Raw genomic sequence first — 52,803 nt, forward strand, 5'->3', positions numbered from 1 at the left:
AGCACTTGCAGCCAAATTTGTCCCAATTATGTAGGGCGCGACTAACACGGTGAATCCAGGAGCACTGTGGAGCCCGGAAACTGTCAATCACATGAAAGTGGATATACCCGTCTGAGAAAATGTGTTGGCTTCTAACCTCTTTCCATAGGGGGCATCCCACCGGCGCCCTCAGGTTTAGGAGCCTTGCACTGGTTACACTCGTTACGCCACGAAAAGTTCAAGTTGCCGCAATCGCTGAGGAGAGATGTGGACAGAGGACAGTCACAGTAAACAACCACGAGAAAATGACACGGATGTGAATTCCATCTCTCTCACACACACTTCACTATTCTGGTATGGACCTTCCCAGTGGTGGAAGAAGTACTCAGATCTTTTACTTCAGTAAAAGTAGAAATACCACAGTATAAAAATACTCTGTTACAAGTAAAAGTCCTGCATTCAAAATGTTACTTAAGTAAAAGTACAAAAGTATTAGCATCAAAATGTACTTAAAGCAACAAAAGTAAAAGTACTCATTATGCATTAAGCATCACTTTAATGTTGCAGCTGGAAAAGGTGGGGCTAATTTCCAGTACTTTATATACTGCTGAGTATCTTACAGTAATCTATAATAATACATCACAATTTATTAGTTGATTATATTTTGAATCTGCAAATTAACTAGTAACTTAAGCTATCAAATAAAGGTAGTGGAGTAAAAAGTACAATATTTCCCTCTGAAATGTAGTGGAGTAGAAGTACAAAGTAGCATAAAATGGAAATACTCAAGTAAAGTACAAGTACCTCAAAATTGTACTTAAGTACAGTATGCGAGTAAATGTACTTAGTTACTTTCCACCTCTGGACCTTCCATTAATTGCATTCATTCCCTAGCCCCCAACTCTAATTTAAGGCTAATCCTAATTCTACTCTCACTCTAAAACCAAGTCCTAACCCTAAACTAACCTTAAACCTACTAAACTAACCTAACATAAACCTAATCCTAATTCTAATCTTAGCCCCAAGTACTAGGCCTAATCCTCAACTAGCCTCTTGAAGAAGTGAGGAGCGGCTAAAATGATGTCACTCAGAAGGTCTAAAACTAAAACTGCTTCGCACAAGGATATAAAAAAAAAACGACCACACACATGCACAGGTAGCAAATCCTGACTCACGGGTTTGAACACTTCCAGTCTCCAGCTCTCTGCTGTCCACCTCCACCTCCTCCACCTCCTCCTCCTCCACCTCCTCCACCTCCTCCTCCTCCTCCTCCTCCCCCGTTTCCTGCTGGGAAGCCTCCTCCTCCTCTGCCCCCTCCGAACCCGCCACGACCCATCGGCCCTACACGGTGCATGGAATGAGCAAATAACCAAAGCGGTGAGATCTGCTGTTTGTGTCATCCTCTAACCCTATGATGGATGAACTTGACTCTTAGCACACCTAGCACCAGAGGCAACTGGCAGCTCATTCATTTTATGACGTGACGTAGTTGAAAGCTAGCACACTCCTGCTATTCAAACCATTTCTTTATTCTGCATACTTTCAGTTACAGACTCTTTGGCCTTTGCATGTGATTATATAAGAACTGATGTCAATCTCCATTGGCTTCTAATTGCTAACAGGACAGTAGGGCTGAACGATTTTGAAAAAATAACTAATTGCGATTATTTTGACTGACATTGCAATTGCGATATGATTTGCGATATTAGAGGGAATGATAATTTTTACATCATTATTCTCATTTTCATTGAAAAAGGTATTAAAATGATTATGGTGTGATTTTTGCGGGGATCTGTACCAAACAAAGATGTTTTCTTAAGTCTGTAGAATATGATGTGTAGGTCAGGACATCTCTGCAGCACCACAATATTTAATTTAAAATGCTATTTTGACACATTTCACTTTTAACAAATATTGCACCTCCTGCGATCTGAAAATTGCAGTAGGCCATATTGCGATTTCGATAAAAATTAATTGTTCAGCCCTACAGGATGGTACTGCAAATTTTGACATACCAATATGAGAGCGTTTTTTTTTTTTTTTTTTTAACCACAGATTGTCTTGCTAACAATCAATAAGACAGGGTTCTAAAAATCATGAAACTTCCCTTCCAAAAAATGGAAACCTTCAGAAACCAAATGTAAGCAATGAAAGTGAAAAAAAGCCAGGGAAAAAAGTGTCATGCTGCAACTGACCTCCTCGTCCTCGACCGCCTCTCATGCCGCCCCTGCCTCCAAAGTCAGCTCTGCGGGTGGCAAAGGAAACCTTAATGGGATTTCCATTGAAGTCCTTCCCTGTTAAGGATAGACAGAGATCAAAAGTCATAAGGAGCTGTAATCTGATCTGAGGCAAGAAAAAAAAAAACAGTGGACTCTCGACACTGAATTTGATGCAATGCGAGAAAAATGATGGAATAGTTTGCACGAATTTTGCTCAAATGTAAATCGATTATGCGTTATGCACCACATTAGTGTCCAAGTTTAATTGGATGGCTGTGCAGATGTCAAAATTTTCTCCTAGATGGAATAAATGATGAGAAATGAAAAAAGGCTGAACTGTAGTGTAGATCAGTGGTTCTCAACGTGGGGTCCGGGGACCACCAGGGGTCCTTGAGGGGGTCCCAGGAGGTCCCCAGCAAGTTGATGAACTGTTAAAGTTTACCATTTCATTTATGTTATCAACAATTAGAGAATATAGAATAATGACTATTTGGATCATAGTTTGACTGTTATCTCTCTACCTACAATAGACTACCTACAACAGATAGTCAAGGAATTCTGGACAAAATCATATTTAACAATAAAAGTATTCTCAGATTTGGGTCCAAGAGGCAAAATCTCATCAAATGGGGGTCTGTGGCTTTAATATGGACTAAATTAGGGTCCTTGATATGAAAAAGGCTGAGATTCACTGATGTAGATGATACAGGCAAAAAAAAAGTGTACAAAAATCAAACGGCTCAAAACAATGTATTTCTTAACTTCCTGTAAGTATACTATGATGTTTGGACTCTTCACCCTACATTCGAGGGCTACATATTTTAAGTGATATATCTTAGCAACAAGGTGATGTGCTAGGTTGTTATGGCAGCATCAATACAAAGTTCTGCCAATTTATCTTTACAATAGACTGGTGTTCTACTGATTTTGACAACCAAGTTCTCCCAGTAAGACTTTCTACAGTCACATTTCACAAAGCTTTCATTTTGTACATCTACAGACAGGAGTTGAATTTGGATTTGACCCTGAGACTGACTGAAGACAAAGCACTTACCATCAAACCAGTCGATGGCAGCCTTGGCTGAGGGAGGGTCGTCGAAGGAAACCGTGGCCTCTCCCTTCAGCTTCCCCGTCTCTCTGTCTGTGTACAGGTTGATCATGGGCAGACCTGTCTTCTTATTGACCTGAGAGGACGGAAAAGAAGGAAGAGACGAGGACAAACGCAGGGGTTTGGTTATATCACATAAAAAGGGAAATGGTGTGAGAAAAACAAAAATGGATAATCCGGTAGCAAAAAAAAAATACAATAGTCAGCTGGATTAATCTTTAAAGCAGAACAGAGCCCAGCCATAGTTTGTTGGGATCATCACCATTACTTTATACATCCTATGTCCCAGGAACACTACTCTGTCCGTACTCGGTTTTGAAACGAAAACTGTCCATCCATATTCCTCTCATGCGTGACATCATTTTTCGGCCCAAATAATGTGAAAATGATTGCCTTTAACTACGTCCAATGCTAATGCTGACTATTTTTGCTTTCAGGAGTCCCTCTGTTTTGCATTTCTTTATTTGTTGACGTGGATTCTAATGGGTTTTGAAGCTGCAATTTAAAAAAAAAAATAAAAAAAACTTATCTTAATATTCCAGCATTTCATGACTTTGTGAAACGAGGAAAACAGACCGTAAGGAGAAAAGCACAACATTCATCCCATGGTTGTTAGCAAAGTATTTCATAAAAATTCAGTAATGTGTTAAAATGTGTAATAACTTCATCTTATGTCATTTGTGCTTATTTCACCCTTTTCAAAAATTGGCAAATATTTGAGGCAAAAAATGATTGGATCCAGATATAATCCGAAAGCACCGAAATGACGACAACACTTGAGGACTATTGGAGTTTCAAGACACTCCCCTTCTAAATATCTCTGTTGGATCTCTGCTCTGATTAGCTCAATTGTGAAAAAGTGACTATGCCAGTTAATGTCATTGCAACTCTTTGGTAGCCAGTAGAGGTTGATATAAGTCATAAATTACTTAATGTCCCTTCAAATCTTATAGATGTCCAAAGGCCACAGAAATGTCCCCATGGTGTGGCGTATTAGAGGTACCTTGATGATCCCGATCTGCTTAAAAAAGTCTGCCACTGAGTCAACAGTGTAGTCATCTCCCAGGCCTTGCACGAAGATGGTGTTATTGTCAGAGTTATCCTGGTCTTGCACTGTTGGAAGATAATATGAAGAGGTGTTAGAGTGGGCAACAAGACGTTGGACACCTCAACCCTTAAACCTCACTGTTATGTCATTTTTTGGCCCACACTGTGCGCGACCAGCACTAGTCCTAAGCAATATGAACTGCGATTCCCCTCATGAATCTCAAGATGCGTGTAAGTGGTATTCCTGGAAAAATTATGTGGTATCTTTTGTTTGTATCAAACTCTGTGTAAGTCAGATGAACATAGTGATCAGTGGAGCTCTTAGAAATCCCCTTCCTGCTGCTACCTCACCTAGTTTTGCCAATATTTTCAGGGTAATGGCGGCCTGAAAGGTAAGAATGTCACAGACAAGCTAACGTTGTGACAAATATTACTTGACTCGGTTATTTCCTTAACATTACAACTACAGGCTAGAACCACAGGCTCTCAGGCTGACTGATAGAGCTTTAGATCAACGAGGAACCACTGAATTAGCTTGGTAAGAAACGCAAAGTCTGACTACTACCTGACCTCTCTTTCAAACTGCAACGTGAGAGTTCTTTGAAAAACAATCCCACCGCCTCTCTCCCCTCCCAGATTAACTGTGAAAATGGTCTTATCACACACAAAACAGGTATGTGTGAAGCTTTTAGCCGTCACGGCATCTCCTCTGGGCATTTATTTGACAGGCTGTCTACTACTCTAGCCCTTGGAGTAGGAACTTCCTCCACTCCATTCTTCTGTCCTGGCTATACATTCTCTTTTACCTGCCCTAAGGTATGGTAAGCCCTAAGGTATGGAAAGCCGTGCAGGTTTTTCCTCTGCATAAAAGGTGGCAATGCCAGTGGTTTAAACAACTATCATCCTATTTCCAAGCTTTCCTGTCTTGCAGTCTTAGCCAAGCCATCACTAAATTGCAGTCTGCCTTTGATACTTTTCAAATATCCCTAATTAATAATTAACTTTTCCCAAACTCTGATAAACCTAAACGTATGTTATTTTCAAAGTGTCACTCGGTGAACACCTCTAATATTGGTATTCACACTCTTCATGGGACCCTAACTGAAACTGTAGAATCTTATAAATACCTAGTAAACTTTCCTTATATCCCATGCAGAACACCTGTCTCACAAGTTGGAACATTTTCAAAGTGTGCTTTTCTATGGCTAACAGGAAAATTATCTAAAAAATATCTACAAGCAAGTCTGCTTTTAATCATAGAGACACTCTGTATTCACATGCTGCCCCTTCCACGTTTTACTTCCATTATTACTGGTAATAAATTTCACACTCACCACTGTGTCCTATATAGAAAAAGTGGGATGGCGATCTTTAACAAAAAATTCACTATATTCTACATGTAAATACCGAGCTCCACAAAACTGGTTTTCAATACTATGCCCCTTATAAATGGAACAATTTGCAGAAGTCTTTGAAATTAGAATTGCTTGTTTCCGTAGAAAATTTTAAATTCTTAAACTTTGATTTTCTTAACGTCTGTAACGGTTTCCTCTGATCTATCTTTGTCTGTGTGGCAATGTATGAATGAACTGTACTTGAAGGTCTTTGATGAAGATCTTGATCTCAATGAGCTTTCCTTCTTAAATAAAGAAATTATTATTATTTATATGAAAATGTCATAGATTATTACTTGATTACTATGCGTTACAAATATTACGATTAACCTCAAAACTATCCTCGATCCTTCGAAACTGCAAAATGAAAAGATCAACATTTGCTGGAGCGGGGTTGTCCTGGTGGCTCGGTTGCCGAAGGTGCATACCATGTGTGACTTCCTGGGTTTGAATTCCACGCGATCCCCCTCTCTCTCTCAATCTTTCTGGTCTCTCTACTTTTGAACTGTTTAATAAAAGGCAAAAATGCAGGGGAAAAACGGGGAAAAAAAACGGAAAAAAAGACACTTACTGGAGCTGTGTCCTCCATGCCCATGTCCCTGGTCTCTTGGTCCTGAAGGGGGCAAGAGAGAGGTTTCAGTTGGGGAAAAGAACAGTGATGACACACACACACACACACACACACACACACACCACTCTCCCACAAAGTAGACATTCATAGCCTATTTCATGCACTCCAAATGCCAACCAAAACTGCTACATCATTCCGCTTACAATGTCTCTGTATGTAGTGCACGGTCTCGGTTGCTTACCATGACCCATTCATGTGCCACAACCGAAATACTTTACAGTCCTAATCTTTCAACCATGATGTTATTCCATTCCATCACCTCTTTCATGATTATCCACACCCTACATCGTGTGTACACAGAACACGTTTCAGAAGGAACTAATGACATTGCACAACTGATATTTTCTCGAAGCCACAAGGAGCAGGATACAAAACAAGGTGACCCACATTTTTGAAGTACTGGCCTTCCATTTGATGTTGTGCACCAGAACACGCCGCCAACACACCATACCATTTCATTGGTATTTTAATTGTTTTGGATCTGACAAGCAAACAGACTCATGTGTGATCCTATGACACTTCCCTTGGACAGTGTAATGGGCAGACTACCACTTGCGCAGAGCCATACAGGTTGGGTTCTTGGATCTGATGTGTAAAACAGACCACACTTCAATCCATTTGCCAACAGCACATTTCTTAATACTGCTTGAAAAGATTCCCTTCCACACAAATATGCTACCTTGATGGGCTACTTCACTTTTAAAAACTTTTGGAACCAAGCAACAGATCGCAACATAGTCCTTTTCATCATGGAAACCGTCAGCAGAACTGTTAATGCGTGTCATGCATTCATTCCTTTTTCTACTTTTAGTCTTCACATTGCTCAGTATTTGCTCCGTTGAAGTTTTTCCAACACAGATGTCTTAGGAATAAGCATACCATGGCTTTCATTCTGTCTTTTCCAGTCATTTCCCCAAGTACACAATGAGAACATGATAAGATTTCCCCATAAACAACATTTAGTTAAGTACCAAAGATAGTGATGCACACACGGTACCCATTTGTAAAACCGACTTCAACCGTTAAGTGATTAAAGGTTACCATTCATCCCATTTTTGCAACACCTTAGGAATTCTTTGGTGTGTTAACTCCTTTCCCAGTGGATTGATATGCAGTGGCATTGTCAGTGTAATTCCTAGTAAGAGACAGAGCTTCAAGGACCGATACAATGTTCCTTATTTCAAACAAACTTCTGCATTGTCATCAGAAGTCGCAGTCTTTGAATCACTGCTGTTACGACTCAAAACATGGTTGTTCAAGCTAGTAGAACATTATTATTCACGGTAATGAGAGTTGTTGCATCCTGCAACACAGGAAGGAAGAAAGCTGAAAACTCTTTTGGACTTCCCAGAATGCGACTCAGTAGACCAACCGGACCAGTAGACCAACCAGTTACTCCTGGCACGGTAGATGACTTAGCAAAATTGTTATGTACACCTGTTGAGTAAATTACATGGCTTGTCCTAGCCTGATATCATCATACTATAAAGCAAGGAATCTCTGTCTGTATGTGTGTCCTTCGCATATCTCAAGAACCATTCGTCCGACCTAATTCACACTTGGCGGGTGTGTTGCTGGGGACCCAAGGACGCGCAGTGTCGAGTGTGAAGTTGTTTGGATGAGCGGTTCTCGAGCTGCAAACAGCAATACCGGAGGCCAAGCAATCGGCCCGTTCCCAACAGGCATGTTTTGAACGGGCACTGCACTAGTTCAGACTGAATGGCCATTTCATTGCCACTCCATTATTCAGCCCGACATTGCCTCCATGTTGGCCGTTTTCTGTGTGTAGGGGGTTGATTTTCCCCTAACCAATCACTAGTGACTGACGTGTCCGGCCACTCTGACGTTATTTTCAGTGATGCTGGGTGTATTTACCAACTTTACCAAGAACGTCTGTCGTTTTTGACAAAAATATCATCTTTGCAAAGACAATATGTTGGTTAAGGGGTGATTTCAACAAATATTATTCGGCCGAAATGTCAAGGAAAAGCTTTTAGCCGTCACGTCATCTCCTCTGGACATTTATTTGACAGGCTGTCTACTACTCTAGCCCTTGTAGTAGGAAATTCCTCCACTCCATTCTTCTGTCCTGGCTAGAAATTCTCTTTTAGCTTACCTCAAGCAGCAGCCCTAAGGCATGGAAAGCCGTGCAGGTTTTTCCTCTGCATAAAAAGGTGGCAATGCCAGTGGTTTAAACAACTATCATCCTATTTCCAAGCTTTCCTGTCTTGCAATCTTAGCCAGGCCATCACTAAATTGCAGTCTGCCTTTGATACATTTAAAATATCCCTAATTAATCATTAACTTCTCCCAAACTCTGATAAACCTACACATATGTTATTTTCAAAGTGTCACTGTGAATACCTCTAATATTGGTATTCACACTCTTCAGGTAATTACCTAAAAGACAGCTATTGCAGATGCTGTTGACAACACTACTCCGACTGGTATCTAGTATGCTGGTCACCAGTTTCAACAAATATTTGGCATGTCAGAACTTTCATTTTGATCTGGACAAGGCAATCCTAAAAAATACCGATACCGACCCAATGCCTTTGGTCTCAGGCAGGTGACTCCAAGTTGGATAATGGAAGTCATAATCAATGTCATTGACAATGATCACTCTGTGACAGCTCTGTCCACACCACAGAACTGTGCAGCCTTAGGTCATGAACACCAAAATTCCAAAGAATAAACATTAAACCCAACAACATGTACACATTCAAATGTCATTAACAACCTTTGCACCTAGTTTATCCCCGTATGTTGGAGGTTGGGACTTCTGTGTTGGAGTTCTTTGGCTCAATACCCACTACCCTCCATTGTTCTGAATGGCCTGCCATCTTGGTGAGAAAGCACTAAACTTCCTTCTATTTACAGTTAAATGAGTGTCACCTTACAGGTACATGGCATTCCATGATAAAGCAATCAAACCAGTTTTTTCCCCTCCAACTCTCATCTCTGTGAAACCTTGCTAACTAGTGCCCATTCTTTCTTCCACAAGTTTTACAGCCATGCTATAATGGGTAATGTCAGACATCATGAGAAGATTAATACACATTTGTTTTTAATCCCTGAACTGGGCATTCTTTTTTTTAATTAATGTTCACATGAAGCCCACTACTTAGATCATGCTTGCAAAGTTTGATTCAACATGAGCAGTGAGCATCTTTCCAGGCTGTTGTAGTGATGTCTAACTTTTCTAATTTCTTTTCTGATTTCTATGGACTACCCCATCAGACATTGCAGATTCATGCACCATATAGGCACATGAGAAGACCAGACAAAGACAAGATCACTGATCATCCATCAACCAAAAAAAAAAAATCAATTGCCAAAGAGGCAAGACGGAGTACGAGAAAAACTAAGCCAATTAAGTTACTGTGCAGCTCCCTCTGGTGGGAATTTTCCATCACAGAGAGAACTGGCAGTCTCTTAAGTACTGAGAACATTCACACACTGAGGGGTTCTTACCTGTAAAGCTGGTAGCATGAAGACATTGTACATCACATTCTACCCCGCATAGCATATTGAGGAGCCTGGCTGTAATGCCAAGTAGTGAAAGCCCTGCATAGTAACGAGTATACTGCACTCAGGATGAGTCGATTCCCCCTATCATCATATTTTATGGTTTTATGGTTTATGGTTTTCATTGGTTTAGTTTTTTCAGCGGATTTGTCAACCTCAATATGCTATGCACAATCACATTTTTCTCTGCATGTGTTCACATACCCACTGTTGCTCTCCAAAGGCAATCAGTGTAATAGTAACAGCAGAATTTCACTTATCCACGCATTTGTTGATACTTGGAATGTTGATCCATTTTTTGCTAGGATATATTTCCAAATGGCAAACTTCAAATCCCACTTCAAAAATTACCACGCTACAAATTTGACCTGCCCTGGGCTTTCAGCATCTTTAGTATTCACACCTCCCATCCCATTATTAGCTTTGACTGTTTAAACTCATCAAGCCCTTTTGTTCAAACTGGTTTTGTCACTTACCACCAAACTTATTGAATCCTCCACGGTCGCCCATTCTGATGAAGAGGGAGAGAAAAGCGACAAGCAATGAAGGCTGGTGCTGACAGCAATTTCTCTCAAGGGGGTTGTGGGCGTAGGTGGGTAACCTTCACTTTCATAGTCCCTCCATAGAGACAATCCACCTTCTCCCTCTTGGCACTCGCCCTGTTGAACCCCTCGTCCTTTCCGTTCAATATCTCTTGAATAAACCTCAACTCTCTCTATTATTAGAGTTTATTCTGTTATGGTGAAGATGCGGACAGAGGCCGGTTTAATGACCTCGTCTGCTTAGTGAATTTGTTCACAGGCAGCTGAAATTTGCCGTTTTCTAACCAATAGTTCAATAAAGTCTTTTAGTGACTTGTGTAGGTACCCACGTTAACGCCATCTTACAATTTATTTTTCGCATCAGTCGACCAACCCAAACCTAATACCTTTGACTCCAGGACGGGTGTTGGGTATATGGTTAGGTCTTGGACAACCTTTTTTCTTCACACCAATTGCAGCAACATTCAAACAAAGTATTCTCTTTGAGACTGAACACACATCTGTTCTACTGTCCTCCAAAATTACATTTTCTTTCACCATCCTCCCCTCCAACTATGAGTAGATTGTAACTGTCTATGCACTTCCTTGCTTTTGCAATTTCTCAAATGAAGGCCTAAGAGCAGAAACCCACCCTGGAGAGAGGGTAAAAGCCTAGGAGAAGATTCAAAGATTGATTAAAGCAGAGTATTACACAGTGTAAGGGCTTGTTGGGAAGGTGGTAGGAAGAGGTGAGATAGGTAAGGTGATGGGAATGTCTTGTGGTATGCTGGTGAGTGGACAGTGTCAAGGCTAAGGTATACTTGCTGTGGAAATACATTTTGGGAGGCTCTTAAGGACACATTTGTTGGGGAAAAAAGCACCGCATTGGCTTTGAACTCCACAGTGTGAACTAGCTGAATTCTTCACACACCAGCCACCACTGTGTGACCGACTGCAATTGGTCTAAAATATCACCAGAGTGGTTGTGCTCCTTTGTGAAAAACTGTCTCCATTTCCTTTTCTGGTTCATTGCCTTTGCTTCCATCTCCATGCTACCATCTCATGGTCAGTTCTTCTAAATGAATGGTTTGGAGGCTCAGCTTGCTGATCTTGTTAGAGGATATCTGTACCTTTACGACCAATCATTTTTGTCACTACTATTTCGGGTTTCCTTAAATTGGAATTACCTTTTTAATCTTCTTGCGCCCCACTGACATGGAGTGCAAATTAATGACAAATACGAACCTGCAGCGAGTATACACAAATTTGTATGCCGCAACGTGTTCAACTGTATTTCTATTTCGAGCAAGTTCAACGTGGTTGGAAGTATACCGTCACCTTTAGTGGGCACATTAACACTTGCTTAGATTGTTCAAGAAGTGGTTTAGGCTTGAATATCCATACACTTCATTAGAACAGAATACCATGTTCAGTGTAAAGCAAGAGAGGTGTGGTGAGGGACAAACTTCTATGTATGACTTTTAAAATGCAAACCCTTATGCAAGATAACCCAAACGTAAAAACAAAGAATTTGAATTCTTGGACAAATTAGGATAAAATACATCAGCGGCAACAGTGCTTTTATAAAGCAAAACAGGAGGATATCAGCTGGTATGCAAGACATTGGTGCGCTATCTCATCTGCCTATTTTAGGTAATATTGTGAAGATACGTTGGGAATTGGGTTCTGAAGATTATAATGAGAGGGAAGGGGATGCAAATATAATTCATGGATGTGAGAGCATACAATGAAATGGCAAACTCATTTGTCTATGTGAGTTCATATAGATCAGACATCAACATTATTATATGAGGTTACAAATAATCTTAACAGTCCATGAAACATTGTGCAACCTCTGTAAAAAACAAAAGTGAACTGAGAATATGCTGATATCAACTTACCATACCAGATCACAAGAGTATCTAGTACCGGGAACACCATTTGTTAATAAGGAAATAGGGAAATTCACTCTTATCTTTTGTGTACTGTGCAAACAACTGATTAATTGTTGTCATGGCCTTGTACTGCAATTGCTCACTGTACTGTTCTGTAGTGTCAGTGTTTCATATATTTATTCTATAGGCCTAATTCTTGTTTCTTTTTTGTGTGTGTAACAGCTTCCTCTCAGTGAGTAAATACGGTATGAGTAAGGGTTTTGAAATGAATTCAAGTGAGTGTTACACATGTTTACACCCTGGCTTTCATGGGTTTACACTGTGTGGCAGCAATTTTCTGACCACTAGAGGGTGACAGAATCCGCAACACATTTGTAAATAACACACAGCAAAACCACTGTGCTACGGAGGCCTACCAAGGACAAACGGTGCAAAGCACCGTGTATCAATGCTGATAGCTAAGCTAAACGTACCTGCGGAAAATTCACGCCGGTTACCAGTCTCACTTTGCCAGACCTTTCTCTACGTGTCCCACAATGACAAGTGAAGAGGTAGGTAGCAAGTTTACTGGTTTACCAAGTTTACTCACTCGCTTCATCAATTCTGCCATTATGAGACATTTATCAGGAATGGGACGGGGTGAGGACCGCTTTTCAACAGTGAGGGAGGTCCCAAGCTAGTTTAAAAAAAAAGATTGGGAAACTTCCGAATGGTCCGGGAGCAGCTTTGTTCCGGACCAGAATTTGACAACAAGCTTTAAAAAAAGAAAAAAAGCAACATAGCTGGCCCGCGTGTGTGGATATTGGTTTATATCATTATGTCTCAATGAAACCTCCACATAGCACACATTAATTTCAGGATATTATATTGGTTATAAGGTCTGATATCGCTTATTGCAGGTTTAAGAAAGAATCTTAAAATCTTCTTTTACCTCAAAACTAGAATTTGTAGAATTTTATATAGAACTAGAGATACAAACAAACTAAAAATTGTTAGAAATGGTCATCCAAAGTATTTGGGGAAGCAGCACTTGTACACTTGTACAGGCAGACCTGTGGCTCATGGAGCTGGGAGTGTCATCACTCCAGCTGTATACGGCCTAGCCTTAGCAGGTCTTAAGAGAATACTGATCTTCCCTTCTGTCCAGCGGTCTCCCATGTCAGTGACCTTCAGTGACCACAGTTTACGTTTTAGCATATTATTCCAGTTGAGACCAAGGGTCCATTTTCTAATGATTCACGTCAATCAAAAGTGCATGGTCAGTGCAACTACACAGAAATGTCCTCGTTTTTGTGACAGTAGTGCCAGTTTTGTTCATAATGTAGATTTTCAAGTCATCGATATCGTTTCAGACCACCATTCAGTCATGACGCCTCTACTTTAATAAGCCCAACTAAATGGGCGCTTTGAGGCCTATGGCATGGCAGACTCCAAACCCCTACACAGTTTGATGACAACTCTTATAATTTGTGTAGTTTACAAGCTCAACTTGTGATTTGACCAACTTGGTCAAGTTTGTCATCTGTCAAGAAAAATCTTTTCAGATCTTGATGTTGTGCTTGTACTCAGACAACCATATAAACTGGAGACCGGTTTATGTCTATTTTTTAATCAGGCTACCAGCTGATGGAACCCATAAGGTATGTGAGTCATTCCATGTCAAATCACACACCATGACACCCACCATCTCAGATTGGTCTGAAAGGGTTCTGTAGTTAGAAACCAATAAGAAACCAAGTAGTTAGTAGGATTGTCGCGGTGGGTGGTGTTACCAGTGGCACCGGTGGCATACGGTCTTGGAGTCCATACCGGTGGCATTAGCCCCACACCGGGAATACCGTTATTTTGTATTTTGTAAAATAAAAGCACATATTCAGAACTTCCATGTTCAAGTTAGGCTACAAAATGATAAATGGCCATTTGTGACCATATGACCATTTATGCGGATTCCTCATGTCTTAATCATTATTGGAAAGGTTTGGTACAAATTGGTTGTTGGGTATTATATTTACAGAATATTACATGAATCCTACCAGGTGAATTTGGTGCAATCAATTCACTTAATTTCTCACTGATGTGTTTCTACAAAATACTGTTACAGGTCTGCTTACCTAATGCTAGCCATTTCTAACTGTAGAAATCATTTCAGAACAAGGTGAGACAGTGAATGTTGAAATTTCTTTTGTGTGATTTGACATTGAATGACCCATGCGATAATACAAAAAACATCAAATAAAAAAAAATAAAATTAACTAACCATCCAGCCTTAGAGCTACAAGTCATTTTTTCCCCCCTTTTAGGATAATGCTAACCGCCTATGGTTATACTGTATGTTAAAGCGGTAGCGTGCACACCGGACACAACTATCTACGGGAGACACAGAGATGATTTTGGTGCCAATCCTCTCACCAGATATTGGGTACGGTGACCAACTGGCCAAACTCCCAAAAAGTCGGTGTAGTCCTTTAAACCCTTCATGAGTTCAGTGAAACCACAGCTGCCATCAGTCAATGTCCAAAACAACAAGCATCAGGAAAGAATTTTTTTTTTTGCTTCGCTTTTCCCTCTTTCCATTAAAAGCCTGTTTTTCCCTCTTTCCATTAAAAGCCTGTTTTTTTTTCTCCCTTTTATTGGTTTATTTACCAACAGCTTTACATAGTGGTTCGTCATTCTTTTTCCATCAGCAGAATATGGACCTGGTCACATTCCACCCAGGCTAAGATGGGTATGTGTGTACTTCTACCCAGAATTGCAGCACAGGGCTAATGTATAATCCATGTCCTGAATGTAACTCTCAAGAGAGTAGTGTTTTGTTCTTATACACAGACGCATTGGTAATGTGTATGTGCACATCTTAAAAAGGTACCTGTACAGTGTTAATAACATATTGCTGTGAAATTAGTGGCGACACATTGTAATTCTAGCAAAAGAAACAAAAATTTCAGTCATTTCAAGCAGTAGCCTGATGAATTGTTTTGTGCTTTCATTTAGCCCAATTTATAAATTCCTGAGCTTAATTCCACTGGGAAGGAAAAAAATAATAAAAATACAGTGAGCAAAAGCAGCTCACAACTGCTACAGAATGTAGCATGTTGCTACTGATTGTTAGAGAAGATTCTACCCTGGTTCATTCTAATTTAATACTGTGCACAGTTCCACATGTGACCAAAGGTGAAGAAAGACTTTATATGAATCTCTGTACACCAGAATTCATGTGTCCTACATGAGTCCAAACAGAATCTGATGCAGGTACAGAGACAGGACAGGACAGATAATATGGACGCAGGAGGGGAGAGTTTTAAACACTTACCCCATGCTGCCTCTCCCTCTTGGTCCGCCTCTGCCACCTCGGTCAAAACCGCGGTCAAATCCACCGCCGCCGCTGCCACCGCGACCTCCGAATCCACCTCCACGGCCCCTGCCACCACGGCCATCCTGGCCTCCGTAGCCTCCTTCCTGGCCACCGTATCCTCCACCTCCTCCGCTCAATGGTGGGCTGTCCTGTCCATATCCTTAGATAATAATTGGAGGATCAGACCTCAACCGTCTTGCTTGGACAGCGAGCATTAGCCAAAGCATTAGCAATATACAAGTCTGTCTTACCATCTATCTTGGCCAAGCACCACCACTGCCCAGAATTACAGGGAAATATGTATAAAATTATGTACATGACATGTAGATTTTCTGCATATGCTGTAAAGGAACAGCCATTACAGCATATTACAGCAAATGTTCCTTTATCCTTTTATATAGTTTTTAGCATTGCTTTGGCTTTGAACTACAGCCATTTTTGCACATTGTTCCCCTTCTTCGCATTAGGTTTACGCAGTTATTCATTTCTAAGTTTACTTGTACCTCCAAGATTATGGAGAAAGTAGTTTTAAAGCAACTCTTAGGAATCATGGAGCGAAATAACATTTGTAAAGAAATGAAGTCAGGTTTTCGCCAGCACCATAGCACTGAAACCGCCCTTCTCAAGGTTATTGATGATCTGAGGAACGCAGGTGAGGTGTGCTGGTGCTGCTCAATTACTACTATGGAATGGGTTGGTGTCTCTCAAACTGCCATGGAATGGCTCTAATCTTACCTATCAAAGAGTGTTTCCACTGGTGACCATGTTTCCTCTGTCTCGTTAGTTACATGTACTGTACCTCAAGGTTAAATTCTAGATCCAAATTCTCATTACACATGCTACCACTTGGCCACTTTGTCCGTTTGCATGCCATTGCCACTACACTGATGATACTCCACTATATCTGTCCTAAAACCTAATGACTTCAGTAAGTTGGCCGTATTAAATCATTGTTTAGATGATGTTCAGGACTGGATGTCTCAGAACTTTCTGCAGTTAAACTTTGACAAAACTTAGGTTCTTGTTATTGGCTCTGAATGCATTTCAAGACAAGAATTAGAATTCAGTAATTTGTTTTCTCCAATGAAGAAGTATTGCCAAGCTGTCATATCTTCTTGTCATGATTACTATAACACCTCATTTACTTGCCAAGTGCCTACAGTAAAAAGTAACTGAAACGTTTTGGGTACCAATAAGCCTGTCATGTTCCTCACCTCCACTCTGGCCATACTGGCTCTGCTGGCTCTGCTGACTGTAGCTCTGCGGAGGGGGGGAGCTGTAGCTGGGAGGCTGGTTGTAGGGAGCTCCCCCATGCGGTGATGGTTGTTGGTGGCTCCCACTGTTCCCATAGCCACCAGTCTGGCCCCCGCTGCTGCTGTAACCACCTCCACTCTGGCCACTGTAGCCGCCCCCACTCTGCTGCTGGCCATAGCCAGGGGCTTGGGAGTTACCCCCGTAGCTGTTGAGGGTAGGGCAGAGGACTTAAATAGTATTTTAAAATAAAAAAAAACAAAACTCTACATTTGTGTAAAATAAATAAATGTACATTTAAAATGGTGAAAAAATGGATACCCCAGTAAGTTGCAATTTAATTTTTTTCAATTTAGAATCGATTCTGCAAATCCTGATATTGATGATATTGTAAAGGTATTCTAAAGATCAGAAGTACAGAAGCTCCACTTAGCCAAACTACATCTGTTCAATAATAATGACTCAATAAAAGTAACATCATCTGTAAGCTTTGCTATTTAGTATTAAAATTGAACCTGAACCTGGTTACTTCTACTCTTATACTGTACACACCATATTAGAGTACATTTTCAGTGTGTATGATTTCATGTTATTACAAATGATTTCAGTTCACTACAGCACACAGATGTTGCCTTGTTTCCATTTACTTTGCCTAATAAAGAGGAATGGAATTATTAAAATCAGTTTTTGCCTTAATTTGTCCCCTAATCCATATCAATAATGCACATAATTGTGTACCACAATATTGCACTTAAGATGCACTTTATAGTTTGTATCAATTCACTGCAAATTTCCATTGTATGACATATCCATACCTGTGAAGTATTGAAACACATCATGACCCACAGTATCAAAATCGAATCGTATAGTGAGGTCCTTGAAAATATCTAGCCCTATTTGATAACATTACAACATTAACAACTGTAAAAATTCTCTTATACAGTGATACCAGTGGAAAAAAAGGCAGCCTTAATCATTTTGCTGCTAATACCTTCCCATACCTTGTTAGATAAATATATGATAGACTAAAGCAGTACATTAGAAGTAGTAAAGGAAGCAGTAGCTCTAATGATGTCCTACCCTGGAGGGGAAGAGGAAGAAGGCTGCTGCTGGCCGTAACTGGAGTAGGATGACTGCTGGCTGTAGCTGTTGGGAGAGGCCTGGCTACCACTGTTATAGCCTCCAGAGCTATAGGACTGATTAGGCTGGGTATAGCCACCTCCACTCTGGTTAGGAGGTGGAGAACCATATCCTCCTGGGAGGAGAGAGGCGATGGAGATGAGGAGTTAATATAGTGGTAATGAAAATAAAATGACTGTAGTATGGAATTAGACATACATTTGCCACAGATCCGTAAAAAGTAAGCAATACTTAATTTTGTTCTAAATTCTACACTTGAGTAAGACCTTTAATTAAAAGGGAAATGTCACCCAAAAAAATCACTTTTAAAAAATCCACAGTTTAAAAAGTCATGTTACTTCTGAGCCCCAGGACAGTTCAGTCAATAATTGTGAAATTGCACCACTCTTTCCTAAAGCTAGAAGCTAACTCTTGAATTTGTAATTTCAAGGGTTATCTCTATGAGAGGCTAGAAGCTAGAGAACTAACCCTTGAAGTTGTAATTTCAATGGTTATCTCTATGATAGACTAGAAGCTAGAGAACTAACCCTTGAAGTTGTAATTTCAAGGGTTATCTCTATGATAAGCTAGAAGCTAGAGAACTAACACTTGAAGTTGTAAAGTCAAGGGTTATCTCTCTGATTTCTAGCTTTATGAAAGAGTGGTGCAAGGTCACAAACATTGACTGAACTGTCCTGGGGCTCAGGAATAATATATGGGAATTCTCAAAATGGGTGGCATTCCCCTTTAACCTGACTGACCTTTACCAATTCGCAGGATCTGATCCAACTAGCCTATCCCTTGTTGAGGTTATCAAGTGGGCACCTCCCATCACAGATATTTTGTATCCCAGGGAGGAAAAAGTAGCTAGTAGCACAGCCTATGTATTTGCCTTGTTTAAATCTCAACAATGTGCTCATATACCTGACTGAGGCTGGCCATAGCTGCCATAGCTTCCTTGGTTGTAGGAGGCAGAGCTGCTGTCAGAGTTCTGGCTATAGCCTCCATAACCCTGCTGGCTATAGCTCTGGCCAGAGGACTGACCGTAGCCCTGGTTAGCTCCACCACCATAGGACCCATAGCTGCAGGAGGAAAAACAAGTTGTCACGCCACACATAAACACACACCTTACACAGGAAAAGTGTAAATGATTAATCAAAAAAATTATAATTGATAATGACAGTAATCATTAGTTACAGTCATAGTTCTGAGTATATGTATCAATTTCTAGTTCAGGATGATTTACACTACTGGATGAAGACAAAACATTTTTTAGAAGTTCAGACGGGGGGTCAGTGAATGGGGGGCATTCACTGACTACAGAGCAGCTCCAGAAAGTGTATCCTGATGATATAACAGAATAGAGTGGGAATAGAGGGTCCTGCTTGCTATAGTTGGGAAAGAGTTGTTAACTAACTGTCCAGGACCATATGAATAACATGGGAATTTTGTTTCACAGTTTATTCCTCACTGTGTACAGTCTAAATTGGGTAGATGAATACCAAAAGGCTTACCCCTGGGCAGACGGTTGGGAATAATCTAGGGAAAAAAAGGGGGAAGGTCAATGAAGTGACATCTTAAAAGAAACACCTAAGAGCATCACTATTCTGAATGAGTCATACAGTTAACGCCAAGTGCCATTCAAAAATCTGGCAATTGTATGTGTCGGCAAACGCAAAGACACATACCTAATAAAATGTGACTTAAAACCTTTTCTGAATCAGTCAGTGGGATCCTATCTTCAATTCGGCGTACATATAATCCACCAAACAGCAATTGTTTCAATAAAATATCAACTTTTGTTACCGATTGGTCTGTTTGCCTGCCACAATGTTGCACCAAAATTCACCGTGGAGGACGGTAGTCAGCAGTGTGAAGTTGAAATTGTATTCAAACAAATGCTGCTTGCTTGATTCTATGTATGCCGTATTGAAAACGGTCTCGTCCCGACTCAAAAAAAAGGTCACTTTAACTTAATGAATCATATTTTCTGAGGTTGTGTGCCTTTGCAGCTAAGCAGCCGTGCTAAATTGCCAGATTGTTGTATGCAGTTTGACGTGACGTTCTCGCAATAAATAGAAAGAATGGCACGTAACGTCGGGCTAATTTAAACAGTGCTATGAGCACCTGCACATCTCTATCATCTGAGTCAACCCCCCTGCACAATAGACTCTGAGGCAGAGCCAACAGACAGAACTAGGTCAGTAGCACAAGCAGCCCAATTAATAGCAAATGAGCCCACTGGGCTAGCTAGATAGCATAGTAGCTATATGGTAACGCTAACGTTACATTTGTTAGTGCCAGCAAGCTTAGCCAAGAGCTTTTTTTTTATCAGCTCTTACCGGCTAATTTTAACAAGAGAAACATACCTCACGCTCTAACCATTTTACTGCCATTAGTCGACCTAGGTCGGTGGTTTAACGTTAGCTTAGCACTATGACGGTGAATATATCTGTTAGCTTGTTAACATTCACTATTCGACTATCCAAACACTAGATATATGCGGTAGGTACTTACCGTTAGACGCCATTTCAACAAACGAAAAACGGGTTTATTGTCTAAAACCAAAACCCTGGGAACGCTATACAGTTTCTGTTGTTAGCTGCCGACTAAAGACCGATGCATCTGCGCCGCCTAGTGGCCAGCTACGCAAACTACCGCCTTGCAGTTTCTGCGCAGAGCAGAACGTGACTGAACGTGACTCATTAATACAGTGACAGTGTATTGTGCTGTACTTTTCTAACAAAGGCTTATTTCAACTCTCATAGCAGTGGTACAGTTGTTAGAACGGGCGCTCCAGTATCCTTTTTCAGTTCAGCCAGATAGGCGGTGTGTAGGAAGATGTTATTGAGTCTGTGAATGTTTGGCTGCCCAGTATTTATGGCATCTTGCATAGGCATATATGGGTGAAAACGTGTGCTGTGAAGATGATATTTTTGGGGGAAAAAACAGAATATGTAGTTTCATTTACTACAGCTCCCTCCATAAATACATTATTTTTTTCCACTGCTGTACACAAAAAGAGCTGAAAAAGTTGCAAAGATATCTTGGTGGATGGACACAGTGGAAAAACACACAACAAAGCACACACCAAACAGACATAAACACACACAGGACACCCTCCCCCATCCCATCCCACAATTTTGTTCTGGATTTTTTTATTATGTCCGTCCACCATGGTACATGATAGCCTACACAGTGCATGCAAGACATTATTTGTCATGGTGGTGTCTGTGTGTGTGTGTGTGTGTGTGTGTGTGTAGACACATTCTTGTGAACACAGTCCCTCAATAGAGGGATAAAACTATCACTGAACTATCACTGGGCACATAGGGTTTCTTATATATCATAAATATCATCATATTAATATCATTTTGGCTGGATATTTTTCTTGGGAAAATTAAATACCTGATGGTTCCAGACTGGACAAAATTGACAGAGGTGCTCAGGTAGCAAATGCAAAAAAATACTGTATTTGTACCAATTTGGTAAAAGCATGTAATCCTTATTGCCTTGCATTAATTTAGAGCAAAACATTGTGAGTGTGAATTATTTTACTTACTTACTTCATTGTTGCATGAGCAAATTTTGGTCTTTTGATTTGTAACTTCAGAAAAATTCTATATGCCTTAGTTGTAAAATTCACACTGCAACGTTCTTGTTTGCTTGTCACCATGACAGCAAATGCTCCACAAAACCAGTCTTGGCTTCAGCTTGGGTGAGTAGCAGACGAGAGGATGAAATTAATGTCTGTGCTTGTTTCTTCATGTGGATTTGAATTTTTCTTGTGTGTTACATATTTCAAAAGGGATTATATTTTGTATGTGACGATCGAAAGGAAGACAATAACTGCACTATAACTGAAGCAGGAACAGATATTTTCTTTAGAGGTTTCTCAGTGCATTATTTGAAAAATAATGCACTGAGAAACCTCTAGTCCCCAGCAAATTGATGAATTGTTAAACTTCATTATTTTGTCATTTTAGAATGACTGTTTTGATCATAGTTTCACTGTTATCTCTCTACCTACAGTACAGATAGTCATGGAATTCTGGACAAAATCATATCTGACAACAAAAGCTCATCAAGTGGGGGTCCATGGCCCTAATGTGGACTAAATTAGGGGTCTTTGATATGAAAAAGGTTGAGAACCACTGTTTTAGCATACGTTATGTTGGGTGGTGGTAGGCCACTAGCATTATCTCAAAAGTGAGAAAATGATAACTTGCAGCAGCTCTACAACTAAATTGTAATCTTCAATTATATTTGGCTAAGTCTGATAGTTTTGTGTAGGAGATAAAAATGTACACAAAAATACACAAATAACTTACTGTTTTGAACTTACTGTTTCCATAGGAAGTCAAGCTGGCGGGTGATGGGAGATTGTGTAGAGCAAAAAAATCACTGCGCAGCGGATGAATATGTGGTTGCACACATGAAATAGTCCCAAAAATAAACCTGGTTATATTGCCAATATTGAGTTAATGATATTTCAATTTTCAAAATGTATGAGTCTACAGGCCATAAAAACCACAAACAAATTTTTTATTATTAAAAGGTCAGTCTTATTACTTTGAATAATGCTAGTCACCTACTATCCCTCGTATGCTAAAGAATTTTCTCACTTTTGAGATAATGCTAGTGGCCTACTCCCCACTCGGAGTCATTCCTATGTTCCCAGGGTCCTATGTTCCCCAGATTTATATGGCACATAATGGGAATATGACAAAGGGTCCTATGTTCCCAGGGTCCTATGTTCCCAAGGTCCTATGTTACCAGGGTCCTATGTTCAGCTCTATATAGCACATAATGGGAACCTGAAAAAGATGTTCCCCAGCTCTGTATTCGCTTAATATGGTTAGTTAGGGTTAGGGTTTAGGGTTAGGGTTAAGGTTAAACATAGGACCCTGGGAACATAGATACGCTCCCCCATCACTCAACATATTATATGCTAAAGTGTTAGCATGGAGCACCAAAACCTCCGGGAACAATGTTCTTGGTGTCTATGTAAGTTTACCAACAAGCCAGTATCCCAAAAACATGCATTCCTGTTCCGGTGTCGTCCTTCAAGATCTGAAATTCAATATAACTACCAAGGTTAGAGTAGAAGTTTGAATGCCAGGACAGGAAAACAACGCAGTGATGTGCTTGGTTTGGGGAGCTTATCTATGTTCCCAGGGTCCTATGTTCCTAGGGTCCTAAGTTCCCAGGGTCCTATGTTCCCAGGATCCTATGTTCCCAGGGTCCTATGTTCCCAGGGTCCTATGTTCCCAGGGTCCTATGTTCCCAGGGTCCTATGTTCCCAGGATCCTATGTTCCCAGGGTCCTATGTTCCCAGGGTCATATGTTCCCAGGGTTCTATGTTCCCCAGTTCAGTATTCTGTTAACACACATTAACCCTCCTATTGTGTTCGGGTCAAATTTGACCTGTTTCAAGTTGAAATATTTCATAAATATTATCCTTTTTTTTTATTGGAACAAGGCTTCAAAACCAATGGTTTGTTTTATTTTGAAGGTCTCTAACCCTAACCCTAACCCTAGAACTGGGGAACATAGGACCCTGGGAACATAGGACCGTTTGTCATGTTCCCATTATGTGCCATATAAATCTGGGGAACATAGGACCCTGGGAACATAGGACCCTGAGAACATAGGAATGACCCCTTGGTTTGTGCTAGGTGGTGGGTTGTAGAAAACCAGGATGCCTGTGGACAAGCACACAGCCATGGTGATCAGGAGCTTTGGCCAGGATAACAACATGAACAGTGTGCCAATGGACAGTGACAGTAGGGGGTCCCAGAGTGCACAGCAGGGCCAAAGTAAGGCCTGGGCCTCCAGGCCAGGGCGTCTGATGCACCAGAGCACCCTGACCCTGGGCGACATGACCTCAGCATCCTGCTACACCACCACCCACACCCAGGTCAGCCTCAACAGGGTATCTGCAGGTCCTTAAAAAAGTTGGATAAATTCCTAAAATGAATTATCGAAATGTGAGCTTTCTTCAATCAAATATGGATACAATTTCTCTAGCTGTGCCTCACTCTCAAAATCACTCAAAATCCTCACTGAAACAGAATTATATATATGTAAAACTGAACAACATCAGCATTACGTAGAAAAGGTTCTAAATCCTCTGTTACAAATACAATTTTACATTGTGTGCCACCGGATTTGGCGGGAAATCTGCTGCATTGCTTTACAGCACAAACGGAGATTGCTTTATGGCACAAAACAGGAAGAGGGCACTGTTCTTCCACAGCAAACAGCAAAAAATTTTATGAGTTTCTAGACAGATGGTGGAAGGAGTGAAAGCCCGATGGAGGGGGCTTATGGGAAATGTAGTCTTAATTTGGAGAAACACTACCACTATCAATACCACTGGTGTGAGATAGAGGTGACAAAACGTCTCCACCATGGTCTCATTTGTTTACAGTAATTATACCAAGGCATCACAATTAATTTGACAATGACATATTGATGTTTAAAAATGCTACAGGTACCACTTATAATATCAATGAATAACTACATCGTCTAAGATCAAGAACGTTAATGAATTCGGGTTTAGTGTGGATTTTCCCTTCAAAACTGAACAGCCTGTGGAACAGTGAACTCAGAGTCAGAGGCATCCATTTGAGGATGATTTTCTTAATTTTTCTCTCCTGTTACAGAGTTATTCTGGCAGGGCAGCTAATGGACAGCCTCTCATCTTCCATCTGCGAGACCCCAGTTTCCCCTCGCAGCATCTTAGCCGGCTGGACCTGAGCAACACCTCACCCTGCCGATTACAGTCACACACCAAGGAAGTGCACGGTCCCAAAGACATCCCCCCAGTGAGTGGCAGCGCAATGCAAGAAGCCAAGCAGTCTAGAAGATTATCATATGGTCTTCAATGAATACACTAAGTTTTTGGTAGATTGTCCCTGTTACATGATGAGAATAATCCATGTGTCCCCGGTAGATCATTGGTTCCGGTGCTGCAGCCCATCTCAAGGTAGGGGTCACACTGATCTTTAAAGGTGGGCTTATTTAAATACCGTATTTCCTCTAATATTGGCCCGGGCCTTTATTTACCTCAACTGCAGAGGGTACCAGGCCTTTATTGGAAGCAGGCTTATATTAGAGACAGGCCTTTATTTCTAATTCCCTCTGTTTGATAAGTATATTTGCTCATATTTTAGTACGGAGCCTCCTTGTTTTCTGATCTGCTTCTGTTGGGGTTCGTTAGGTAGCCGTTTTTTTGTTACCGCAATGCATTACCGATAATTACGGTAATCGACGACGGCACGCTCCAGAGACTTCCACCGGCCGAGCCATCTTGTGGCATACTGCCATCTTGTGGCACTTGTACGTTACTACAAACTACAGTTACATTATATAACAGGCACCAGGAGTTTACCGGTATCCACCGTTGTTTTTTCCTTTGTTTTTTCCCCCGGCCTTTATTTGGAGCCGGCCTTTATTTGTTCGTGTCGACCACGGCCCCGGACATTATCGGAGCCCCGGCTTTTAATTGACTACCGGCCACTATTAGAGGAAATACATGAATCTACAGGCCATATAATAAAAAACACTAACAATTGCTAAAAGGACAGTCTTTGTACTCTGTATAATGCTAGTGGTGTACTATCACTCAACATGTATGCTGTGATGATTTTGGTGTTTATGTTCTCATCACTCATCAGTTGACCAAGGGGCCAGTCTCCCCAAAAACTTGGTGTATTCCTTTCAATTTCTATTATTTTATATTAAAGACTATTAAAGAGCAATCCCCCTTAGTGCTGCATCATGTTTGCTTTTAACAAAATTTAATAGCTCAGACTGCTAACAGATCCTTTTCTGTTATTTGGTGGCCATTTTGTGTTTATTCAGCAATACTATGGCATCCTAAACTCCAAGGCCTTTTGATCTTGGTGTTTTTTTTCATTCTGCCGTAATACAGCCTCAGGTCAGAGGCAGGCACTGGATTGTGGCACACAGGATTCAAATTCAGATAATTTATTGCAAACCCATTAAAAAGAAAGACAAAGCTACAGATGCATGATATTGAAGGCTTGCAGCTGATCATGTAGTACTCTATATTCACCACAGATAGGCAATGTCACTCCACAGTCACTGGAGACAGACAGCACTATTCAGATTAGTAATGCATCGTTTTCACCTGCTCTCTCCTGTACTGTTGGCTCACATCAGTAGGACTTGTACCAAGAACACACTCTCACCCTCCTTTACCACGGTCTTTCTCCAGAGGGCCGACATGAAGTTGGAAAACTGGGTTCAGCATCGCGGTGGCCAGGCTGTCAGAGAGATCACCAACCCAAAAGACCCCACTCCTTACTGGACAACCAATGGGACTGACCACAGACACCCAGTGACTGCCTGCTCTCCACACTGGGCCAGCGGCAGACCAGCACAGTGGCACCAGCACAACATACTGACAGGTAGTCTGCCCAAACCCATCGACACCTGACTGGACTCCATGGACTGGGTTAGTTTGACCACTTAATGTGGTCAAACCAACTTAGTTGTCACCAGTGGTGGAAGAAGTACTGAGATCTTTTACTTAAGTAAAAGTAGCAATACAACAATGTAAAGATACTCCATTACAAGTAAAAGTCCTGTATTCAAAATCTTACTTAAGTAAAAGTACGTAAGTATTGGCAGCAAAATGTACTTAGAGTATCAAAGTAAACATACTCATTATGCAAACTGTCCCCATTTAGACAGTTATATTTTTCATAAATTATTGGAATATAAATACTGATTTATTGACATACATGTACATGTAAGCAGCATTTTAAAGTTGTCAACATGAAGCTAATCTTAACAATTGCTATACTTTTGGGTAGTCTAATCTATAACAATTCTATTTTATAGTTATTTTATAAAGATGATCAAATGTTTTAAATATAAAATATTGATCTGAAAAATAACTAGTAACAATAGCTGTGAAATAAATGTAATGGAGTAGAAAGTACAATATTTCCCTCTAAAATGTAGTGGAGTGTAAGTACAAAGTAGCATAAAATGGAAATACTCAAGTAAAGTACAAGTATCTCAAAATTGTACTTAAGTACAGTACTTGAGTAAATGTACTTAGTTACTTTCCACCACTGCCGTAAAGAAATGCGACCATTACTGAGAAGACTGGCAGCCTCTACTCTGCATTTTCCACTGTGTTCCACCAGGTCAGATTTGGAGGGAAGTACTTCAGTAAATGTACTTACTTTCCACCACTGGTTGTCACTTAGTTGTCACTTAGTTGCTAGTTTGTGTTCAAAAATATTATCAGTAGTTTAAGCTAAAATGAAATTTTCCAAAAACATGTAGCTAGCAAGTGTGCTTCCTTATTATGTGCATCTGTAAAACTGATTTAAAAAGGGCTATGAGTAGCATTTTTAAACATCAATATGGCATTGTCAAATTAATTGTGATACCTTGGTATAATTGCCGCAAACTAATGAGAGCACGGTGGCGACGATTGGTAGCCTCTCTCTCACACCAGTGGTATTGTTCGTGCTAATGTTTGTTAAAATTAAGACCACATTTCCCATAAGCCCCCTCCATCGGGCTTTCACTCCTTCCACCATCTGTCTAGAAACTCATAACATTTTTGCTGTTTGCTGTGGAAGAACAGTGCCCTCTTCCTGTTTTGTGCCATAAAGCAATCTCCATTTGTGCTGTAAAGCAACACAGCAGATTTCCCGCCAAATCCGGTGGTGCACAGTGTAAAATTGTATTTGTAACAGAGGATTTAGAACCTTTTCTACGTAATGCTGATGTTGTTCAGTTTTATATATATATATATATATATATATATACAGTATATATATTTATATATATATTATATAGTATAATATAATTCTGTTTCAGTGAGGATTTTGAGTGATTTTGAGAGTGAGGCACAGCTAGAGAAATTGTATCCACATTTTATCGTCATTTGATTGAAGAAAGCTCACATTTCGATAATTCATTTTAGGAATTCCCATAAATCCTGTTACTTCTGCCGTTTCCAGAAACTCTGAAAGCTTTAGCTCCGTTTGCTCTGGAAGAACAGCGCCCTCTTCCTGTTTTGTGCCGTAAAGCAATCCAGCAGATTTCCCTCCAAATCTGACCTGGTGGAACACAATGTAAAATGCAGAGTAGAGGCTGCCAGTCTTCTCAGTAATGGTCGCATTTCTTTATGGTAATTATAGTGTCTCAAAATAGGTGGAGGGATAATTTGTTGATTGATTGCTACACTTAGCACCTTTAAGCAAGGAACAGTCAAAAATACTACCACTTAAAATTGCTAGTAATTGCTGTGATTTTGAATAATTCAATGGGAAAATCTGCAGACACAATAGAGCAGACAGTTCTGGAATTTCAGGTCTGAGTCAGGCTCGCACAAACTATACTCGTGTGTTATCGTCACTTGTGTGAGAATACCTTACACTTGACTCATTGGGAATGTAGAAGTACCCACCGACTCAAACCAGAGGATGTGTTGCTGTGGTCTAACAGGTGAACAGAGGCAGCCAGCCGGTCCGAGGAAGCCCAGTAGACCGTCAGGAGACAGAGTGCTGTGGGCAACGAGGCGCCGGGAGGCCGACTGCTGTGCTCTGAGACTCTACTGACACATTAAATTACATGGATGGAGAAAAAATATTCAAGTGAACGCCTGAGCCTCTTGTCATTACACAAAATAAACTCCCAAGTGTTCCCACAGTGGTCCTGTCGTAAAAATTCCATGACTTTTCCATGACCACCTTTCCAAGTTGGGGCACTTCCATGACCTAAAAATGTGATTTCTTTCCAGTTTGTTAATGTTGTTTTTCACTCCGGTTTCCACTCCAGTCGGGCTGAAAACCATCTAATGCGATGAATGCGTGGAACAAGTTGGAAAACACATTCTGCTAATACTCCCGTAAAGTGACCCATTTGTAAAATTCCACGACTTTCTCAGAAAATTCATCAAATGTCTGGAATATACCACTCTAAATTCCATGATAATCCAGAAACTATATTACCCCGTTTCAAATGTGAATACTTTGTCAGGCTTCAGATTAGAGCCGAGTACAGTGAGGATCCAGTGTGGCATCTCACCAGACATCTTCCACTGACAAGAACGTGATTTCAAAATCGGGAACAGCCCCGGAGGGAAAAGATTAGCCTCAGTCATGCGAGATATGCGGCCGCCCCAGACATATGAACTACATTTTTAAAATCATTCCTGGGGAAGGGGAAGCCACATTATTCCTGTGATGTGCACGGCTTGAGCCAAGTCTTTGCAACGTACTCCAAAAAGGTATGCCATGCAGCTGGTGTAAATTCCTGCCCCCCTTTTTTTTTTTTTTTTTGTGATCAACTTTTTTTGAATTTAAAGGAAACGTTAGTACACAACATTCTAGAAACACATCCCGTCTCAACTCCCCATCCCTCCCTCGTCTTCCCCCCCCACTCACACACCCGACACAGATATGGATCAGTTCTCAAAAGGAAATGGCAAAAGGAAATGATTATGAAATATTTTCCCATAGCTACAAAATACAGTAAATCCAACCCAAAGAAGAAAAAAAAAAAAAAAAAACCCACAAGAATACATATATATATCCATACATACATACAGTATATCTATATATATATACAATATATACGGTACAGATACATATATATACTCATACACATACATACATTAGATTGTTATCCAGTATTATTTTATAATCAAATGGCAGTGCTCAAAGGGAGCTTGTATAATGCTTCAATTGTGGCTAAGGCTTCTGTCCAAGCAGAGTTTTTCCACTGGCACCATGCATTTTGGCTACAGAGAGCTCCATATTTATCACATCAAGGTTAAGTATTAATCCATTGTGAATATGTAAGTGTATGAGGTGGCTGCCAACGGACAGCTAACATCTTCCTGGCAGCTGTTAGTCCAGCTAATGTTATGCGTCTCTGTAAATGAGTCAGATCTAAGGTTGACATATCATTAAGAAGCAAGATAATAGGAAGACAAGGAATGTGTGAACACTTAGAATCTTTGATAAGGTAAAAGTAACTTGGGACTACATCTCTGCAGTCCCAAAATATATGCTTAAATGAGCCAGTCTGACTGTCTGAGCAGAGGTCACACATTGGGGAATGAATACGTTTCATGAGGTAAGGTTTTCTGGGTGTAAGATAGGTTCTGTGAATGAAATTGAAGTGGATTTGTTGATGGTTTGGGTTCTTAGAAGAAACAACAATGGATTCCCATATCCTAGCCCAGCTACTATCATCCAAAGGTATCCCCAGATCCCTAGACCACACCTGCTGGATATACAGAGATCTATGAGTAGCTGTTGTGAGTAAAGAGTAAAGTTCTGACACTAGGCCCTTTGTCTGACCTTGTTTGTATAGGATTTTGTGTATGGTATGTGTAGTGAGTGACGTGTTCCATGGAACACCATAAACCTTAATTTATGATCATAGTTGGAGATACTGGAAAAATGATGACGCAGGTAGACTGAAAGCACTATGTAAGTCATTAAAAGAAAGGAGACCAGTATTATCATAAATATCTACTAGAACATGTATACCTTTATCCCTCCACACGGGAAATGAGAATGGGACAGCTCCTGAGAGCAGGGGCGGACTTAGAGATTTGGGGGCCCTGGGCAAAGGCAAGCATGGGGCCCCCTGAATCCCAACCCTCTCCCTTTTTAATCCATCCTTTCTACATCAAGTTGCCATCAAGTTGGGGCTGAGAACACTATGCATGCAAGGGCACTTTTTGTTTTTCTGCCCCATTTGTGTAGCTTGCTTTTTTTTAATTTTTGGTGGTGAGGCAAGACAAATTTATAATAGTAACAAAATAGTAGACAAGTAGCAAAATTGCACTAGAAGTGGAATAACTTGCTATAGCCTGACTGATTAGGGTGGGTGACCATGACTGACAATTGAAATAATTTATTGTAACAAAAAGTATTTATTTTATACTGATTAAAAATAAGCTTTACATTAGTTCTATTCTTGTCTTTTTTTGGGGGCCCTCTGGCTGCCGGGGCCCAAGGCAGTCGCCTACCTTTGCCTAATGGTAAGACCGCCCCTGGCTGAGAGGAGTGAATTATTATGAAAAATTGGACTGTTTATGTGCCATTTCTGAATTGTATTTGATTCTTTTTCTGTTTTATGCCATATTGACAGAAGGAAAGTAATAATAGGACCAAGGCGAAGTTTAGAGTGTTTAAGTGGTAAAGCCGAATAAACTAATTCCTGCCCTTTTTTTTTTTTTAGAAGTTTGTTGGACAAATTTTTACCAAGTCAACCATATCAAATTCACCCTCAAAATTGAACACGCGTTCACACTAAACAACATGATTAAGTCACTGGAAGTCCTTTCATTTCTTACAGAGTGACCAGGGAAGCTCAGTCGATGTGTGGACCATCAACAAGCCAAGAAAATATGGCCATGGCTGAACTTTCCATGGTCAATCGGCCGGCAACAGCCAATCAGATTTCCGTGCTTCCTTGTTTCCCCTACCGATGTGATTTTGCTTCATGACCAATAGTTCCACCTAGCAAGTGGAAAATGAATGAAAATGTGATTACAGCCGTTCAAAGCTTCCCAGTTCTGTACAACTTTCATTTGAAAGGTGACCGAAAAAAAAACCCCCGAAAACAGTTGGGACAACGGTTGCATTGATCATGGGGTTTGAGTTTTTTCCTGTTTCTTTTCGATTAATGCTATCTAATTAGTGCTTGCTTGCTAGCTAGGTTAACTCATCACAACAATGCAACGTTATGAAAGGCAAAACCAAGTGTGCGCAGTGTGAACGCACTGGCTCCAGTAGTGCCTTTCCTCGGATGAAGTACAAAACCGAGTGGTAGCATCCATCTCAAAACCCGCCGAAAAAACCCCAAAGGCCAAAAAAAAAAAGGGTTCATTTAAATCACACTTTATTCATTTTTCATAAAGATCTCCAATAAAGAAACAAACAGGTGAAAATGAAGGACAGAGGTCTGAACAGAAATTGAGATTGAAAAAAAAACAAACAAAAAAGACAAGACTAATCACAAGAACAGAGAAAAGGACGAAGTAAAGAAGACAGAGGGACAGGCCTATTTACATAGAGCACCCCACACCAGAGTATTAGACTGTGAGGAGGGGAGGGGGGGGTGTATAAGAGCTAAAAGACCAGAGTCCAGCTAGCAGCAGTACAGCAGTAGGCTTGCATCTACAAACAGGCTAGATGCCACAGAAGAGCTCTGCTTTTGAATCCAGTTTTGTTTTCAATACTATATTTAAATACAACCAAAGCAGAATAAGCGAGAGAAAAAAAAAAAAAAAAAAAAAAAAAAAGTGAACCTGTTCTTATGTGACAAAAGACTCATTACTCTAAGCAATGTATGCGAGATTAAAAATGATGCAGTAATGCTACATAAACTCTGCTCAGTAGTCGCTTTCTTTCACTAATAGAGGGAATGGCTTAAAAAAAAAAAAGCATTACTGACATCTTAAAAAAAAAAAAAAAGCCCACTAAGAAACAGAAGGGAAGACCTCAAGTGTGTGTAAGAGGGGGATGTGTGTGTGTGTGTGTGTGTGTGTGTGTGTGTGCGTTTTGAACACTTCATTGTGGCGTATGGAACATGGCCAACTCGACTTGGTGAGAAGTACAGTGCTAGAATTAAATAACCCCAACGTGACGGTTGCATGCGTGAGAGTTCAGATGAATAGAATGAAAAAAAAAAAAATAATAATAATAATAATTCCACAGGGTGATGGGGTTGAAATGTCAAAGGGTGGGAGGGAGAACTGAAACTTCTTCAATGTGTGAAAACCCGGTTTTGCTCTGCGGCAGAGACCGATGAAGCAGGAGGCTTTTCTTTTTTTTTCTTCTTTGCTCTACTCCTTCCTTCTCTTCGATAAACTTCCGTCTTCCCCGTTTTTTTTTTTTATATCGCCGTACTTCCGTCTTTCAGAGATTTTCCCCCCCCCTCTCTTCGCCCCGACTCCTTCCGTCTACTCGTTCTTCTTCTCCTTCTGTTTGAGCAGCTTGTTGATCTCCCTCTTGGCCATGGCGGCGTACTTGGTGATGACGCCGTGCTGGTTCAGGCCGGGCAGGAGCAGCAGGAAGGTCACTGAGGGGGGAGGGGGGGGGGAGGGGGGACAAAACAGAAATGGTTTAGTCCACTAAATTATTGCTGGTCTGAAAATGAAGGTGACAATGGAGTATATTAAAGTCATTAGCCGTCTTAAGTCTTAAAGATCTGGATCTATTTTGATAATCGATTAATCGGTTTGAGTAATTTTTTAAGAAAAATCAGTCAAAATTCTCTGATTCCAGCTTCTTAAATGTGAATATTTTCTGGTTTCTTTCCTCCTCTATGACAGTAAACTGAATATCTTTGGGTTGTGGACAAAACAAGACATTTGAGGACGTCATCTTGGGCTTTGGGAAACACTGATCCACATTTTTCACCATTTTCTGACATTTTATAGACCAGACAACGGATCGATTAATCGAGAAAATTATCGACAGATTAATCGACAATGAAAATAATCGTTAGTTGCAGCCCTAGATTCAGGCGGATACGTTGGTCTCTAGTGATTGGTTAGGGAAAATCGAATCCCCCCCCCCCCACGGAAATCGGTCAGAGTGGAGGCAATGTCAGACTGAAGATGGAGATGGAGTGGAACGAGTTGACAATTCTGTCTGATATCAGGCAACCATTTTATGATAAATCCCTCTTTTGTTAAATATATATATATATATATATATATATATATATATATATATGTAGTGTATTCTCCATAGACGAGTTAGAGCTGAGATCACGTTCAAATTGCATGGTTATTAAATCACAAGTGTTCCCACAGTCACCTCCAGATTACGTCAATCTGCTTTGCTACTGTGATCGGTCAAAGAGTTTGATCATTGAGAACTGACAGCAACCAATCGGTTGGGGCAAGAAATGACATCACCGAATCAGTGGTGGATAGGCTTGCGTCCAGACCCTTATGAATCACCACGCAAATTTGAAGAGTGCTGAAAACTGCGATTCATAGGGTCTGGACACCAGGCTACCATCTTCCTGTATAGTGACCCATTTGTAAAATTCCCTGATCTTCCCCTCCGTCCCCAGAGAATTTATCCGGAGGTATTTTCTCCTTTGAAATGTTGTGCTTCCTCATAGGTCTGCACATTTCAAAACCAGTAATTCCAGCCTTAAGCTTTTCCACCAGTCATCCTTGGCTGTGTGGAGAGCTTGACATGTCTCAGCTTATGCTCTTGGTGATTAGCTGCCACACAGCCAGCAGACCTGCTGATGCACTGAGTCACCAACCGCCACTTTCCCTGAGGCATCACTGCACAGCTGTATGGCTGATAGGTAGCTGTGTGTGTTATTTTAGTGGAACAACAGTGCTTAGGGTTGGTCAAGGTTATCGTTGTAAACTAAAACGAAAACTAGGTGTTAAAACATTTTTATTTCTGTCAAAAACGGAAATAAAAATGTAAACAAGACTGAACTATAACCATCTTCTCTACATGTAAACCTGAAGAGAATAAAGTAAAAACATAGGTGGGATGTTTTTGTCATTTTAATTAGGTGCAGGGTGAAAAGAGAATTAATTTGGGATTTTTACTGAACGCTAATTGGAAAATTCAAGTAGATACATTCATAAAAGAATTTATATTTCATGGTATTAGCTGTTGCAAACATAAAACATATGTTCTGAACTTAAACCTTAAAAAAAAAAAAAAAGAAAGAAACATGAAAATCCAAAATTAGAATAACCCTGGAGATAATTTCATTTTGACTAGTTTTCACCTGTTGTAGTCCAATTTATAGTGCAGTTTGCAGGGCTAAAAATTATTTCTTTAGGATACTTGATGACAAAACATGAGTTCAATACATCTGGGAGACAATGAATGAATGATAAATCCTGGATTTTTGGTCAACAAATCCATCTCCAAAACCAGATACGAACAAAAATATTTCCAATATTCCATTGTCTTTGAAAAGAAAGACAGAAATAAGAAGAACTCAACTGTACTAAACTATACTATAGAATCACCAGATAGTAAGAATGGCTGTTTACAGACCAGCAGAACCACTTTGCTTTCCATGATGATTTATTACATCACGGATATAATAAATGTTTGTAGTGGATCATTTGCCCACTCTGGCTAGAAAAGAGGGCTTCTGTTAAATAGCAGGTGTCTTGACTATAGTTATCAATAATTCATGAAGTTTACTGTTGCATGTCAAGTGTGCTGAAATTCTGCCAGAGTGAGTGATGCAACAGAGTGCATTCATATTCCCATCACCACAGCCCAGGGGAACATGAGGCAGACTAGAAAAAAATCTTTTCCCAGCCTCAGTATGACGACACAATACTGTAACAATGAATATGCCAACTGGAAATTAATGACGGAGCAGTGACAAGCCTATTTATTTATTTTGCGATTTTCCTCCCTAGCCTTGGCAGCAGCAGTAGTTTTCACTTATAATGCTTTGTATTACTCATATTTATTCATTATAATAGCTAATTTGTGCTAATAATCCATTTCTTTCCTATACCCACTTTTATAGTCTACATAATGTGTTGAAATTGTCGGCAGCATATGCTTAAATAATCCTACAATGATTCATAGTGCTCTTATTGTTTCATTATTTTCTACTATTTTTATTGATTCTTTTTATATTCTAGTTGTGTACTTGTATTCCATTTCCTTGTCCCTACTGAATCGTAATACTTTTGCAGCTGCAACAGCCTAACTTCCGCACAGAGATCAATAGCACTTTATCTTACAACATGCTCTTGATCTGTCCATGTTGCACGTGATTGGCCATTTGTTACAAACCCCGCCCCTTTTCTGTGAACGGGCTCACAGCTGGATTGGAAAACCCTGGGTTGACAGAGCCAGTTGATAACCAGCTAGCCGGAAATTAGATAAAATTTTACTGTCATTTTAAATTCCTATTTGTCTCCAGCAGTGGTTGTTATTTCCTTGCTGTGGAGACATACCACTGCTGGATGAATTCAGAGCAAAGGCTGTGTGTGTTAGAAAGTATCTCTAGAGGGATCAAGGCATTGATCTACATGACTGATACTGCACTGCTGAGTCACAATACCAGGAAGCCTGGTGGTTAACTGGCAGATGTCGCATTATGGGGAAAGACAAAGCTACTTTAAAAAAAAAAAAAAAAAAAGTGCTGCCGTGGTTCTACTCTAGAGTTACAACACACATGCAAAACAGCTGCCACTGAGGGCAACACATGCAATATAAAACTAACCATCAAAACGCATGAAAATCAGTTGAGTGGCCATTTTAATCTCAACACATCCCACCACAGGCAAATCCACCTCCCCTTCTCAAGACTACCAGCAGGCACAGGACAATATTTCACTGTGTGTTTCTGCTGGAATAATGCTAAATCTTTAATACACTTTAGCAGCCTTACTTAACAGGGAAAGCTATACATCAGTGACCAGAGCCAAATTAGAGGATGGAGGTGCAACGCCACACAGTTCCTTCAATTAATGACTTTGGCCAGCTTAAAGGAATAGTTCACCCTATAATGAAAATTCTGTCATCTACTCCCCCTCATGCCAAATGAAACACAGGTGAAATGTGTTAGTCCATATAACACACAGGGAGGCTGCCAGCACAACTTGGTAGCAGCCTTCTCCAAAACAACTGAAGAGTTCCAAAACAAAAACAGCCAAACAATCACACTGTGAATAGAAAGACCTATACACCATTATTTGTTGCACATCAATCAGCTGTAGTTAAGATTTGCACTAAATGATGGTGTAAATATACTGTAGGTCTTTTTGGAACTCTGAAGAACTGGTCCCCACTGACTTCAGTTGTTTTGGAGAAGGCTGCTATGGAGTTGTGCTGCAGCCTCCCTATGTGTTATATGGACAAACTTCACCTGTGTTTCAACTGGCATGAGGGGGAGGAGATGATGACAGAATCTTCATTTTTGGGCAAACTATTCCTTTAAGGCTGTGATTAAAGAATGTGTTGCTGAAACAATGCAGCAAGTGCGCATGCGTGTTTGTGTGTGTGTAAACCTACTCACCGATCAGGTATGTGAGGAACAGGTTATGCACCTGCTGTCCGATCCAGGCCACTGCCAGCAGACTGCTGATCACTGAGGCAAAGTACTGCGGAGAACAGGGAGGTCAAACTGATGAGGACGTTCAAGTCAAACGGCACAGCGGTCAGCTGCTCCACCACACAAACTGTAACGTCCCAAGGGAGCCTTAAACTCATTAAAATCATTTGTCAAATGTACTGCTATATAACTCAATTTATGTTTTATCAACAGAGTAAATGCTCTTTTTTGAAAGCGACAAAACATTCATTGACTGTTGCTGAATCTGAATTGATTCATAGTGTGTCTTAACAGTGTTAAGGCATGCCTGATAATGCTGGGCGCGCTGCAAGAAACCCGTTTAGCGCAGTCTGTAACCTAGTTTATGACTTGCTAAATGGAGCAGCAGAGCTAAATCAGCTGACTGAGGATACATTTATCTGGAGCCTAGAGAAAGCCCTCATTGTAAAAAAAAAAAAAAAAAAAAAAACACAAGATAGCAAGGCTCCAACATTTACTGCAGCACTGCAGACTGCTCCTGTTCTCGCATTATGTACAAATTCAGTTCATGAGTGTGTGTGTGTGTGTGTGTGTGTGTGGGGGGGGTTGAGCTCGCGAGATCTGAATACCATTTTGGGCTTCTCCTCCTTCAGGGCGCAGAGACGCTTCCACCAGCCCAGGACCCGGCGCTGGGTCTTCACCAGGTTACCGCAGATCTCGTGGAAACGCTGCTGCTGCTCGGTGGTCCTGCACGGGGGGAGGGAGGAGGAGGGAGGAGGGGGGGGGGACAGGAGGTCAAAAACAAAAGACAAACCGCAACATCCCAGAAGAAATTAAACAAGCTTTGCGTCCCGAGGGCGTGTCCCGGGCCCCAAAAAAACGGGACTTTTGAAAATGAGGAAGCGCTCGGCCTCAAACCCCCCCCATCTAGCCCGTGATGAGGAAGCATGTGGTATTGTCACATCGAGAGCAACGGCCTCACTAGCCGATACGGGCATTTACAACACTAGCAAGGACGAGAGAAGGGTGAGACGGTCGGCCTTCGTTTTTCTGCTTAGCCATCGTTCCCTATTTTAGGCTTTGTTGACAGGGAGCCAAACGGGGGGGGAGGGGGGGGGGCCGTGACTCAAATAGCTCCACTTACTCTGCGCTCACGCTCAGACACTCCTGACTTTGCCGGCCTTGTGAGGCTACAGGCTTACAAGCGAGTAGGCCTGGCCGACCAAGTCTGAGGCATGTCGAACAGACTGTACAGATCAATACCCCCCCCCCCCCCGCTCTCCTGGCTCTACTCTAAAAATACGACGCCACCCTTCAAACCCAGAAGCATTAATATCACCCACCCCCCCAGCTCATTTCCTGCAGACAAAAAGGCTGCTGCTTATATCCCCCCCCGACCACTCTCTCTCTCTCCTCTTAACGGCCCGTCTAATGATTCACTCTCAGCGGGACGTTTTTAATGCCGCCTGTACCCTGCGTTCTCCTGCACTGCATCAGCCCGTCGGAAGGTGCAGCAGCAACAAAAAAAAAAAAGGGTGCAAGTCATGCTCTGCTGACGCCAGGATACATATTGAGGAGCTGAAGACACCCTAACACACCGTGCCAACTGCAGGGCCGTCACTCAATCCCGGGCCCCGGGTGTCTGGTTCTCGCAGGCGGCGACGCACAGCTGAGAGAGGGAACGGTTCTACAAGAGCCGGGGGTGGGGGGGTGGGGGGGAGAATGTCTAGGGCTCCATGAAGTGACTTATAGGACTGGCTTCAGGTGTCAGATTGGGAGGATCGCGTTGCATTAGGAATGGCGTGAGGAAAAGGACAGCGACTGAAAAAAAAAAAAGAAGAAGTCTGCCATAATGAGTAAATGCCCTTTTTTCCCTCAAGTGATATTCAAATGGTTCTTTGGCCTCAGTGTTGTGCAAGAATCAAGTAAAGCTGGAATGGATGATTTGGTTGCTGCAACGATTAATCGATTAGTTGTCAACTATTAAATTAATTGTCAACTATTTTTATAATAATAAGTCATTTTTTAAGAAAAATACGTCAAAATTCTCTGATTCCAGCTTCTTAAATGTGAATATTTTCTGGTTTCTTTCCTCCTCTATGACAGTAAACTGAATATCTTTGGGTTGTGGACAAAACAAGACATTTGAGGACGTCATCTTGGGCTTTGGGAAACACTGATCCACATTTTTCACAATTTTCTGACATTTTATAGAGGGTTAGGGTTAGGGTTAGGGTTAGTTGCAGCCCTAGTGGCAATACAACCATCATAAACTTGAAAAACATCTAACGCAATGAGTATGTGAAACAATACAAAAAATAGAAAATACAATTATCTATTGACCCATTTGGCAAATTCCCTGAAAGTTTATCAAATTCCCTTACTTTCATGATATTCCAGGAATTCTGTGAACAGCGGAAACCCTTAAACAAGAAGTGGGGCAAATGATTCGTATTTTCCACAGTAGGAAATAAACAGGCTCTGTAGTGTGTGTGTGCCCCCCCCCCCAGCAGTGTGACTTCATCCAATAGCCCCCGCCCGACCCGACCCGACCCGACCCTGGGCTCTCACCACTTGTTGGAGCCGAAGACCCGGGGGGCGAGGGTGGGCACCAGGTAGTCAGCCAGGCAGAGCAGCATGACCGTGCAGGAGAGCCCAGTCAGCACCGACGGGTCCAAGTAGTAAATCAGCCTGGAGAGGGAGGAGGACAGAGCAGTTGGACACGGTTACAAGCCTGTTCCATTACTACTGCTCACACTGGAACTAAGAGCTTGCTGCATATTAGGGCTGAACGCTTTTGAAAAAATATCTAATTGCGATTATTTTGACTGATTCTGCAATTGCGATATGATTCGCGATATTAGAGGGAATGATCATTTTTACATCATTATTCTCAGTTTCATTGAAAAACGTATTTAAATGATTATGGTGTGATTTTTGCGGGGATCTGTACCAAACAAAGATGTTTTCTGAAGTCTGTAGAATATGATGTGTAGGCCAGGACATCTCTGCAGCACCACAATATTTCATTTAAAATGGTATTTTGACACATTTCACCTTTAACAAATATTCTCCTGTGATTTGAAAATTGCAGTAGGCCATATTGCGATTTCGATAAAATTTTGATTAATTGTTCAGCCCTATTGCATATCCATGTATCAACTGAGAAGAATCTGTCAGTCATTTTCTGTTATTTTCTTCAAAATAGCTACTTTGTTTTGACATGACGTCAGAGGGGGTATGTGCATATGAAAAGAAGGAATGCAGTGTGTTAGCAAAAAATGCATTCCATAACCTAACACAAATCGATTCCTTGGTGTGACGGTTTGAATACTTCCTCTGCTGAACAATATTTTCGAGGTGCTTTCTGACAAGCCAACAAGAATGGTGCAAGCTAAGCTCATTTAACAAATCTAATCCGTTTTAAAGCTACTAATCTACATTGTTATATTCCTCACTCAGACCTTGTGCTCCACTGACTTGGGAAGGAAACGGCTTAAGCTTCCTTCCATCCAACCTTTGAGTCAGACTTAGAAAACACATACTTGTTGGAGAGCGGATCAATCTGTTTGCCGTCTAACGGATCGATCCGTCTGCTGTCTTAAATGTTGACATGCGAGTCTGAGTGTCATGACTCACAGGGAAATATGCCAAATATGTGCACAGCAGTCTGTAACCGTGGTAGCATAACAGTGCAGGGACTCACATGAAGAGCACGGTGGTGGCGCCGACCAGGGCCCCGGGGTACCATGGCTTCTCCCAGCGCATCACCCGGTCCGCGGCCAGGATCACCTCCCCCCAGCCCTGCAGCTGCTCCTCCAGCTGGGCCGTTTCCTGAGCCTACACACACACACACATATATATATGAACTAATGAACAAACAGGTTACAAATACATCAAAACTACTAGGAGGAGCAGCGGTTTTCTTGACAGCCAAAAATATGAGGCTCAGGTTGGTAGAGAGAAACTGCAGGTGTACCCTGTCCAATGATTGGGCTACTTGTTGTCATGTTTTTGCAAAAAATTAATTTGGGATTATTCTACTATTGCATCAATTGTCTGTTGCTCTGGATAATACGTGTTTGGCGTGACGCACGTGCTGTCACGCCAAACGCCATTAAAAAAATAGGCAATTTAATGTTCGTTTGCTTCAAAGGTAAATATACATACCGCGTATAACACGATTTAAAATATTTTGTGAATACTTAGGTGCGACTGGGAAATTCGGCACACATATAATCCCCCAAGCAACACTTTATTTCATTAAAATCTGAAGTTTTACAATTGGTTCGTGCTGCTCGCTACCGCCCTGCGCGGTGTTTTTAGGTGGAAGAAAATTATGGGAAGAAGCGGTGAAGCAATTTTTGAAAGTTGACATTGTTTGGAAATGAGCGTTGCTTTGTTTATTGGGTGTATGCCGAATTGAAAAATGGACCCTATCAATACGTACAAAGCCTGAAGTCATACTCTCAAGAGGTGTGACCTTTGCCGATAAGCAAGGCAACATTTAACTGCCAGACTTTTGAATGAAATTTGACCTAACGTTGTGCCCATTCAGTAGAACCGAACGTATTGGGGCTAATGAGCGTGAAGAAACGTTGTTAGCATTGAGTTAGGTCATACGAAACGGTCACAATTGCGCCAGGATCAGGGTTATCTAAGGTTTGTAGGCTTACTGCGGATAGTTGACAAGATTACATCAGTAACGTTAGCCAAGTTCTCGTTACTGTAGTTAGTGAAGGGCGTATTAAACTAGCTAACGTTAGCTAACGTCAGCGTCACCAACGAACAGCACCAGTTTGGCAGATGGTCGGATAAGCGATTTAGCGGTAGCTATCTTATTACTTTGAGGTGCAAAGTTGCAGCTAACTGAACTAACGTTAATCCACAGACAAAGGCCACAATAACTCGGCCTCCAAAACGCCAACAGATTAGCAAGAGCTAACAGTCTCTGCTATCGCTATAAACAAAACGACAATAATGTCAGAATCCTTTAAATTAGCTAGTAATGATGGATTTGTTAATACTCACTAGTATGTTAGCGCTTTTATTGTCTCCTTCAGCCATCGTTACAAAACAGGGTTGGTTATTATTTCTAAGAATTTCCTTGTTTTCAAAGGTATTTTTTGCAGAAACGGCCCCGGAGTGCAGCCGCACACACCTCCTCTTCTAGCTTCAGCGTCACTAACGGACAAACCCTGGCAGGATGTTTTTATCTCAAAAATTGCGTCAAACCCAACAGACGGCATTCTGGGAAACGAAGTTCCCAGCAAAGGCAAAGGCCTAGAAGGATTATGCCAATGATGTCCACTTTGTAATCTCTTATCTAGACATGTCTATTGGGTATTGGGTATAAAATATTACAAAAATATATATATATTTCTGACCGCTAAAGATAAAGATAGCATGATATTTGACATTCGTTTGACATTCAAATTCAAACAGAGGTCAGAAGTCCAACCTGGGCTAAATTGTCAGTGAGAGCCTAAAGATTGTTTTAAACCCTTTTCTAGATTTGTGAATCTTTTTATCTATTTGTGAAAACAGAGTAAAGGCTGGTTTCACTGTTTTTTCTCAATACACGCCACAAAGGACAAGGTTTAGATCACAAAATACTTTACTTAGACTGGTCCAACCTGGACAAGATTATTAATGAAAGCCTTTAGTCTAAGTATAACACTATTTTATATTTGTGAAACATTTAATGTATTTGTGAAAACAGAGTAAAGGCTGATTTCACTGTTTTTTCTCTATACACACAATAAAATATATGGTCTAGATCAAAAACTACTGTATTTAGACTGGTCCAACCTGGGCTAAATTGTCAGTGAGAACCTAAAGATTGTTTTAAACCCTTTTCCAGATTTGTGAAACTTTTTATTTGTGTAAACAGAGTAAAGGCTGGTTTCACTGTTTTTTCTCAATACACACCACAAAAGACAAGGTTTAGATCACAAAATACTTTACTTAGACTGGTCCAACCTGGACAAGATTATTATTGAAAGCCTTTAGTCATTCACTCATTTAGCCCACTGGCTAAACCAAACCCCATACAAACAGATCGCGTTTTTTTTTGCCTATACCACATGCTTTTGGAAATATGCAGTAAAAACAGTTTTTCATGAAGATTAGTAAGAAATGAACATTTTTCAGTATTGATTAATACTGATTAATACTCGCCAGACCCGTAACTAAAACAGCCTAAAACAGAGATAAAACCCATGAATGAACACTAGATTGCACAGCAAACTTTCTACTACAATGAGTTGGAATCAGAAAACGAACAGGAAGGACGCTAATACAGGAGAACAATAATGCACATTTTTAAATATCATTCAAGCAAATTGCCTTTGGTGTGAACAAGAGAAGTTTTAATTAAGGGACATGTTTTTACAGACAGGTTGTAGCCAGATGTAGAATATTCTGAAGCGTCTGAAATAAGCGATGGGGTCATTTGAATGTGGCGCTTTCTCTCAGCTAGCCTACACTGTGCATATGAGGGAGATATGAAACTGTGGGGAAACAATATTCTACCATAACAGACTACCACTTTTGACTTTTGACTGCACTGACTTTTTGAAAATTGGCTCATTGGTCAAGTTAACTTTTACATGTTACGAGTACCACCAAAATCATCTATTGTGTCTCTGGTAGATATTGCTGCCCTGTGCACATGCTAACATGTTAGCATATAGTAGCCCACATAAAGTGCCTGTAGGCAACTAGCATTGTCTAACGAAGACAGGCCTTTAAGTCAGTGGTTCTCAACCTTTTTCATATCAAGGACCCCTAATTTAGTCCACATTAGGGCCACGGACCCCCATATGATCTGATTTTGTCTCTTGGACCCAAATCTGAGAATATTTTTATTGTCAGATATGATTTTGTCCAGAATTCCATGACTATCTATATTGTAGGTAGAGAGATAACAGAGAAACTATGATCAAAACAGTCATCTACATTCTCTATTGGTGTTAAGTTCTTGTAAATGAAATAATGGTGAAGTTTAACACTTTATCAATTTGCTGGGGACCCCCTGGAGCCCCCTCGAGGACCCCTGGTGGTCCCCGGACCCCACGTTGAGAACCACTGCTTTAAGTAACCCAGAGTTGGTGGTGTTGTTTTTTTTGCCAATCCTTTCATCACATAAAGGCTAAATTGACCAATGGGCCAGGTTCCCAGTCCAGCCCAATTGCAAATTGTTCAAATTTTGATAAAAAAGTCTTACACTGATTTTGTTTTTGTCCTCTCTCTTTAACTGTGAGTCCATTTAGATCTACATGTCAGTGTATATTTTTGTCTACCTACACCAACTCACAATTTTCCATTAGGCTACACATGATAGGGCTAAGTCTTACTCTGTAGGTCAGTGATTCTCAACCTTTTTCATATCAAGGACCCTAATTTAGTCCACATTAGGGCCACGGACCCCCATTTGATGAGATTTTGTCTCTTGGATCCAAATCTGAAAATATTGTTATTGTTAGATATGATTTTGTCCAGAATTCCAGGACTATCTGTATTGTAGGTAGAGAGATAACAGAGAAACTATGATCAAAACAGTCATTCTTCTACATTCTATAATTGTTCTTGTACTATCTTGAACTATTCATCAGTTTGCTGGGGACCCCCTGGGATGCCCTCAAGGACCCCTGGTGGTCCCCGGACCCCACGTTGAGAACCACTGGCATAGACAATACCATCAGTTTTGCAAATTGTGATTTTCATCTGTGTTGTTTTATAACATGGCCTGGTCATGGATGTACTGCATGAGTATAGTGCAATCTGAACGGTCCGCTGGTAATCATATATGGGTCAGTATCTGGTTCTGAACACAGGGTTGATCTCCAAAAGGAGGAAACCAAAGAAACAAGGTGAGCTTGATCTAGTTTGAGTCTAGCAAGAGTTGTGTACTGAAATGATTTTTTTTTTCTGGTAGAAATGAGCAAAGCCAGGATTTTCTGACTCTATTCTGCTGTCACTATGCAGCCTTATATGGAGGACCACAAGTGTCACGGAAATAGTAATAAAGCATTGTGAATCCAGTTATTTATTTCTCTTTTTAAACTGCATTTTCAAATAGATTTTTAAATTCCATTTTTATTTATGAATTCATTAATGTATTTTTAAATGATGTACTTAATGACTGTTTTATGGTTGTTTTTGTAAATCCCTTTTTAATTTGAAGTATTTATTGATGGATTAATATTTCATTTGTAAATTTTTTATAATTCCTCTTTTTATTGCCCATTAAAATATCAAATAATGAATTACTTTGTAATTTAGTCTATTTATTCATAGATTAATAAATTAATTTTTTATTCATGCCTATTTTTATTGTACATTTAGTTATTAATTAATGAAATGCTTTATTACTATTTCCGTGACACTTGTGGTCCTCCATAGCCTGATGTGCACATTCTTTTACTATTCACATTAAGCCCCTTTTATTTTTTTATACTGTTGTAGGAGCTTAGCTTCACCTGGTGTGCTAAGGAGACCTCAATGTGCAGCCACAAACCATCTTTTTCTCTCCCTCTGCCATGAAGTCCCCAGAGGAGTAGAGCTTGTATGGACAGTTAGCCTGCTGCTTTAGTTGCTCCTGTGCTTCTTTTCGACATAATGAGGAACGTCAGAAGTTTCCAAAAGATCCACAGAGCCACTCAAGAACATGTGAGGGTTCTTTGCTGAACCCTTCTTAGAGGGTTCCAGATATAACCACTTACTGTGAGTTCTAAGTAGAACCATTTAGTAAAGGTTCTAGATGAATCCCTCTGAGAGGGTTCTAGTTTAACCTTCAAAAGGGGTTCCACCTAGAACCAAAAATGTTTTTTCCTTTTTTCATTGAAGAATTTCAGCCAAAAATCTTCCAAAGACATTACCTCCAACAGCGTGGTAAGAGGGAGCGTATCTATGTTCCCCGGGTCCTATGTTCCCCAGATTAATATGGCACATAATGGGAACATGACAAAGGGTCTTATGTTCAACCCTAACCCAAACCTAACCCTAACCCTAACCATATTAAGTGAATACAGAGCTGGGGAACATCTTTTTCAGGTTCCCATTACGTGCTATATAGAGCTGGGGAACATAGGACCCTGGGAACATAGGACCCTGGTAACATAGGACCCTGGGAACATAGGACCCTGGGAGAGCACATATGTAGAAATGGGGAACATAGGACCCTGGGAACATAGGAATGACTCCTGGTAGGGAAGTTGCATTCGGCCCTGGCTGTTGGTCAGGACACAATAATTAAACCAATCAATCTCCTTTCCCTTTATTGAGTCAGTCCGGATGTTAACAGCATAGATGATAGATTATAATAGTATTGGTTGGTGGTTACTCATAATACAGTACAGGGGCGTGTGTGTGTGTGTGTGGTTCTAGCAGAAAAGTAAGATTGAGAACGAAAATTACTACTAATTAATTACTGAACCAACTTAACGTACATGTGTAAACATCCAGCATTCTTAACTAAACAACTATGCGTTTAGTCAGGAATAATAATACATTAACCAAACACCACATTCCACAATGCTTACATAGACTCATAGCAGCTTACATAATAGATTCAGGTCAAATATGCTATCAGTATGTGGAGTCTGCTGCTCTCTAGTGGCTTAATTGGTGCTACTGAAATGCTGGAATCACAGGCTGCCATCAATTATCCCCGTACAGTGTAATTACCTTATCTTTTATGGTCTATGGCAGTGATTCTCAACCTTTTTCACATCAAGGACCCTAATTTAGTCCACTTTAGAGCCATGGACCCCCATTTGATGAGATTTTGTCTCTCGGACCCAAATCTGAGAATATTTGTATTGTTAGATATGATTTTGTCCAGAATTCCATGACTATCTATATTGTAGGTAAAGAGATAACAGAGAAACTATGAACAAAACAGTCACTCTGCTACATTCTCTAATTGTGTTAACTTCTTGTAAATGAAATAATGGTGAAGTTTAACAATTCATCAATTTGCTGGGGACCCCCTGGAACCCCCTCACGGACCCCCTGGTGGTCCCCGGACCCCACGTTGAGAACCACTGGTCTATGGTAATCACCCATGTGCACTAATTACACTCTCAATTCCAGACTTACACAAAACATGCTTACATAGGTTAATGATTGTCAGTATTCCAACATCTTCCTTCAAGTATGTAGGCTAAGGGCTGAACATAGGAAACACGACATTACCCAATTATTGGAATGAATTAGCTAGCCACGCCTGAAGTTAGTTTGTGGCTAATGCTAAATGAAGAACCAAGAAACAGAATAATTAGAAGGGCACTCGGAGAGCGCAGACCCCGCCAAGGTTCGTGCTATTATTGCTTGTTCGTGAGTCAGATCTGGATCCACTCCAAAATTTAATGGGTTCTTCCTTGGCCCATGGGGTCACCTGGTAAAAACAATTATGTTGAAATCTGTGGGCATGGTTTACTAATCCGTTCCCACAATTATCCAGGCTCCATTGATTGATACCATCTCCTCAAGGACGGTGGGTGACATAGTTCCCATGTCAGCTGTCTTGATAGAGATGCAAGCATGATAAATAATGACATAAGGCAGTAGTCACAAATTACATTGCTTGCTCATTAATACAACATAGCGTTTTTACACACTTTGAAATGTGCATAGGTGCTTACATACCAAGTGACCAAATCAAGTAGTAAAATCAAATGTAAGGAACATCATTGGCTGAAGTGCTTGAAGATGCAGCGACATGCGCAAAAGTGCAAGATGGAAGTGGAAGAGCTGTTCTAGCATGATAACATTTTCATTTGAAACACTTGTAAACTTGTAGTCAACCTACAGTATCTTTGTGAAAAGTCTTTGTAAGTTGAGCTTTTAAGCTGTATGTACCATCCATACCAAAGAGGACAAGGTATGATATAATATAGGTAGAATCAGAAACCAGCACTCATGAATGGGTTACATACAAGTATGTTTTTCCTTGTATCTAAGGGGTCTAAGGCTGATGGTGCTGATTTAGGATAGATTATGTAAATAGGTTTACACAATATCACCAAGGAATGGGAAGGTAAAGTTGTTCCAGACACTTGCCTAAAGAACAAACTCTCCTTTCTGTTATAAAGACATCAGATTAGTAAAATGGTCTTTGAACATATTTTCTATCAGAAATAAAGTTTACTATTACTATTACTTAATTGAACAGCGCTTCCTTCTTGCTGGTCTTTGGTACCAGGTGATGTTGTACTCTATCGAGTGACATCACTAAAGACCAGCCAATAGCAGATGCCCAGTGCAGTACCCTACTTTTCACCATTAGGTGTCAGGCTTCACCACAGATTTGGGTGGGGTTTACTTACTTTTTAAAGAGCAGATGATATAAAAACATAGTAAAACATTTGAGTATCTGTCTACAAATGCAGCCTATTACATTTTTTTGAATGACTACATTTTTCCGAATTTTTTATATACCTCGGATTCATCTGGGAGAATGTCTGGATTCGGGAGGAGATCTGGAGGAGAATCAGAGGCCACCAGAAATAATAATAATAATCTAATAATAATTTTGTTTGTATAGCACTTTTTAACACAGTTACAAAGTGCTTCACATATAAAATACACACATACAAATGCAAGTATACAAACATACCTACATACACTACCGTTCAAAAGTTTGGGGTCACCCAAACAATTTTGTGTTTTCCATGAAAAGTCACACTTATTCACCACCATACGTTGTGAAATGAATAGAAAATAGAGTCAAGACATTGACAAGGTTAGAAATAATGATTTGTATTTGAAATAAGATTTTTTTTACATCAAACTTTGCTTTCGTCAAAGAATCCTCCATTTGCAGCAATTACAGCATTGCAGACCTTTGGCATTCTAGCTGTTAATTTGTTGAGGTAATCTGGAGAAATTGCACCCCACGCTTCCAGAAGCAGCTCCCACAAGTTGGATTGGTTGGATGGGCACTTCTTGCGTACCATACGGTCAAGCTGCTCCCACAACAGCTCAATGGGGTTCAGATCTGGTGACTGCGCTGGCCACTCCATTACCGATAGAATACCAGCTGCCTGCTTCTGCTCTAAATAGTTCTTGCACAATTTGGAGGTGTGTTTAGGGTCATTGTCCTGTTGTAGGATGAAATTGGCTCCAATCAAGCGCTGTCCACTGGGTATGGCATGGTGTGGCAAAATGGAGTGATAGCCTGGCATGGCAAAATGGAGTGATAGCCTGGCATGGCAAAATGGAGTGATAGCCTGGAGTGATAGCCTGGCATGGCAAAATGGAGTGATAGCCTTCCTTATTCAGAATCCCTTTTACCCTGTACAAATCTCCCACCTTACCAGCACCAAAGCAACCCCAGACCATCACATTACCTCCACCATGCTTAACAGATGGCGTCAGGCATTCTTCCAGCATCTTTTCATTTGTTCTGCGTCTCACAAACGTTCTTCTTTGTGATCCAAACACCTCAAACTTGGATTCATCCGTCCACAACACTTTTTTCCAGTCTTCCTCTGTCCAATGTCTGTGTTCTTTTGCCCATCTTAATCTTTTTCTTTTATTGGCCAGTCTCAGATATGGCTTTTTCTTTGCCACTCTGCCCTGAAGCCCAGAATCCCGCAGCCGCCTCTTCACTGTAGATGTTGACACTGGTGTTTTGCGGGTACTATTTAATGAAGATGCCAGTTGGGGACCTGTGAGGCGTCTGTTTCTCAAACTAGAGACTCTAATGTACTTATCTTCTTGCTCAGTTGTGCAACGCGGCCTCCCACTTCTTTTTCTACTCTGGTTAGAGCCTGTTTGTGCTGTCCTCTGAAGGGAGTAGTACACACCGTTGTAGGAAATCTTCAATTTCTTAGCAATTTCTCGCATGGAATAGCCTTCATTTCTAAGAACAAGAATAGACTGTCGAGTTTCAGATGAAAGTTCTCTTTTTCTGGCCATTTTGAGCGTTTAATTGACCCCACAAATGTGATGCTCCAGAAACTCAATCTGCTCAAAGGAAGGTCAGTTTTGTAGCTTCTGTAACGAGCTAAACTGTTTTCAGATGTGTGAACATGATTGCACAAGGGTTTTCTAATCATCAATTAGCCTTCTGAGCCAATGAGCAAACACATTGTACCATTAGAACACTGGAGTGATAGTTGCTGGAAATGGGCCTCTATACACCTATGTAGATATTGCACCAAAAACCAGACATTTGCAGCTAGAATAGTCATTTACCACATTAGCAATGTATAGAGTGTATTTCTTTAAAGTTAAGACTAGTTTAAAGTTATCTTCATTGAAAAGTACAGTGCTTTTCCTTCAAAAATAAGGACATTTCAATGTGACCCCAAACTTTTGAACGGTAGTGTACATACATACACACAAACAAACACACGACATGCATATGACATGTTGGCAAAAGTTAAAGCTCACGACCAAAATAAACAAAACTGAAGAAAAATAGAGAGATTTTTTATAAAAAGGCTAACCTATAGAAATGAGTTTTCAGAAGCCGCTTAAAACAAACCACAGATTCAGCAGATCTGATGGGATGGGGAAGGCTGATCCAAAGTTTGGGAGCTACAACCGCAAAAGCACGATCACCTCTGGATGTAAAATAGGAACGGGGAACAAATAAAAGGCCTTGATCAGATGATCTGAGTGGCCGACCGCTAGAATAGGGGCTCAGCAACTGCTATATATACAGGGGCCAGGCCATGCAAGGCCTTGTATGTAATTAGTAAAATTTTAAAATCAATTCTGTGTTTTACTGGAAGCCAATGAAGGGAGGCAAGAATTGGAGTGATGTGGGACCGATGACTAGTTTTTGTTAACAGCCTAGCCGCTGAATTTTGCACTAAGTGAAGACGAGCTAGAGAGGACTGAGAAATGCAAGTAAAGACGGAGTTACAGTAGTCTAAGCGAGAAAAGATTAAGGTATGCGCTAGAAGTTCCGCATTTTTGGCTGATAGTATGGGTTTGATTTTTGCAACATTTCTCAACTGAAAGAAACAAGACTGAATAAGCTTGTAATATGAGGTTCAAAGTTCAAATGTTGGTCAAAAAGAATACCAAGATTCTTAGAGGTGGTCTTGATGTTGCTAGCGAGTGGGCCAATAGAGTGACTGACCTCCTTAGTAAAACAATCGGGGCCGATCACAAGGACCTCATTTTTTTTTCAGAATTGAGATGAAAGAAAGACTCTCTGTTTGTCAAGGAAATGGCAGTAGCCATATGGGGGACAGCGGAGAATAGGGAAGCTAAGTCCCTCTCCTCTTAATACATCTGCCCTTTGATTACCCTTATCCCTGTTCCTATTCTATTTTAGTTTAAAGTTTTTCTTAAATGTTTGGTTTAATAATTGTTCAATTACATTAATGGCATGTGTTTCTGCTCTTTGTTACATTTTATATTCTTTGTTCTGCATTGCTGTTATACAATTTACAAATAAATCTGATTTACTACAACATAACATAGCCTATTTCAATTCTTTGGTAACCACAGTGTTAAAAAATTTAGCTCATGAACAGTCTGTCCTTTTAAAATGTGTTTACATAAATAAGGTCACATTGTGAATAATTATTTATATTTTGAATGTGATTTCAATGCCTGATGCTGTCCTCTTTTGTTTGTGCTGGCTCATAGATATGTCAGTTTCCTAATGACAATAGATAGTGAGGTTAAAAAGCATCAGCATCAGCAAGGACCCCAGCAAAAACCAGCAAGAAGAAAAGAACTCCAAAGAACTCCAAGGAACAGACTACGGACTAAATGACCAGTTCCCCCGTGAAATCCAGGAACGGCGGAAAAAACTACTCCCAGTCCTGAAACAACATCGGGAGAAAGGAAGAAAGGCCGCCCTCTCCGTTGATAAACTTTATATCGATGGAAAACTTTTCCGCGACCCCAACGTCACAACATGGCTCTAACTGGAACCATACTGCATCATCGACACCGATTTTCTTTCCCATTCTCTCTTTTCTCTTCTCTCTCTCTCTCTCTCACTCTTTTTCTCGCTCTTTCTTCCTTTTCTCTCTCCATCTTCTGCCTCTCATCACCCCATTTTGATCTACATGCGTACATGAATATTTCCTATTGTATGTGTTAGTGTGTGCTTGTGCGTGTGGATGTCTAGACGAATACATGTATGGATGTGTGTGTGTGTGTGTGTGTGAGTGTGTGTGTGTGGGTGCGTGTGTGTCTGCTTGCATGGATGCCTACATGAATGTATGGATGGATGTTTATGTGTGCGTATGTGTGTGTATGTATATGTAGGTGCGAACATGAATAATCAAGGGCCGAGAATAAAACAAGACAACACAAACCACTACTATAAACAATAATTAAGTTGGAGAAGACAATACGTATACCTGGCCCAGTTACAAATGTCTTTATGTGCATACGCCTATGTGTACTTCTGTACTTATTAATGACCAAAAAAAAAAAAAACTGCCCATGGCAAGGTGTGTGTGTGTGTTGTTTGGATGCGTGTGTATGTGGACATGTACGTAGGTAGGGATGTGAATACAGGTGTATGTCTAGGTATGAGGGCAGGTGGATAGGTGTGTACATGGGTGTGTATGTGTGTTGGTGTATACCAGCATGTTTGTGCGGGTGTATGTATATGTATGTATGTGTGTAGGTATGTATGTATGTATGTGTATGTATATATATATTATATATATATGTATATATGTGTGTATGTGCATGTATGTATATA

At 40.6% G+C, this 52,803-nt stretch overlaps 2 protein-coding genes across 2 annotated transcripts; both read right to left on the minus strand.

Moving 5' to 3' along the window:
* Positions 1-167: 167 nt before the first annotated feature.
* On the minus strand, positions 168-20,685 carry fus (FUS RNA binding protein). The gene is made up of 12 exons (XM_071514365.1): positions 20,562-20,685; positions 19,559-19,583; positions 18,969-19,126; positions 18,006-18,180; positions 16,889-17,133; positions 15,633-15,834; positions 10,383-10,417; positions 6,319-6,360; positions 4,310-4,419; positions 3,253-3,382; positions 2,175-2,273; positions 168-234 (listed from the first exon to the last, which is right to left on the minus strand). Exons 1-12 carry the CDS (start codon positions 20,572-20,574, stop codon positions 218-220), a joined length of 1,251 nt encoding a protein of 416 aa, XP_071370466.1. The 5' UTR covers positions 20,575-20,685; the 3' UTR covers positions 168-217.
* An 11,243-nt stretch (positions 20,686-31,928) lies between these two features.
* On the minus strand, positions 31,929-42,281 carry arl6ip1 (ARL6 interacting reticulophagy regulator 1). The gene is made up of 6 exons (XM_071514363.1): positions 42,144-42,281; positions 40,819-40,952; positions 39,684-39,803; positions 37,742-37,859; positions 37,098-37,182; positions 31,929-33,140 (listed from the first exon to the last, which is right to left on the minus strand). Exons 1-6 carry the CDS (start codon positions 42,177-42,179, stop codon positions 33,022-33,024), a joined length of 612 nt encoding a protein of 203 aa, XP_071370464.1. The 5' UTR covers positions 42,180-42,281; the 3' UTR covers positions 31,929-33,021.
* Between the last annotated feature and the right edge of the window lie 10,522 nt (positions 42,282-52,803).

Source organism: Centroberyx affinis, unplaced genomic scaffold (genome assembly GCF_046629955.1).
Source record: "Centroberyx affinis isolate AG114_WGS23_722 - 3 ecotype Tasmania unplaced genomic scaffold, CSIRO-AGI_Caff_v1 ptg008571l_1, whole genome shotgun sequence".
Classification (NCBI taxonomy): Eukaryota; Metazoa; Chordata; class Actinopteri; order Beryciformes; family Berycidae; genus Centroberyx; species Centroberyx affinis.

Excerpts from the sequence above, each read along its gene's own strand:
- fus (XM_071514365.1), bottom strand. Across the intron at positions 10,418-15,632 it reads AGAGGGAGAGGCAGCATGGG|AATGGGCGACCGTGGAGGAT; the intron begins GTAAGTGTTTAA and ends CCTCTTCATCAG. Across the intron at positions 4,420-6,318 it reads GCATGGAGGACACAGCTCCA|TGCAAGACCAGGATAACTCT; the intron begins GTAAGTGTCTTT and ends ATCTTCCAACAG.
- arl6ip1 (XM_071514363.1), bottom strand. The coding sequence starts at position 42,179 with ATGGCTGAAGGAGACAATAAAAGCGCTAACATACTA. Across the intron at positions 37,860-39,683 it reads GTCTTCGGCTCCAACAAGTG|GACCACCGAGCAGCAGCAGC; the intron begins GTGAGAGCCCAG and ends CCCCCCGTGCAG. Across the intron at positions 37,183-37,741 it reads AGGAGGAGAAGCCCAAAATG|TACTTTGCCTCAGTGATCAG; the intron begins GTATTCAGATCT and ends TGTTCTCCGCAG.